We start from the raw sequence: 60,547 nt of genomic DNA, 5'->3' as shown, positions 1-60,547 counted from the left end.
TTTCCAATAATGCTGGTTCAGTTGGTACATTGGATAAGGAGAATGCAATTAAATTAATAACTTTGAACAACTAAATTTTTTCGATATTATTTTTCACCTATTATTCCCTCACCTCGAGGGTATGGTAGTTTGGATATATTTTTTTTTTTTTCACTATAAGGGTCTGAGATTGTTGCTTAAAATTGTAGGGTAGCTGAAATAATTTGCGCAAATGATATTTGATAGTAGCCTGCACTTTGTGAAAGAAACAAATATTGATGGGAATTTGTGTTTTTTTTTTAGCTAATAAAAAATAATTAATAGCAATCTGAACGGTGGAGGGTAGTTTGACTATGTTTCTTTGTCTTATGTTTGTGGTTTTTTTGGGTCAATTTTGTCTTATTTTATACGATGATTGCTACAATAAAGTGTACTTTTATGTAATTTGAATAATGTCTTTTTTATTAGGGTTAAGTAAAATTTAGTCTCTATAATATTATTCGAAAATCAAAATGGTTCCTAATTTTTTTTGCATTTAAAATTATCTTTAAATTTTATTTTAAAATAATTTCTTTAATTTTTGGACAAAAATGCCATTATCTTCTCCGATCCTTCTTCTTCTCCAAAAATACTCTTTTCCAATGCTGGTAAAGTTAGCATATTGGATAAGGAGAATGCAGGAGTTGATGTTGATTCAAATATGATGGTGAAAGGCACCCTTTATTGTTAGATAATATCTAACAAAATTATCCAACAATAATTTTGTTAAATATTATTTTAATTTTATATTTACTTATATTTAAATTAATTATATTTTTTATAATGCATAATTATTAATATAAATATAAATATTATTAAATATGTATAAAAAAATATTAAATATTTTTATTAAATATAATATAATTATTTTTTATAATTATATAATATTTATTAATATTATTTTTCAACAAATACATATAATATATAATAATATAATAAATATAAATTAATTAGTTAGTTATTAAAATTAAAAATAGTTACTTTAATATAAAAATAAAATTAAAAAATTTGAGAGATAAAATCACACTTTTATTATCACTATTTATATATATATATACTTTTACTCATTACATAAAGTACCAAATATCCAAATTTTAATAAATTGATTCTAATAAGCTATATACATTAGAGTACTTAAGAGTACCTAAAAATATATCTAATTAAGAAGGTCAAATACTAACTACTTAGTAATACTCCTCACACCAATGTAATAAAATGGATATCATTGTGAGACCTTGGTAAGATGCGTCATGGATTTCTCCTCTATAATAGCATGGAACCAAATTTTAAGGCACCATTTTTCTCTGATTGAAAATACAATGTGAGAATTTTACTATACTAAGTTGTTGGATGAAAGAGAAGAGACTTCGTATCAAACTAATTATACTTTTGGTGTTATAATCGTCTACAGTTTGATAGTTACAACCAATGATGTCACTGACAAAAATTTTTTTGATAATTAAGCTTCTCTCGTACTCTTCTTGAAACCTGCGGTACTCGCTTATAGAAGTACAAAATTTGCGGCAAGTTCCTACCTTTTGGGAATTTAGCGAGACTACACAAAATTTCACTTGCAGTGTCAACCATAATTTGTATTTTGGAACGTTGAACATCATTTTTTATGGTGAATGTTGCAATGATATCACAAATTTTAGTGATACTAGTGGCGAACGATTGTTCAAGCACGTATCACAGATTCTAATGATAGGCATTGAGAAGTCATCTTTAGTGGTCGTGGTGATGGTGGTGGTAATGGTGATTATAAAATGAATGAAAATAGTAACTGAGACAATTAAAAAAGACACTATAAATAATATAAAATTTCAAGAAAGAACATTCTTTTTGGGAGGAGAAGACTCCATTAATAGAAGAAGGTGAAAGAAAAGAGGAAATGAGTGATTAGAAGTGATGCAACGATGAAATATTGACTTGTGTTGAGTGATTCGTCCAAACGGTCAAGATGTGTGTTTAAGCACTTTTTTATATTTTATTTTAGTATTTTGTGAATAACTTTAATTTTTTTTATGATCAATTATTGAGCACTTTTTTTTGGGTTATATTAGAAGAAGGAAAATTTATTTACATTATGTTTGGTTGTTGTCTCAACATAAATAGAGACATACATAAATACACAAAAGTACATAGATATAAGAATATACTAATTTTATATTGTGTTTGATAAGTTAAACAGGATAAAAAATTATAAAAAAATTAATGTTTTAAGTTAGAAATTTGTGTCTCAGTATTTTAAAGAGACAAACATTATATATGTACTCTCATGTACTCCTGTATCTATGTTTTAATGAACATATATATCAAAAATAAATACTGACTTAGGTACTATTTCTTACTCTGCGACCCTTCTCCTCCAGCTGTAGCAACTATTTTTCTCTTTTTCGTTATTAATTGTTTTTCTTCCATATCATTGAATGATCACTTTGCATATGTTACTACTTTTAACTAAGAACCATTGAGGGTGTGTGTTGGTGTTCTTTTGTAACCTATTGTTGGTTATAATTTATTTATGTTTGAGTTTTGGTGTAAAAATTTTGCTACTTTTCGGTTGGCCATTAGAAAGAGAACTATTTTTTTGCCATGCAAGGTATGAATTTTTTAATATAAAAAAATTTAAAATTTTATAACAGTAAGAATTTTAGTAAAAATCCTAAAATTGATAAAAAATATTGTTCAAAATCAAAATTTTTTTGTTGATTTATATGCCATTTTTGATTAATTTATATACTAATTATTAATTATATAGTAAAAATGTGCAATAATTTTATTAGATATTATTTTAATTTTAAACTCATTTATATTTAAATTAATTATATTTTTATTATTTATATTTATTAATATAAATATAAATATTATTAAATATGTATAAATAGAAAATATCAAATATTTTTATTAAGTACAATATAATTATTCTTTTTAGAATTATATGATATTTATTAATATTATTTTCTTAATAAATAAGTATAGTATATAATAATATAATAAATATAAACTAATTAATTTGTTATTAAAATTAAAAATAATTATTTTAATATAAAAATAAAATTAAAAAATTTGTATTATGAAAAAAATTAAAATTTTATATTATTATTTATAACCAAATTATAACTTGTTGATTTTAATTTGTTAAAATTTGATTATTTATATTTTTTTTTATTTTATATTTTTTTATTTACAATAAAACTAAGTCAATAAGTTTAATTAATGATCTAGATTGAACTAGTGAACCAATAAATTTTAAATAATCTTTTTTGATTGTGAAATATTTGTTTATTTTTTATATTATAGAAAATATCTTTTTTAAAGATAAAAATAACATCTTCTCAAAAAATTTATGACTATAAGAGAGTAAAAAAGAATAGAAAGATGAGCACAGGATACGAGCCCAAAAGCACAAAAATCCATTCTTTATATTGCCGGTGGCATTTGTTAACCTAGCTCTACTATAATTTAAAAAAAAAGATAGAAAGAAAGCTAGCTTTACTCTCATCAAAATGGCATCGGAGGAAGACAATGCGCTACGACTCGTGAATACTGAAGACGACCCGGACTCCCGCATGATTAATAAGGTAAGCTTCTACGATGAATAATTATTTTTTGTTTCAATTTGATTATGGTGCTGTGTGAATTGAAGATGGCAACGGTGGAGTCTGAGATTTCTGAGAAAGAAAAAGAGGAGATTCGGCTACTTTATGAGAGAGCAGAAAGAAGGGGGCCCAACATTACCTGCTTTCCAAAACCAGTACGTGCGCAGAAACAAGGAGGAGTCTTTGAAGGCCATTCCAACAACACTCCAAATAAGGTAAGCTTATACGATGAATAGTTTTTCTTTCAATTTGATTACGATGCTGTCAATTGAATAGCCCTAACATATAACCTAATCTTACTTTACTGCATCGGTGGAGTCTGAGATTTCTGAGAAAGGGAAACATGAAATTCTCTACCCTCCTGGTCGAGAAGCAGACCTTGCATTAAATGTGAAGAAACTACGATCAGAACTGATTCACCTCGGTCTATTTGATGAGGAAGCCCGAAGAAGAACTTCGTCAAGATAACAATAGATGCTGTGTGGATTCAAATATTATATACCATGTAATAAACTGCATTATGTAGATGGAATTTGGAATCTACACGGATAGATAAACATTTGTGTTTATAATTTAGGTTGAGTTTTCAAATGGATAGATAGCAATAATAATAATGAATTGCAAACTAAAATGGAGTTTCCAAAATAGAAACTGAAAAAAAAAAACAGAATTCAAATAATTAAGATTGCAGTCAGTTTTGTAACACTTACACTAATCACCAAGAAAAAATGCAAATTAAAGGATAGGATCCTGTCTTGAGGGAAAATTTGTCATAACAACAACAATAATTAATAGTTTCACTTAGCTTTAAGCCATTAATTAATTACACTAAACACTGTCTACCACTTCTTGCATCATCATCATCTAATTAATCACCTTGAGATGTCACAATTTGAGGTGTATGATCCTACTTGCTCAGCTTCCCAGCTTAACTTAGATGCAACTCTTTCATGTTGTGGGGAATATTCCTACAATTATGATCATCGTGTCACCAAATCTTATATATTAATTGCAAGTTAATTTGAGGCCAATCATGCATGTATTAAGTAGAAATTTAGAAGATTCTATTTTTTTTTAAAAAAAAAAAAAGATTTTTTAATTATATATATATATTAAAAATATAATTATTTGTGTATCTCTTTTTTATCGACTTAAAACTTTTGGAATTAGTAATGGAAAAGTCTAGGGGACCAGCAGTTTTCTTGAATTTTGGCCAGCATATAACCAGCAGAGGAAGGTGAGCCATTGGATGAAATCTCACACCAATCTCACACCATCAAATCATCATTGATGGCTAATTGATGGCTAACAATCACAAAAATTGCTGGCCCCTAGCATTGCTCATTAGTAATTTAATAAATTTTATGAAATGATATCAAAATTTTTATGACTTAAAAATTAGAATTTGACATCGTTATATATATTTTGAAAAGAAAGAAATTTCAGTATAAGATAAATAACAAAAGAAAAACATCTATATAAAGAAAAAAAAATCTTCTATAAAAAAATGCGTTAAGAATATAATTATTCATATATATTTTTTATATTAATTTAAATTTTTATGACAAATAATTTGCTCGAAGACAATTTATATTATATATTAATATATAACTAACCTCCATCTTTTTGACAAGTTCTTTTGGTGAAGGGGCAGATACAATTATGTGGCGAGCTTTAGGGCTAATGAAGCCTTCTTCCACAGCTTTGTCAATGAAAGACAATAACGAATTGTAGTATCCATCTACATTCAGTAACCCCACCTTGCAATAATAAAATAATGTGACAAAATTTATTATATTTTTCCTCAATAAAACAAGTAATATATAAATAAGAATAATAAGCTAGGGATACATTAAACAAGTACAATAATTCTTTAATTTAAAGGTTTCATTTAGTTCTTACTGGTTTGTCATGGATTCCCAGCTGAGCCCAGGTTATGACCTCAAGAAGCTCCTCAAGAGTTCCATAGCCACCTTCATGCACATAAAAACAAATATTAAATTCCGAGTTTGAAGTTGGTGCGTTTTTTTTTTTTAAAGTTAGTGGTTTATTTAATACAACAAAAACATATGAATTATTTTTCAAAGTCAAAACTCTTTTTGGTCTTGGGCCCTAGTTTTTTTCTTTACTTGGGCCTGTATAAGATGGATATGGCCCATTTTCCTTTTCTTTTATTTACGTCATAATGCGGTATAATTATATAATATTTCAATTTTTATCCAATAAATGAGTAAATAATATATAATCTTGAGTATCATATTTTTTTCTTAACATATATATCTATGAACTCTATTTAAAATTTTATTATTAATCAATAAATTTTACATATATAAAATAAAATTTTAACTCTCAATATTTATTTAAACAAACGAGTGAATTGATCGTTCAGCAAGCCGAATTCGTACCAACCTGGTAAAGCAATGAAGGCATCAGAATGCTTAGCCATCTCTGCCTTTCTTTGATGCATGCCTGCCACTGCTTTTACTTCCCCCACTGTCTCTCCAGTAATCTTGAGGGAGAAAAAAATATATCAACTAAGTGAACCCAAATTATTACTGAAATTCTTGGAAAGAGCTTTTTAGCATGTTGGAGAAATAAAAGGCTACAGTATACAAATTTATGTTCACTAATTTAATTATTTATTCAAACTTATACATAACAAATATCATCATGTAACATAAAATTTAGAAAACTAATGTAAATATATGATGTAATTTACCCTAAATTAAATGGATGAGATGTCATATTATGAATGCAACCTATAACACAACTTTTATTTTGTATTTTTTCTTTTTTTGGATGATTGTACCAAGAATTTGTGGCATGTGTGAGAATGAGCATTTGCAAGAATGCATGGATAGGAATGGTGGATGAGTAATGATGAGTGGTCCAGAAAGTGGGTTCAATTGGAAATCATATACATAACAACAAAATCATTGTTTTTTCTTGGGAAAAGAAATAAAAGAACAAGAAGACCCCAATTGGTAATTGTTTTTATTACAATAGAGGTGCATAAACACTAAATTATAACTGAAATATATAACATTTTTATTTTATCTATATTAAAAAAAACATTTATCAATAAATATTATATGGATGATGATAAGGATATGGTGGATCAAATAAAACAAGGCATAGGCATAAAAGAGAATCAAAAGAAGGGTATATGGAAGATGGGAAGAAGGGACAAAATTGTTCAGAAGGGAAATGACCCCAGATTGCCAGGTGTATTGATTGTTAAGTCTATAAAGCATAAAGAGGTCCTTTAAAATGTGAAAATAAAATGCTATAAATTAAATACTAATTTAGGGTTATCAAATAAGTCAGTCCGATTTGTCTAAATTTATAGATTATATAGGTTGATTTTTTTTTCTGTAGGTTTTAATATTTAGGTTTAGTTCGTTTATGATCGGTCCGATGTATTATACGAACTAGTTCGACAAATTTAACCTATTTTACAATCTTACACCAAAATCCTACTTGAAAATACATGGGAAAATAAATAAATAAAAATAATAATAAACTAGATAAAAGGGACAAAGTGCAAAATCCATAGACAAAGGGGGATAACAAAAGTGAGGTTGGAATTGAAAAGAGGAACCAACATGGTTGGGAAAATGATAATAAAAAATTAATATTGTGGTAGAGAAAGGAAAAGTGAAATAAGTGAGATAGTTCTCTCTGTCTCTTGGTTTGTTTGTTTTTTTCAAGGGGAAGTTATATTTTTTTGTCTTTAAAATTTGGTAAAAATTTTAAAAATGTTCTTAAATTTTATTTTGTTTTAATTTTATCTTAAAAATTTTTTATTTGCATCAAATATATTCCTGACAGTTAATTTTTCAAAAAATTAAAGACCAATTCAATAACAATTTCATAAAAACAACCTTCAATACAAGCAAATCAAGCATAATTTTTATACATTATTATTATATTGGTCTTAAATTTTTTGAAAATTTAGCCGTCAAAGATATATTTGATGCAAATCAAAAATTTTTTGAACAAAATTAAAACAAAATAAAATTTAGAAATTTTTTAAAATTTTTATCAAATTTCAAGAATAAAAAGTATATTTTATTTTTTTATTTTTAATATTTTTTTTACTTGCAATGATGATTTGATGATATATGAATCCAAAACAATCTTTAACATTACCTCTCTTGGCATGAGTGTCTTGGGAATAACTCTACAGAAGACAATATCATGACAAAAAAAAAAAATTAATTCATATTATTATAACAACATATATTCAACATATATACATAACCCTAATGAAAATTTATAATAAATTAAAAAAAATAAAGAAATAATTCTTACCCAATAACATGGCGACCTCCATCATAAACAGCCTGAGAAACCAATCCCATCAAGCCAATGCTGCCTCCTCCATAAACCAAATCAATATTTCTTGACACCTTTTTTAAGATAACCAAACAGAACCCAGAAAGCTGGTGAATAATTAATATTTATATATGTATATAATAAGAATATATTAACTATATTATAATAGCCTTTCACACTTTCTATATTCTCCTCTATCAACTACACTACACTATAATTTTATGAAGGTGTGAAACACATGATGAGTTTGTACAGAGCATGCAGTACTAAAGGATATGCAATACAGGAATTTGAAGTTTGTAATGCTTCAAATTATTATAAATATTAATTATTTACGTATTTTTTATTTTTATTGAATTAAACTTTTAATTAAGATGAGTAGTTTCAATTCATATAAAATAAACTAAAAAAAATATACACAATTATGTTATATATATATATATATATATATATATATATATATATATATATATATTCTTATCAACTTAAATTTTTTTAAAATACATAGGTTCATAACACTAACATAAAATATTATGTAGATGAAATGTGGATGAAAAATGATAAATATATATATACAAACATAATTAAAAGGGAATTCAATTTAACACTTCTGAAATATTGCATGTAAATACTCAATTTCCAAGAAAAGAGTAGAAGAGTGTTAGGGACCAATAATTTTTGTAATTTGTAATCATCAAATAGACATTAATGATAATTTTAATGGTGTGAGATTGGTGTAAGATTTTATCTAATAATTTATTTTTCTTTGTTAGTTATATGCTGGCCAGAATTTAATAAAGTTGCTGGCTAAACTTTTTCATTTTTGAAATTAAAGAATAGTGAGAAACACGTTTAGTTTGAAACACTACTATAGTAGTGTGCTAAGCAGAAAGAAATTAAATTAAAGATGGTGAGTTACAATAAAAAAATTTATTTAATTAATTTAATTACCAGTTCTTTGCCAAGGTCAATAGCAGCATCCTTATAGCTACTCTTGTTCCCAGGGCTACTACCACAAAACACACATACCCTCTTGAACCTTGATGATTCTTCTTCTTCTTCTTCTAGTTGTTGTTCTTGTTCTTCTTTTTCTTCTCTCTCCATCATCTCACACTTGATCCTTTTGCCTTCTTACTTTGCATATATTATAATATATATACTATATGTTGAAGTAATAGTAGTAGTAGTACTAGTGTTTCATTTCATATATATATATATACTATGTAATATAAGGGGTGTATCCTATTGTGGAACATAACATAACATAAACCATATTAATTATGTGTTAACCACATCATTATGAAACGATGATGATGAGTCATCAACAGAATAGGGTTGTGTGTAGAGAGAAGAGAAAGAGAAGAAGCATTTGATCCATACATAAACGTGTGTTTGTTTTTTACTTTACCTATGGACTATGGTCCCCTATACCATAAAAAGAAATTAATACAATTTAATAAAAAGAAGTGACAGGTAAATAATGACTATCTTGAACAATACAAACAATCATTAATCAAATAAAAATACACTATATCTCTAAATTAATTATCTAAATTTTAATATTAAAATAACTATCTATACACCTAATGAAATAAATATCCAATATATTTATTATTCACATTGTTTAATATTTTTATTATCTACCTATATTTTTTCTTAAAAAAAATAATGATAAAAAAGGCACTAGTTTCCGTGGTCCTATGTATTTCAAGATGACAATAACATCATTATTATGCGTTTTTGTTGAATTGGGAACACAAAGATGAATGCTGTCCTGTGATCTCTCTCTCTCTCAACATATTTAAATTTAAAGCAATCCCTATGGTACCCTCCTCAAATTCCACTAACTCCCCCGCCATTACTTCATCAAGACCATAAATACGAACAATACCGTCACCTACTTAAAGTACAGTACCAATATTTACAATCTTTACCTCGGTATTATATTATTTAATACGTTTGCGGATAATTTTACTAATTTCATCTGCACAGATAATTTCATGAATAGTAAATAACTACCAATAACATATACACGCACCCAAAACATTTTGTCCTTTTATTGTTGTTCTATGAATTAAATTATGAATATCTTTTTAGAAAGTAAAGAAAGTAACTAGAACACACTAAAACGGTAAGCGTAAAATACTAAAATCTGAGATTTTAGGTGTAGTAATATATACTATATAGTCCTTTTTGACACCCACATGGGAATTCAGACATAATATACATTGATCATAGAGTTGGGACCTGCTTTCTTATTTAAAATTATTATTTTTCTCTTATTGCAGTTATTTTAAACTGTTAATATGGTTTTCAATACTAGTAATTAAGACCACATACAAAAACTAGTTGAAAGTCTTACAAATTTGGACCTACTAGAATTTGAGTTTAATTATTACATTGATTACTACAATTTTATTAAATTTATAATTAAAATTTTATATTAGTTTAATTTTATAATTAATTTTTTTAATATAAAAAATATTAGAATTAACTGAATATTTTTTTTATAAATTAAATGTATTCACAATTAAAAATTTAATTAAATATTTGATCACATATTTTTTTAAAAAAATATTATATTAATTATAAAATTAAAAACAGTATAAAAATTTAATTAAAAAATATAAAAATCTTATTACAAATTTAGTAAAACTATATAGAGACTAAAAGAATAATTAAACCTAATATTTTTTATAGGGTATAATAATATAAAGAATTTTTGTGATGATCTCGTGGAACCCATTTTTTTTCTTTTTGTTGAAATCTAAATTCAGGTTGAGAGAAAAATGTACTTTAAAAAAAATGTATATGAACAAAATTATTCTATTATGCAAAGTAAAAGACATTTTTTAATTTATCAAATATATATTTACAGAACTGTTCATAAATATAATTAATTTTGAATATGCATCATTGTAATTAAAAAGTAATAATGAACTAATATATGTATATTTGAATAAATGAGCATTTGTATTCATAAAAGATGAAAACACTGACATGTGTTCTCGTATTAAATCAAAACTAAATTTATACCCACGTAAGATGTTCTTTATGTGACATGCCCTACATAACATTCCAACTTTTTAAAGACAAAATATTTTTATTACACAAAAAATATTTTACGTGATACAAATTTAATTTCAATTTAATATGAATATATATATCAATATTTTAATATTTCATGAGTATAAATAGATATTTATTCTATGTATTATTATTTATTAGCAATTAATAATATCATGAAGGAAACCCTTTAGCAAATGAAAGCACATGGTTCTTGCTTTGACTCTGCCATTTCTATTATTGTGTGTGAGTAGTGTTGGAATCTTCATATCATATGGGTTGACTTTCAAACAAAACATGTCCAACTTTATCACATTGGATTCATTTTTTATATCCAACAAAACATCTCCACTCACCAAATCCAATCATTCTTCCTCTCCGACTCTCTTAAAGGCCCCTCATCAAAAACAATAAATAAAAAAAAGGGTTAGATTCGTGTACTTTTATTTATTAATTTAAATTTTTTTAGATAAATTTAAAAATGAAAAAAGAGTACCTTGATTAAAAATTTTCTTTTTCAAAGCCTAAAAATCTACCCTAATCATTTTTTTAAAGTAAAAACTCAGATGAATTCAACTTAATGTGAAGTTGATATCTGAGAACTGTTAGATGAAAATTTAGTCAAATCAGTCAAATCATCTAACGATTCTCAAGTATCAACTTTACGTGACATAAACTGCACCTGAATTTCCAACTTTTCTTTAATTTACTCATCATGTGCATTCCTACCATTGATATCTTTATTTGTTGTTCATTTCGATATGAAAGAACCCTAATTTCCTCTTGGCTTATATGTTTAGCTGAAAATGAATCAAGATCCCTAGCTAGCTACTCTAAATTAATAGTAATAATAATATACAAATATGAAAAACTTGGGTAAAATTAAATACATGTGTTAGTATATTGATCAATGAAGAGTGATGTTTTTTATTAGATGCGGGGAATATATATAATCCATTATGTGTCTTGTTTTATAAATTTAATTTTTTTCGATGACAAAATTTTATAATATAATATCAGAGTTTTTACTACTAAAAATTTAGAGTTTGATATTTATTATTGTAAAAAAAAAATTAATATATATAAAACAAACTAAAAAGAACAAAAAAAAATTATTCACAATCGCACTTTAATTATAAAAGAAAAAAATTTTAAGTATATCAATATACTGATATTTTAATAATTTTTATCTGTTGATCTTAATTATATATTATATAGATTTTTTATAATTAAAATTTACGATTAAAAATAACTAAAACACCAATGTACTAATACACTTGAAAATTTTTCTATAAAAGAAGCTATTTTATGAGAAGACTTAGTTAACTTCTCTCACCCAGCAATCATTTTTGTGAGAAAATTATGGGTTGTGGTCACATTCCTATAGTCTTTATTGCACGTATGGGACCATCCCTAACATCAATAAAAGTATTAGACCTTGGCCTAAAATTGGTTTGTTTCAAAATTAATTGAGAGAAACAAAAATGTTATGGGTGTTGAAAGGAAAAAGGGTGATGACCTCATTATCCTAGTGTTCTTTAATTTATTTATCTTTATTTCTTGAATATTTTTTACCGCATATATTAATAATTTTTATATAAGATAGCATTTCCCATATTTTTTATAATTAAATAATGTTTGGTCCAGCAATCACAAGAATATAATAATTAATTTAAACAATTTTCATATAATATTCTTGTAAAATTTTTTGGATTATTAATTAATTATAATGACCCTTCATATATGTATTTTTTAAGAGAATAATTTTCCCATATATAAAAATAAACTATATTCTAAAAATAATGTAGTAAACTATATCCGAATAGTTATTTTTAAGTCTAAAATAGAGCAATGTTATATATATGACCAATAAAATTTATTATTTTTAGTTAATACTTAAATAAAAAATAATTTTTTACATTAAATTTTAAATTTTATATTTTAATTTTTAAATTATAATAATATAAAAATAAAGTTGATCCAAAATATTAGCTAACATTGATAACAAATATTGAGCTCTTAATTAGCATTTTTCTTAAAATGAATTAAGAATTTATTGTGAGAAGACAATATTTTTATTTGGATAAATAAATTTCTTTTTTTTATCTCATCAACTTAATTATATATTTATAGATATATAATTTTTTTCAGTGTAAAGTATACTTTTTGTCCTTGAAGTTTAACAAAAATTTAAAAAATACCCTTAAATTTTATTTTGTTTCAATTTTGTCTCAAAAGTTTTCGATTTGTATCAAATATACCCTCGACGGTTAAATTTTTAAAAAATTTAAGGCCAATCTAACAATAATGCAAGAAAATTATGCTTGATTTGCTTGTGTTGAGAGTTGTTCTTATGAAATTGTTGTTGAATCGGTCTTAAATTTTTTGAAAAATTAGCTGTCAATGTTATATTTGAGACAAATCGAAAATTTTTGGGATAAAATTAAAAAAAATAAAATTTAAAAATATTTTTAAAATTTTTGTCAAATTAAAAAAAAATATATACTTTATTTTTTTAAAAAAAAAAAAACACCATACTGATATATGGCATGTGCTCTTGATGGAAATAAAACAAAAGAAGCTTCTTACTATTAGAACGTACATAATTTCTTATCTTTGTAAGAAACCAGTCAAACTATATTAAATCAATTAGAAATGACTCAAATGATGAGATTAATAATGGTGGCCATCTCTCATGAGATAAGATGTTTGGCATTATTATATATATGTTGGGTAGACAAATAGCTATCAAATCTCACCTTTATCCTTTGTTGGGGGAAAGCATCACAACATTTTTTTATTAAATAAACATGTCCATTGAAGGAAAAGTGGTCGTAGTTTAATGTTCTAGGTTTCTTAAATATACTTCTCATCATCATCATCATCAAACTAAAATTAATTATTAATTGACTAAAGCAACAAAAACTACCCAAGCTTGATGTTGGTACAGAAATCATTAGTCAAATATGATGGATTGCATAAGTAATAATAATAATATATTTTTATGTTTATCTATATATATATACACCTAAAGTTTCTTAGGTGGGGGGAAGGAGTATTATTACCACTTCGTTATTCTTTGCCATGTTTGTTGGAGTTTCATCATCTACTTGCAATTATAAATAAATAATGAATTTTGTTAGGTAGATAATGAAAAATGTGAACAATCGGATCGTATTTTGAATTTATTAAGTATCTAATTTTACTTTTATTTTTTATCTTTTTTTTTTATCTAATTTTATCCTCTTCTAATCTAAATTCTTTTTTACTGCAACTATCCCATCGATCCTACCCTAGTACGCAGTTACTGTTGTTGGTAACGAAGCTTCTCAGCACTGTCCTCACTCACCCTAATGTGGTACTACTATTTCCTTGTCAATAACGCATCATCGCATTTCATCCTCAACCATTGCGCATCGCTGCTCTTCTCATTAATCTGTTGAGGAGAATCGCAATTCTTCCGTTGCTCGGATGCTGCGCCACTGCCACTGTGTCACCGCTGTGCAGTCGTGTCTTCTCTCCATCTTTCGCGCAGTGCTGCTCTACCCATTTCAAAACCCACGAAGTGACGTCGCACCGTCGCTGAGTCAGAGGCCTTGTTATGCCGTTGCTCCAATGTTGCACTTCTGTCCTTACTTCCATGCTGCTGCGTCATGTCTTCGTCATTTCCATCGCGTACCGTTTTGCTTCGTTCACCCAAATAATATGACCTAAATAAACATCCACATCTTAGTAAATAGAACTATCCACATGTATAGTAAAATAAACATTTTAAAAAACATGTGCATGCAAAATAAACAAATCAACTAAAATTTGGATTAAACCTAATTAATTCAAATTTTGATTTTTAAAATTAAAATTAACTTTATTTTTTAAACATACTATTTACTTTGTTTAAAAAAAAAAACATTTGTTCTCCTATATATACTTTTAATTGAGTTACACAACTAAATAGTGAGAATCCTATCACTTATAAAAAATTTAAGAACTTATTAAATACTTTTGGATTTAGTTGGCATATCTGACCCTAAATTTTTTTACATAAATATTTAGTTCTATATATATAAGATCATCATATAAAAAAATCTTATAAATATCCAATATATATCGTATTAATAAAAGTATAACAGTTCAAATAAGTCGCACAATCAAGAATAAACCACTAGAAACTGTTGCTACTGTTGTAGTAAAACAGATAATTTATTAATTTTAATACTAAAATAATGACAACTTTTAAATTTTCGCCATCAAAGAGCAAGATCGAGGAAGCCATACAAATAAATACATTGTGCAAAATAAATAATAGTAATAATAATTAGCATGCAATGAATTGAACACCAATATGACTACATTCCTAGCAGCTTCCTTTCATATACTGATTGTTACCACTCATCTTTATTTATTTGTTTATGCTTTTTTCATTAATTTTTGCGTATAAAAAGCTTCCACTATTTCCTTTTCCTATTACAATCACAAAAGTATATATGTTATTGCTTTCTTTACCATTTGCCTACACATCCAATGATCCAATAAGTTATGAGATGTGTCTTTTTGATGAGAGTAGGTTTTTTTGTTTTTTTTTTTGGGAGTTTTTTTTTTTTTTTTGGGATCTTGTTTTGGGAGTGTGTTTACTATTATAGTACTATATATATATACACATCATCATTTCCATCTATCCATTAAGTGCACACCTTTTAATTTGTAAAATCCAATTACTCCATTTTACGCTTGTACTAATGAATAATTATTAATTAAGCCAAAACTTTTGTTTTTATTTAAAAAAAAACACGGATATTTAAGTAATTTTGTTCAAACGAGAATAAATCTATTTGAATGGCAAAATTATTTATTTTTAATATAAATGCATACTTAGAGCTAAAACTTATAAATTTTTAATTAATTATGTGTATATTAAAAATTAATTATTATGTATAAAAAATATATATTTGATATACCATAAAATTTTTATTATAGTAATTAATAAGTTTGATTATTCGCGTATTTAGTTGCCTGTGATAAATAGATATTTAATATTCTGTGATATTTTTTAATTCGATTGATCATGAATTAATTTATTGTGTGTCTGATGAACTTTATTTAAAAGTTTATTATTAGGTAATATATTATTGTATATATAAGATAAAATTTGAATTCGTAATACTTGTTTTAATCACTACTAGAAAATTAGTTATTACAGGCGGATATTTCCGACGGATTTTATCCCACTGAAATACAGACGAAATTTCAGAGGGATTTTTTTGTCGGAAAACAAAAAAAATAGATTAGCATAAATTACAGACGGAAAAGAGAATCCGTCTATAATTTCGTCGAAAAAATTAATTTTTTTTCCATAGAATAGTTACAGACAGATTTTCCGTCTGTAATTAAGTAGACCTACTTAATTACATACGGAAAATCCGTCTGTAATTTAAAATTTTCTGTCTGAAAATTTTAATTTAGACCTAACCTATACCCTCTTCTCTCTCCCTGGCAGCCCCGTTCAAACTGTGTTTCGAGCTCCATTCATAGATCAAACACGAGCTTCTTCCTCTCTCCCTGGCACGAGTTACTTTTCTCTCCGTGGCTGCTACTTCTGCTTTTTCCGCCGTGGCCGTTGCCGCTGCCGCTGCCGCCGCTGCTTGCATCGCACAATCTCTCTGTCATCCTTTGCGTCCTACGAGATCCCCCCGCTGCCGCTCTCGTCACAGAGCTCTCTCTGCCGACGCTCTCATCGCATCTGCTCCCACTGGCACCTCTTCCATCTAATCTCAACTCGCTCTCTCAGTTCTTCTTGTAACCATCTCAAATTTCAGGTATATAAATCCTGATTTTGTGATTCTGTTCGTTGTGATAAACCTTAGGGCTCAATTTTTCTGTGCCAGTTTTAGGTTTATCATACTCTACTTTTGTGCTTCGTTTGAATCTGCGGATTTACTCTGATTTTGATGAATTTTTTCTGTAATCGAAGCTTTCATTTGAATCATTTGCTTGGACGAATGTTGAATCTGTTCTGTTTTGCTTTGTTCAAGTAATTTGTAATTCAATTTGAGCTATTTATTTGATAATTATTTACAACTTTCATTGTTTGATAATCATTTGCTTGTTATTCAGTGTTACAGCTCAAGATCTTGTTGACACTATGCTTCTAAATTTGCTTCTAAATTTCTGATATCTTCACTCTTAATGATGGATCTGTAACGCCTCTACTCAAGGTTAGGGTTTCATGTCTCTAATTATATGCTAATTATGAGATTATGTTGATAGTAATTGAGATTGTGAATGTTGCAGAGCATGACAGTGCATAATATGTATGTTGGAGAGGGTTCAGACTTTTAAACATTAGCCTGAAAAGAAAATGTGCAAGTTTCATTGAACCTTGAAAAGGGATCGAGATGGGGGGAGGGGCGGCGGGGGGCACCCGAGTTCTTCTACAAGGAAGCTCAGCGCCTTGGCTACGTTGCTCGCTCTGCCTTCAAGGTTCTCGAAACTTCTGTTTCTTCTTCTTCTTCTAACTAACTAACTAACTTTGAGTTAACAGCTGGTACAGATACAGAAGCAGCACAAGCTCATCAAGGCTGGCTCATCCGTACTGGACCTCGGCTGTGCTCCGGGTGCTTGGCTCTCCACAGGTACCCTCTCTTACTTGAAACTTACCAAATAAAAGAAAATGGACTGACTTTGTTGTGGCAAAATGCTGAACAAACATTTTATGGAATTAGGGTTCCGAATTTTTGGTGGTGGTTTTGCTCAACAATCACCATTCCTAAATGTAATACAATCAAGTTTTCTGTTATACTTTCGGACATGTGCTCTTTGGTTTCTGGAATCACAACTAAAGATGCAGCTCTGTCAGTAGAGCTAGGGATGCGAGCATTGGATTTGGCTGTTGGCAGAAGAGCTGCATTTTCAGTTTATGCTGACGGTGATGATACTCAGGAAGGTGAGCAAAGCCATGATGATCCATCCACTTTGGCGGAAACTGGAGTGTTGCAAGTTGGTGGGAACCTTCTTATAAAGCTTTTGGAGAGCGAAGATGCAAAAGGTGGTGTGGTTCATTTATTGTTCCAAATTGCTGATTTTTGAAAACAGGATAGTTAATGTATCTTGAGTTAACTAGGTCTTGTATATAAATTCTTGCAGGAAATTTGTTGCTTGCTAAGAGAAGCTTATTTTCAATGCATTTGTACTCATAATTTGGGTTAACTTGGTAGAACTGCTGTTTTGTGTTTTTGTTTATTTTTTGTACCTCCCCGCAGCATTATCTGTTCATAGACTGGTGTAACTTTTAAAACTCTTATTCTAGTTCACTTTTCCTCGTAACATGCATCATCTAACAAGTTGGATATTTACTGTGGTTTCTTATTTTGTGATTGCAGAACAATCTTCATGAACTCTGGGCCCTTCTCAATTTTCTTCTGCCTGAAATTTTTAGCTCTGCTGAAACTTTTGATGAATGGTTCCAAATATCAGGTAAAATGATCTAAATATACTTTACTATTTACTTGTAAATACATATTTTAACATATAAAAATTAATTTTAACAAAATGCTTAAATATAATGTCTATGTCAATATTATTACTCTTATTTGAATATAAATTTTCACTTATGAGTTACCAAAATAATTTAGTTAACTATGACGCTGAAAAAAAAAAAAGATAAGACTCATTAATCCTTTTCCCGCCTTTGAGAAAAGATTAAGAATCTCACTATAAAAACATTTGGAACGATGTGTCACGGTTAGATAAAAGAGTGAGTAAAACAAGGAAGGATAGTTAAATGATGATAATGAATTCTAAAACTTAGTAATATGGATGAGATTTCAAGTCACCAGTTTTGAATAGGATAAGAGATAAACAGAAACTTAAAAAGGAATATGATAGATATAGGTGAGATAAAAAAGGTGTTTATTGCAATTGTTTCTAACTTTTCCACAGGCTTCAATTATTATATGTATAAATGTTTCTATGATCATAGTGATGCTTATTTTAATCTTGATTCTATTTGGTTGATTTTAGATTTCTGCAAGGACCTGAAACTTAGCAAGGACCTGAAACTTATTTTCTTGTCTTGGACAATATTATTTACTATTTATAATTATAATCATTAATCAATCTGCTGCTGCTATATACTTATTATATACATGTCTGTCTAATTATAGATATATATACATCAATAGTTTGATAGTAGTACTCATCTATTTCAATTCATTTTGGACCAACTATATGTAGCTTCTTGTCATATCAAATCATCAACAATGCGTGTTATTATTATTGTTGCTGTTTTTGTTTGATTACAATGAAATTACTATGCCATGTGTATATGCTAGTGCATTTTCAACTTGCACTCTGAACTCTTTCTTACAATTGATGCATTTAACTTGTTTTGGATATATACCCAAGTTTTTTACTTTCCGTTACTTCACTATTTCTGCCATTTGTATTTTTTCTTCCATGCTTTGATTTCTAGGGGCTATGGTTATGGTTATGTTTTTACTTCACTCCTAGGGGCTATGGTTATGCCGTGCGTTCTCCCTGTCTTCTACAGCCATTTGATTTTTCTTTCCTTTTGAAATGTATTCTCAAGCTTTGTTTCTTTGTGAATTCTGCAGATTATCCAGTATACCACTCACTGTATGATGATTTCATCTGGATGCAGAAATTTGGAGATCCTATGTCTCATAGGCATGTTGCAGGTTGGTGGCATTCAATTTCCTTTTTCAGTTTATGTCACATTAAACTCCATCTCAGTTAACTCTAATGATATCAAAATGTTTCTTTTGTTTTGTTTTGTTTTCTTTTGTTTTCTTTTGCAGGTTGGTGGCATTCAATTTCCTTTTTCCTTTTGTTTCTTTTCTTTTCTTTTGTTCAGGAAATAGAAGCAAGTAAAGGTTGGAGAACATGGAAAGAGTACCAAATGAAAGTGAGAGATGTGAATGATAGACTTATGATGGCTGAACGTGCATTCACTGACAGAGATGGCCTCTTAGGAATGACATGGCATAAGCATTTGGTGAGTATATAGTTTTTTACTCTAAGAAGCAAGTGTTTTCTAGGCCAGTTCCCTCATTCTTCTTCTGACTTATAATATCACATAGTCTCATTAACAAATGCCATGTGAACATTAGATGAATTCTACTGTTTTGAATGAAACCAGGGTTCTAACTTCTAAGAAAGATGAAATTGAAGAAACCAAGCAAGCAAAGGAGAGTAGAAACATCAAACATGGCTGCTACTATTGGAATCGCATAATTTATTGGAGCAGAGATGATTGAGAAGGCAATTTCTTAGTAGATGAAGCTATTTTGTCCAAGCAAGCAAGTTTAACTTGAAGTGGCTACACACAACCACAAGGAGATCCAGGAGGTGTATTTGTCAATGGCTCTGAACAAGCAAGTCACCATCATGCAATCTAAAAGGAATAGGATCAATATAAAAACTTGTTTGTTTAAATTGTTGAAAATGAAGGAACTAGTAGTGTCATGAGTAATGTAAATAGTTATAGTTCTGTCAATGGTTTATTTTTTTGGGTATCTTTTTATTGAGATAGTGAGATATTGGCCAATGATGTTGAAAAATAACATCTAATTTTATAGGTATCATGTAATGAATATTATGTTTATCTATATGATTTTTGGCCTCTTTTTTTCAATTTACAGTATGTTTGATGGAAGAAATTTAAAAAATAAACCTAAAATATTTATTTTGCAATGGAAAAATTTAAAATTTTTTTTATTTTACTTTACTAACGGATTTACAGACGGATTTTCTGTCTGTAATCATAGTGTGAGATGATTTTCTAAGGTTCAAATTACAGACGGAAAATCCGTCTGTAATTACAGACGGAAAATCCGTCTATAATTACAGATGGAAAATCCGTCGAAAAGTTCGTCGCCTTTGCGAAATGGATAGAAAATTTACAGAGAAAAAATCCGTCGGTAACTGGTAAAAATCCGTCTGTAATTTTCCGACGGAAAAAAAATCCGTCGGTAAATAATTTCCGACGGGGCTTTTACAGAGGGACAAAATCCGTCGGTAATTTCGTCGGTAACCAAAAATCTGTCTGTAATAAAAACTAAATCCGTCTGTAAATCTGTCTGTATTAATCCATTTTCTAGTTGTGAATATACGAATAATAAATTGACTATTTGAATAACCCAAATAGATTATCTATTATTATAAGTTTAATTATTTTATTATGATAAATTTATTTATGCACATGATTGAGTGTTTAGGTATATATAAATATATAATCACTTATTTTTTGACTTAATTTTAATGTATATAGAGATTTTCTTATCTCTAATTATCATCGTACTTCTCGTCAACTGAGTTATTTTATTGTAGATTTAATTATTTTATTATGCCATATTTAATTATATATTATATTAATTATTTTATAGTTAAAAAAATATATAAATCATATATATATGACTTATTTTAAATGTAAATATAATATTTTTATATATAAATCATACTAAAACTTATTACATATATAAATAAATTAGTTATAATCTTAATTAAAAATAATTATAATAGTAACTAAGTGGATAACAAAGATAAAACCTAAAAATAATTATAATAGTAACTGAACCACCGACTTTCCATTTGTCCTCTTATTAATTAAGGAATGTAAATGTGTGTCACATAATAATTTGATGTTTAATTTTGCTTGGCTTAAGTCCCTTTCTGCAATTTCAACATAAAAGCAAAGATTCCATGGTCCAAAACATGGAGTTTAATTTTTGAGCAAGGAGAAGCAAAGATGAACACGCAATTCATGGGGGCTTCTTTCTATCTTGTTGGGTCCTAACAAAACCTCCTTTTCCTTCTGCTTTCTTTTGTCTCCAATATTTGCATATTCTTTCCAACTTCACCAAAATATTCCCCTTCGATTCCACTCATTATTCTTTCTCTCCATAAACCCATCTAAATCAAACATACTCGTACCATTAGATTAAGGACTTGCGAATTTAATTTAAAGGCTTATTATTATTATCTATGAAATACGAATACTTCATTAAATTATAGTATTCGTGTGTTGGATACATTTCAGATACGATATTCTCGATATTTATTTGATACGTATATTTATTGTATCCAACTGTATCTTAATAAAAAATAATTTTTTTTCGAACACATTTAAATATATCTAAATATCATTATGTATTAATATACCTAGAATTATTCTTAATATAAATAAAAAATACTTTAAATAATTTATATAATTAAAATAAAATATTCAAAATAATTAAAAAATTAATTTATATTTTAATATTAATAAAATCTCAAAATATTATTATGATTTATCCAAAAAATATTTTATATTTTATAAAATATCGACAGGGTTTTACTAAAGAAAAAAAATACATGCATGATGATATGCGTGCCACATTATCCCTCCTTTAATTTTGCTTTGTCAAATCAAAAGCAAATTAATAAATGCACTTTATGATTTGACTATTGTTAATTTCATTCAAACTAAACACCCATGACTAATCATAACCCCGCATAATGAATGCACTAATTAAATCATAAAGCAACATTACTCTATTGATATGCATCATTATTAAGTCCAAACTTTGTTCCAATAACTAATAATAAGCGATGTCGGTTAAAATAAATAAAGCTTTCTCTTTATATAAACCATAGTTAGAATTGAATATATGTATATGATCTAATTAATATATGATGAAATGTGACAAATCACCACACCGTCCTTGGACGATTATTATTGCATGTAGTCGCCATATAAAGGACTTTGATGTACACTTTCACATGCTGATATATATGATTATCATAATTATTAACATCAATTTTCTTTTTTTGGATGTAGTTTTTGGAGGTATGAACTTAGTTTTGTGTGGATTTTTAATGCCCGAAAGTTGAAAATGATGTATGCGAACAAGTTATCATAGCCCAAAAAATCTTCAACAACTTGAAAGTTTTAATTTTGAGTGTCATGATGACGATATCATTGCATTTTAATTAGATACTAAAATATGAGATGTTTGATTTATATATTTTTCTTTTGTGTTTTCTCTTTATACCATGGGATGTCTTTTTGATTAGGTTTACATCATTTGACTTGTAAGACTATATATAGATTTTTATTAATATATATCATTATTCTACACGGTTAGATATAATAATTTATGTGTTTTTGTCTAATTGTTTAAATATTTGGATAAATGATTTTTTGACAGAGTAGAATCCTTGCTACCCATCTACCAAAAAGAAAAAAAAAATTCCTTGCTATTCTCAAAAGAAATAATTATATTGCATCATCATGAGCAAACAAAAAGAAATTAAAGGAAAAAAAAAACTTACATGCAATCATACTTCAAATCCAAAAAAGGCTCTCATGTAATGAGAGGACGAGATAGATATTTGTCATAGAATTACTTGACCAAAAATTTAAGTTAATAACTAGATAGAAATATATAAATAATTATATATTTTTTTATGCAATATTTTTTTCAAAAATTATATATCTAAATAAGTTTTTAAAAAAATTATTACGTTGATATTTTTTAACTTTAAAAAAGTAAGACATATAAAATTTTTCATCACACTTTTAAAAATTAGTTGTCCAAATAAAAATAACAGATTTAATAAATTTATATGTCTTATTTTTGTAAAGTGTAAAATTTTAACGTAATAAAAGATTTTCAGAGACAAAAACATTCAATACAAAATTTTTTAGAGATTTATTTGATAAATTATGCAAAATAAAACCAAAATTATTAAAATAAAATGGCATAGATAATTTGGTCCAACATGACTTATATGCATCTTAATACAAACTTACCAATAGTATCTTGGTCAATTCTTAATGCTTCTCTACTTCAACAATTAAGGTTAAACAAGCCACTATAAGGATTTTTTATATAATTACATAAAATTAGCTATTAGTATAAAAGATATATTAGAATATAAAATATATATTAAAAATAAATTAAACAATACATGTATTTATACATAAATATATAATGGCTAATAAATTTTTGATACAACTAATATGAGAAATGCTCATTGTGCATACATCTTAAACACATATATAATGACTTTAATTAAGATAATTTGATAGAATGAGTCTTTTTAAAATACTAATTAAAAAGTAAACAAAAGTATCATTAGATTGTGAGACAGATATTGTAATGGACATCGACCACAAAATAATTATCATATATATATATATACACAAGGTGATTAATAATACCAAGGAAATTTTCTTTATACTACTCCATATGATTATACAAGGTGATTAATAATAATAGCAATAACATGCAAAAATCTAAAAGTTACAATCATGAAAAGGTTAATTCTTTTCTTCTTTCTATTTTATTTATTTTTTACATAAAGGGTTGATTGAAAGTTAAAACGGTCCAAAGCTAATTAATTAATCACATTAATTGCATATCTAGGGGAGGTTAAGGAGAGCAAATTATTATGGGAATCACCTGATGACTTCATTCAACCTTTAATTTGGGGTCCAAATTTGTTTCCTTGTCTCTGAAATTGTCGATCTTTTTAAAATGCTCATTTATATTGTGCTAGAATTTTTGTTTATTAAAGAATTAATACTTGCCTACAATCACTACAAGATGTTCTATTTTGGAGGGGCCATACAATTTTTGTTATGCACTTATATTTGAGACCAATTTTTTTTTATATTCTAAACGGGCTACACAACCAGCCCAACATGGACCAACAAAAGCAACAAAAAAAAAAAAGAAAAAAATTATGAATAAATAATTAATTAAAATAATTACACAATGATGAAGACTTGTAACAAAGGAATTTGAATCCTCTAAAGTTTAGATTTTCACTTTAGAGGATAAAGTGAGATTTCTCATCATTGAATGCTTTCTTTTTCATGTTTTCTCTTAGTTCCACCTACAAAATAAGTGGTGATAGATCATACTTTACTTTCTAAAGTAACATTCAAAATTTAGAGAATCCAAATCCGTAACAAAGATTCATCATCACTCATCAACAGAAAAGTCTGGTTCAGCTGGCTTCTGCAAAGAGCTTACTACTTCAGAATCTGCACCTGAATTTACATCCATACCCTTCCTATTGCTCCTTGTTGCATGTGTTTCAGCCTCATTTTCTTCTCTTGCCCTCAATTCAGCAGCTTCTTTTCTCTTCTTGAACCTTCTCCATGCAGCTTGTATGAAACATGCAGCCCAAGTTCTCCATTGGTGTGAGTGAATCCTGAACTTGTGCCTAAGTTGCTTGCTATGCAATCTTCTAAATTGTGATGCAACAAATTTCAAATCTTCTGCCATGAGTGCAAATGCTTCAACTTCTGATATGGCCTTAACTGTTCTTGTGGAACAAGGAAGTATTATCACACTTGGTTTTGGATCTAAGGCCCAAGTTAGGAGTTCCTCGCCGCAGAAATCGCCAGGGCCGATCCGGCACGAGTTGAAGAATCCGGTCCGGCCGCCATTGGTTGTGTAGGAATCAAGATTTCCTCTGATTATGAAGAGCATTTCGTTGACCGGATCGCCTTCTCGGACAAGATATGTGCTTTCTGTGCACAATGAAGGCTTTAGCCTTTCACATATTGCATCTAGCATCCTCTCATCCATTTGTTCAAACAATGGAACCTGTTTTCATCATGATTCAATGATTAAGTGTTTAGTTTAGTGCTTTCATTGTTCTAAGAGGAACAGAGGAGATTCTTGCATGAAAAAACATAACATTCATATGTCCAACATAATTTGATTGTGCTTAAAACTTTGTTCTCTAGACAAACTCTCTGAATATGAATAGTACAATTGTTTTTGCTAATGTAGCAATATACAATTGGATATCTGTGTAAAACTTTTCCATGGATTGAGGACTTTCTTTCAAACAATTAAATTTAAAAGTGTAACTAACTTACTCGTCGAACCAGCTCGATACAAAGATGGCGCTTGATGTCTCTTCGAAGATCTAATGGAAGATCTTTGAGAAGGGCTTCTTCGTCCACTCCTCGAGTCGCCAGCCATTTATACTGATCGTATTTGCGCACGGATTGTCTTAGTTCTTGAGGAAGCTGTCTGTGATGCATCCATTGTTCTGTATCAGTTCTTTTGACCCTCCACTCTTCTAGCCTCACAGTTGTTGATTGAAGGTATGTCTACCAGAATTCCAGTTATATTTTGTTAGTACATATCAATAGAACAGAGTTAACTTAGAGAGTGGTGATTGGTGAAATTTTATCTTACAATTCAATGTTGAAGACTAAAATTACATCAGTGAGTGTTGAATGAAGGAAAATGCAACAAGTACACATTAAGAAATATGTTTCTTGTAGTAATTTAAAGAATTATATTTTTTTACTGAGAAAAAAAAAATTCTTAACTGTTATATGAATTGGTGGATATGTGTTATATTAAGCACTTTAGGCCAATACGTAAAACTATTTAACGATTTTCAACTACCATTTTCTAGTAAAAGCATCTTCATATTAGTAATCACCATATTAATTACCTGCATATTACCAATGAGTAATGCAAAAAGAACCAATCCAAGGGTTGCAACCAGAATGGCAAACATTATTTCTCCAACAAAAGTGCTAGTGAGTAGATTTTGTCCTAAAGAACTGTTCCCAACAATCAGAAATGTAATTAGTCACTCATAAACACTTAGAAGAGTAAAACACTTTCCTCATTTTATCAATTTTGTTGATACATTCTTGGATCAATGTAACTAAATATGATATAATACAGACTAATTTGATAAGGATATAATAAGCATGAAGAAAATCATAATGCTAAAGGTGGAAATTTGTGACACCTTACCTCAAATTCCTGAGACCCCACCAAAGACAATAGAAATACTTCTTAAAGAATGGTGAGGTTGTAACTCTTGATGTGACTGCATCACCATATATGCCAAAAGGATAAAACTTAGCTTCTGGTGAACATAACTTTGTGACATTACTTCCCTTAAACCATGAGTCCCTGAGTGGATTTTTAACCATGTTGCAGTCGAAGAAACTATATTTACAAGATGAATTTTTCATATCACAGACTCTCCTCCAGCATGCTTCTTGTCTTTCAATTGATAGAAGGTACCAGCAAGCTCCAAAAAACTTCAACCAAAAATAGGAAAACATTAGTGAAGTTTGAATGTTAACTTTATATATGTATTTTTCTTAATGCAATGCATCCATAGTTAGTTTCCTAAGAATGCATACATTATACTCTTTTTGTTCTGTCAGTTATTCTGTTATGCTACGTGTATACAAAAAATCAGCTATCAAATTAGCTATTCGCATAGCATACATGCTAAAATACAAAATACATTAAGGTGAAACAACACATGCATTTATACACAAATATACAATTGATTTCGTGGCTGATATTTTGTGTGCACGTAGCAATTTTGTTTCTCATATACTTACATGGCTAGCCAGCATGTAAAGCATAAGGTTATAAGCAGCACCAGCCCATGCTGTCTCTGTCACAACCCCAGTAGCCTTTACAATTTGGGACGAAAGTGGAAAAATCAGAAACAGCCTTGGTATATATTGAAAAATGATGATGAATCGAAGGACGTTTTTCGTGTTCGCCATGGTTGAGCCTCCAAGATTGGGGATCACAATCCAGATCAGCACCTGAAAGGGTATTATACTCAGCTATTTATAGATATTCGAATTAATAGATTAAGGGAGAGAACACAAAATGAATATCTCCAGTGACTTACTTGAGGAAGGGGTAAAGCGGCAACAAAGTCTAGCCAGAAACCTTTGAAGAAGTACCTAGCTGCTATCTTTGCAGGGTCTATAACAAGCTCTCCTCTACCGAAAACACGCGAAGAAGGCGCAACATAAGCCGTGCAATACCTCATGATGATCTGAATCATGTAGAATAAATCTGCTATTGATCTGATAATAGTGAGGATCACTTCAAGTGTTGTTCCAATACCAATGCACACTTGATGTTGAACTAGTGGCAAGTAAAAGAATAGAGGGTCCACAAACAAAGAAACTAAACATGCTACCAAGAAAATCTTGTTCCATCTGTGAATGGTTTGTCCTCTTGGGTCTAGAATCCTTCTTCTTACTCTCTCATAGTCTTCTGAGAAAACTCTTGATAATACTCTGGCTTTCAAGAACTTCTTTGCTTTTCTTGCTTTTCTATTGTTGTGATCTTTATTGGAACTAAGTAGCTTAATTCCATTGTCACCATTAGTTGTTGGGATTTTGGCCAGTTCAGCATCATCTTGAAATCTAAAATGTGAGAAATTTGGAGTTTAAAATCACTATGTTTCAGTTCATGGAAGCATGCCATTGGAGTTGAAAATGATCATAGAAGTTCCATAGCATCAAATTTCTCGAGCATATTTAATGCGTCCTCCAGAAACATTCACATCAACTTATTTTCATTTATAACATTTGAAGTTATTATACAAAAAATTCAAGAGCATATAAACATTTTTCATTATGAAAGAAGAAGAAGAAGAAGAAGATACACACCTCACACATCTTGTATTCCCAAACACCATTCTCATTTTCAAGTGACAACTTCTCTCAATCAAAGTTTCAATCCTGAAGAGCAATGAAGCAAAGGGATTAAACAAAAGTAGATATCAGCATCTGAATCACTTAAATATTCAGATTTTTTCAAATCAAAATTGAATGAATACCAAGTTTAGGCCACACAAATAGTAAAGCCAAAAAAAAAGAAAGTTTAGTTTCTTACAGAGGCATTCAATCAAGCATGAAAGGAGCACCAATTGAAGAAAGATATAATAATCCCAAGCATTTCACCAAAACTTGTTCCAAGTTCCACCCTCAAAAGCAATGCATGCAAACCAGACCCTTTGTTTTTTATAAAAAATTGATAGTTGTTACAATGTTACTATCATCTTGGAATCATGAAAATCCTATAACAAAAAACAAAACTGATCATATACAATTCTAAAAAGTTATTGATTCAGGAGTGTGTCATAACTATAGACGGCAGCACAAAATGAAATGCAAATGCAAGTACACAAATTACAAGACAAATGAGTGATGATTAAAAGGAGTAATAATAAAAAAAATAAAAAAATAATTGTGAGTTTGACTTTGATATGTGTGAGAAGCGTGTCAAATAATCAGAGCCAGAAAAGCTGGCCATAGTAAGGGCCATCATAGGGTGTGTCCTAATTCCAACTATATTATAAGCTGGCTGGACCCATAGAATCATATAGTATGGTCCTTAACCTAAGGAACAAGGATCATAGCGTGTTACATATCATCATCATGGTTATCCTAATATCATATCATATGGAAGATATTCAAGTGTACTGTCATATTGGTGTATTACTAATTTTTAACCGTTGATCTTAATTATATATATTACTTTTTATAATTAAGATCAACGGTTAAAAATTAATGAAACACCGGTATGACGGCACACTTGAAAATTTTCTCATATCATATATTAATAAGTGTGAATGATGCTAAAATGATTTGACTAGTAGGTTAGATAAGTTGCTAATGGAACCTTAACACGTGTCCTTTTCATGCGTCTGACTGCCAGTTTTGAAGCACTTAGAAGTTAGATCATACAATTGTTCATTGTTGGAATCATTATTTAGCAATTGTTTAAAAATTAAAAAACCATGTGGCCATAAACATATTAAAAGGACAACAATCCTAAAAGCAATGTCTTTCACCCAAAAAAGTTTAGTAGTTTAAAGTCAAAAGCTATAGACTTGAGATGTTCCTAACTCTTTTAAAAGCAAAAAAGCTAAAAATTCAACACTTAAAAATAGTAGTAGTAATAAGTAATAAAAATAGAATGCATCATGAACAATGTTGTTGTGCTCTTTTCCGACGTTTTTGACTTAAATTATTTGAACAGAATGAAAGGTCAAAGGTTGTATCATAATACATCATTAAAAACACTACATTAACACATGCTCACCGTGTCAACTCAGCGTTTTTCGATCGTAGTTACCGGAGATCTACCCACAAGGACCGCCTTGTATCACGGAGGTATGGGATAGGAACCGAAGTGGATTGTTTTATTCGTCAAGAGTTGCTTTATCATTCTGCGAAATGGTCAGGGGTCGAGTTGATAGTTCATTCCGAAAAAAAAACACACAGTATTCTAAACTTACTATTTGGATTTTAATTGTGAAATGTCATTAACTAACTTTAATCGATTGGTTAACTCATTCGTCTTGTTAAACAAGTCTAAATGGTTCTATTTTCAGTATTTTATGAAAAAAACAAAAAATAAAAATTAGAAACACTAAAAATAAAAATTCAAACCCAACACACTCTTATTATTCATATTAAAATAAGCATGTTTGTCACAAGAGCCGTATAAAAATTTAGAATAGAAAAGAAATTAAAGCTTAGACGATATAGTGCTGAATGGATAAACTATTGGATAGGATACAATTTCAGAATTGGAGTAGAATACTATCTTTCTCTTATTTAAATATAGAATATGGTTTTGCTATTCTATATGTGAATCCGTCATGCTCATACATTAAGACAGTTCTTCTTTTCATTATTATTATTAAAAAATGTCATACATACGTATCTTCTTATAAATACCGGAATTTCCACATTCTCTTTGGTTAATAATGATTTAAGTAAACTACGATGGAAATTAACAGCAGTATATGAGAATAGGTATGTTGAAGATTAAGTTGTATTCGTTTTAATTTATTAGAAGCTTATGTTATATCTGAATTATTGTATTTGTACCTCATATAATTTGAATTTATTAACGTGATACACAAACTGACAAACATACGTTATACGTAAGATATAAATACATTATTACTATTATTGTTTAATTATGAAATTGTAAATAAATAATTTCCATGATAAAGAATCGAGATTCAATGATTGAATCAATGCGAAATTATTTTTTATTTATTGAATAATATATTTATCACTGGTGCAATTTGATGGTGTAGAAATGGAAAGGGGTTGTGTACTGTTGGCTATAAATAAAGATGCAGTAGTTGTTGTACGGACAAGAAGTCATGGAACTTGTACAGATACAGAGTACAGACTGTATCCAATTCCAATTCATGCTTTCATGCAATGCATTTCAGATTAGGGAGAAAATGAGTTCTGATGCACGTGTTTTGTGACCCACAAGATTGCATCAAATATTAGAATTTCAACATGTTTATTTCAGTTAGTACCAAGTTAGTTTTTTTTGGTTCACAGTATTTTCTAATTCGATAGGCTAAAAATTAATCTGCTGCAGATCTGAATTTTATTTAAAAATTTGCCGTTGATCAATAAGTTGCTGTATATTCAAAACTCCAATATTTACTTAAGCGAACAAGTGACTAGAACAACCTAAATTGATTAATACCAAGTTAGTTAGTACCTCAAAATCAATACTCCGCAAGTAATCTTCGAAAAAGAACTAGCTGGGAGGATCAAAGTGCATTTGATGACATTTTAAGCCTAAATATGAAACTATATGAGATTATCTTTATTTGTTTGTTTTTTTTATTTCTCGAGTTGATTCTTGGAGAAAATTTTAATTAGTAGGGCAAACCCAATATTTTGCGATGTGATCCAATGCATTAGTAAAATATGCATTTTCAAAGAAGAAATGATATTTCCATCATTTCACATATGCTTTTTTTTATAATTTAAAAAAATTATCTTCTTTTACCTTTTATTAATCACTTCTAATATCAAAAGTGAAACATGTACAAAATAAATATACACAAAAATAATGCATATAATATTCTCCTCGTCAAAACAAACTAAAAAAACAACTCCAAAACTTAAATATTAGAGTTCTTTACTATTTCAGAGTTCAGTTGAAAATTCAAAGGCTGCACGCATGCTCCAGAAAAAACAACACCAACTTCAAGTTATATTTACATAAACCTAGTCAAAATCATTTTGCTCCACAAGATGTCATTCGTGGCTATGAGCTACATTAATTTGCACATCAAGGTAAAATGGCTATTGCAAACTTTGTTCCTTTAAGAATAGGAGTAGAACATAATCATCATCGTACTTCGTATCAACATACCATCCATCTGTCATTAAATAATATGTCATCCTCGAATATAATGATAGCTATGTTCAAGAGATATTTCTCCAAGAATTGTAGGAATAATCTTTTATATTTGACTAGCTCATAAGCACAAAACTGCATGACATGCAAGGCATCTAATCCTACTTTCGCCCTTCAGCCAAAAAATAATAATAATTCTCATACAACTTTTAAGATTGGAAGGGAATCGCATAAAAAAGGGGGGAAAAAGTGGATAAAAAAAGAAAGAAAAAACAGAACAATTTAACAGCACATCTTGTGACTTTTGTGCTAAAATTGGAACTCACATTCTATTCTTGAGAATCAGAAGCAGCTTCTTTCAAACATGACCTCATAATCTTTGCAAGCTTTGCACAAGCGTCAAGGCAAAGCTGCATTCCCTGCATGCAAGAAACTAGAATGTCACTGATAGTTCGTTCCTTGCATTTAATAATTATGTTAATATAAGAGTTTCTCTCACTAGAGCCTAAACAGAACAGCAATGCATCAATCCTCAGAACAGGAAACCTTGGCATTTGCTAAGTATTTTTCTTGAGAACAATAACATAAATAGGCATACCTCGTCAATCTTTGGGGTGGACCATTCCCCAGTAAATGTAAGTTGAGTAATTTCATAGCGAGAAGGCATGCACGTAATCATCAAGCTTCCATCTTGGGAGTTTTCCTCCTCAAAAATAGGATCAATGACAAGATTCTTACTGAGACAGGACTGCAATCATTAAAGAAAATAAAGAAACGTGTAATTTTTTAGGATAATCAAAACTAGGTAGAAGATTGCAGAAGATCAAGTTTGATAGTAAATCAAAATTTCAAGACAAAGTTTATAATAGACACAGCTTAAGCACCAATGAAGCAGGTATAAACGCATTCAGAAGACTGCAAATGTGAGAAAGATTCATACCACAGAAACTGATGCAACAAGGTCATACATCATTATTCCAGCATCTGCCAGGGCAAGGCTAGCACATGATATGACAACTGGGAGATCACCTTCATAAATAAAATAATTTGATGATTCAAAACCGGCAAACTGAACATATTTTGTCCAATCATCTCAATTAAATTACATCTCTGACGCCTTCAAAGTTTAAAATAGGATCATTCATCACAATTTCTTATACATACAAATCAAAGGATTTATGCTTATGAAAGCTGCATCCCAAGAGACCAAGAACCTGTGTACAATAACAGATTGAGCCAGTAAATAACTAAATACTAATGTTTTATGCGTCCACGAGTTAAATGGTAACTGTATAAAACACAAGAAATGGTAACCATATGCACACAGCAGTCTTAATTGAAGAAAACTTGCACTATATTAATCACTATGGAAGACAGTATAGTAGTCATATGCCATCAATTCCCATATCTACTTGAGTAATTAAGGCCTCACACAGAAGAGCTTCTGATTGAAAAATGTGGTTCAACTTAAGAAATGACATTTTTCCCCACACAAGTCACAAGGTGTCTCCACACTCAAAAGTGTGGGGCTAAGCTAATCCTTCTGAGGCATCTGACATATTTTGGACTCTGGTAGTGAAATTCAAACCTTGGTTCTGAAAGAACAATTAACATAACTTCATTTTTATATTGCTTTTAGGTAACTTATATTTAGAAAATCATCATCCTTAATTTCTAACCATTGAATACAGCATCTCTTATCAAGTAAACAGAAATACATTATGAAATGAAAGCTTACTGCCGCCAGATTCCAGCACCAATGCAAAAACATCCACAGTTGTCTTGGGGAAAGATTCCAATATTATTGCACCCTCCAAAGCTTTATGAAGCATTGCAGTGTATTCTTTGTGGTCTGAACCCTAACTTTGTGAGATTTGAGATATTAAATGCTTAATAGAGCAATATACGAAATAAAGGGAAAAACAAATATAAGAAATTCTTATCATTTTTTTTAAATACCTGTCCACGAACTGGACTTGCAAACGTTGTATAGCTAACATTGCAATTTAAACGCCCTATATCACTGTACATCATTGCCTTCTTGCTCTCCCTAGGCCCGAATCTGAAGAGCAAAATGCAAATAATAAATCCATGTTAGGCGGAGGGGAAAAAACAAGAGCTGCGGAAAAGCACACCACAGCAAGCTGACTTAGGAATTAACATAATAGAGTTAAGAGAATTACTCACACAGATACAATGATCTTGGTGTTTCCAAACTCCGCATAGGCTGATCCTGATGCAGCATTCACAGCACCAGTCCTGAAAACTGCAACATGCAAGCATTTCCCATTAAGTGTATCAGCTACATTAATCTTTTGATGCCCTTGCATCCAATCATAAACAATGCCTCAAATGAGATATCACAAAGCAAGAAAAAGATTCCGATGATGACATACATTATCAACTTTCAAATTTCCACAAACTAAAAAGTCTACATTGGCAGTTAAGTAGTTTACCATAAGCTCAAGTGAGTGCATCTCATATATTTATTTACAAATTGTTTCTGCTCCACTACCAGCACACACCATTCTTTATGATGATATAATGTTCACTTTAACCATACCATGATCAGCACTCCAATGATTCAACATAACACACAATACAATACAGTAAATACACCTTACAATTCATTAAACATTTTCAATTATACCTCATGAAGAAAAACAAAAGATTATTACAGAAACATGATTTCATAGACTAATATTTGAATTGAAACAATGATAATTAAAAAAGAATAAACGGAAATGGAAGGTGGGAGGGGTTACAAGCAGGCCTGCACTGGTGGAAGCCACGGCCATCAGGTCGGACCCAGTCTTCTTGGAAAATGGAAGTTTTCTTTTTCTGAACGGTCGGAGACGGCGAGTACGTCGCCGGAGCGCTTCCGCCTTTGCCGGCCATTGTCCGTTTCCGCCGAACGGCGGTGACCAGTGCAGTGAAAAGCGAGAACACAAAAACACGAACACGCACACAAACTGTTTGTTGTTTTGTTTCTTTGATGTTAACTTTTCTTCTCTCACTCACACTTGTCAAGGTTTCTCTCACTTCCACCTCCCTTATATCTGCCTTCTGAAACGCTGCGTTTTGACTTTTGAGTGTGTCTAAATATTGTAACTGGGCTTTTTGGCCAATTAAATGGGCTTTCCTCGATTCAATTTTATTGTAGGTCCAAGTAGTCCGCTATTATTTTTAAGAATGTAATTAAATTTGGTTTTAATACCAAAAAAAAAATTTGGTTTATTTACCAAAAAAAAAAAATTAAATTTGGTTTAAATCAATTTAGATTGGTCAAGTGCCATGTAAATTCTTAGATGGAGTTGCGAGATATCCACGATTTATACCAAGAAAAAATAGAACTATTTATGGTGGATTAATCCTTAACTTGTTGAGTTAAAATAGATCGTGAGCAACAAAAAAAAAAAATTAAACTCAGCTTGCTAACCAAAATAAATAAATAAATTCAGCTATTCGGTCCAAAGAAGAAAAAATCATTTTCGTTATATAATAATATACACAATTTTAAGATGGTAGATATCTCTCAATGAGTATTGTTTATTTGTTTTACTAGTTTAAATAAAGTTTTTTCACGGTAAAATATTCATCTTTTGGTTTTGGTCCTTATAATTTTTTTATTATAAAATTTAAAAGTTTGTTTATTTTTAGTTTTTTTAATTGGTCTACGTAATAAGCTAAAATATTAACGTAAATGATAAGACTTGTCATACAAGTATTATTTGACATGTCATGTCAACACTTAATAGAATAAACTAGTAAATGAAATTAAAATAGACAACTTTTAAATTTTACAAGAAACCAAAACAAAAAATAAATATTTTATAAATTTCAAAAATTTATTTGATTTTTTTTTTATCTCTAGTTGAACTTAAAATATTATGTTAAGTAATTAAAGTAGTTATTACCTTGACCAATTTTATGTTGGATATTACACACAATTATACCCATGAAATTAAAGTTGATCTACCCAAAAGATTTTGGAGAGAAATAAAGTGAAACAACATAAAATGAGCCTCAAAACCTTAAAATATTAAGTTAATGAGTCTCTCATCTTATAAACTCTTTACTCTTTCTTATTTTTTTTATGTGAGACTAATTTTAACACTTCTCACACTTACAACACTAACATAAATTACCATCATTTGATGCATGTACTCAATTGATTTTTAAATTAAAGAAAATATATAAACTGCACAATTTTCATTTACATATATAAGTATGTAACAAATTAAACACACACTTAGGTAGTTTAATTACAAGTATACACATATATCATTTTTGTATATATAGTGGCTTAAATTTCAGTATTACATAAAACAAGTAATAAGAATTATGCAGTAGGATAAGAAGCTTGCATTGCAATGCCACACAAACCTTGTTTAGCGTCAATGTCTCTCTGCATTCTAATGTAACCTTGTTCACCCCATGTTTCACCCCATGAATTCTTAACCAACCAATACTTAGTTCCATCATCACTAACTCCATAACCAACTGCAGTGACACCATGATCCAAACTAGTACCACAAGATCCAGTGAAAACACCACCTGAGTAAAACTGGAAACCAAAGTCACTAGCATCAATGGCAACGGAAACTGGTTGATTGGCAACACTTTTTAGAAGTGCACTTTCACTGTTGGCAGGTACATCTTCAAACCCTTTAATGCTGGCTGCATGGTTTGATTCTGCTTTTGTGTTGCATGTTCCATCAGATGCTGTGTATGGATAATTGGATTCTGTTGTGAGGCCTTTGTTTTGGATTATGAATTTGAATGCATTGTCCATTAGACCACCTTGACAACCTTGGTCCACACCTTTTGTGTCACAATCAACAAGCTCTTGTTCTGATAAGGAGATTAATTTCCCTGTTGTTAGTTTTGTGATTCCTTCTGTTGCTGCCACAGCAGAAAATGCCCAACAACATCCTACATTTATATATATAAATCAATGTTAATTAGATAATAAAGATTCAAAATTTATTAATGACTTTAACTGTAAAGAGTTTTACACAATCATTCAATTACATTTATGCGTTTGGATGATTGTTTTTAATTAGTGAGTTTAAAAATTAGTTATTTTTGTTAGTATAGCAAATATGTGATTAATTATTTGTGTAAGACTTTTATACACTTATATAGAAATTAAATTTTTATAGGATAATATGCACAAATTTAAGAAAAATGGTAAAAGGTTAGCAGAATTTATTATTTTTAATCAGTAAATAATTATTAATAATTAAAAATATAGGTTAAAAATATATTGTTAAATTATTAAACTAAAAAAATTAAATTAATAGCTAAAAATGATAGCTAAAACAATAAATTCTGATGCCCTTAAATATTTTTCCAAACTCAAAATATAGAAAAAGTGAATTCTATATAATGATTTTAAGGAGATCTAAGGAGAATAATGAAAAAATTAAGTCGTATCATATCGTTAAAAAAAATTATTTTTTTAAATAAATCAATGGTTAACTTTACTTTAAGTGTAGTATTTTCTTGTCACAATATGGATCTAAGTTCTATTTAAGAATTTGTCATTAGCAAATAAATTACTGCATATATAAGTTGGATTCAAACTCTCAATACTTATTTAATCGGATGAATAAATTAATTACTCAACCAACCTAAATTGATTAAGCATAATATTATTAATACTCATAAATATGCGCATTATCATCTAATTATATAACAATTAAATATATGATATTTCTACTTATATATATGATATGTCAATAACCCTAATATATTAATTAGTTACTATAACGAGTTTAATTAGTGAGTTTCAATGAAAAAAAATGAAAGACATACCACATTGGCCTTGGTCCTTAATAGGTGTGACAGCACCTTTCTGTCTCCAATCAATTGAAGGTGGAACAGCACTCACATTTTCATACCTAAATGTTGGTGTCTTTGTGATTGTGGAACACATGTGACCCTTGAACTTATTCCTGCCCTTAAACTCATCATTTGTTAGATCAGCAAATTGATTAATACCAAGCTTGTAAGACTTGTTCCCATCACTATTAAAGGCCTCAATGCGTTCAACATTTTCTTTGAAAATTTTGAACCTTAATTCCTTTTCATTAGAGTCTTTATAGTATTTTCCATGTTGAACCATCCATTTTTCATGTCTCTCATGCATTATGGAATCTTCAAGAATCCTACCATTGGCCTCTAAAGACAAGATTCCAAAAAGAACAACCAAAGCCAATGAAATGCATTGGAATAATATTTTGTTGGAATAAGCCATAATTGAATATGGAAATTAAACAATGTGAATGGAAGAAGTAAATTGATGTGTTGGTTCCCAAGAACCAATGAGGTATTTATATATCAATCATTATTTCATGTTCATGCAATATTATTATCAACGTAACGTACCTTAGAGGATTTCCTAATGAATAATACCGTAACGTATATAGTATAGACTTTAATTATATTATTATTGTTGTTATTATATAAAAATAAGAAATTAGTAGTTTTCAAAGTTGAACCTGCGTATAGGAATCTAACATTGTTAATTCTAGGAGAGGTATGCATTAATAATTAATAATCTTACTCAAAATGCTGAGGCAATTTATTTCAACATAGTTAACTATTATAGCCATATATATATGTATGTTCAATTTTTTTTACCTTGGTGTAAATTATTACATATATTAGACTGCCATTTGTTTATGAGAACATAGTAAAATAAGACATTGAAAACAAGACATAAAAGACAGAGACACAAAATTTTGTATTCTTGTATTTTAATTTATTTGATGATAAATTAGAATAAATTATAAAAATTCAATTTATTCTCATTTTTTTTTCATTCAAAAAATTTGAGACAAAAAATACAATAATAAAAAATATAATTATAAAAAATTAACAAGAATAATAAAAAAAATAAGTTGTGTTCTTTATTATTAGTGTCTCCGTCTCTTTTTTCTGTTAGGATGAACACAAAATACACTAATTCAATGTCTCTGAATACAAAATTTTTGTCTATACCTTCTATGTCAAATACGATTTTGTGTCTCTGTGTTCTATTCTTATCTCATGTCCTATCTCTATAAATAAACGCAGTCTTAATGTTTAATTATTTGTTCAAGACGACAATTTTTAATGATTATTCATTATTTATTATTTTAAATAACATGCTGATAGGATAAGATGGAGGTAATATATGAGCTAATCTTAATTAATATTCTCTTGTTGAGACAAAATGAGGATCATTGTCATGGCTAAGTAACGTGGACGAAGAGAACAACATGTGAACAAAAGAACAATCTAACTCTCAATAGAAAAGGCACGTAGCTAGGTTTCTCATACATGCAAGTAGACAACACATGAAGATATTTCTATCAATAGATTAACTAAACAAATTAAATATAATAATAAGTTGGATGTCACTCTTTGATAAAAAAATATATTAATATACTAGGTTTAATTTTTTATATGTTTCTTCATATTATATTGTTATATATATGTTTTCAATAATTGATATGAAATTTTATCTCTCACACTTATATCTTAATAAACGTAATATGATAAAGGTACATATTATAATATAATTTAGAATTTAATTTTAATATATTGTCAGTGCAAAACAGTTTTACTCGTGTATAGAATTACGTAATAGTACATAGAAAAAATAACTATTTATTATATTAATCGTGTGAATAGTCATCCAGATAAAAATAGATATAATTGAACGACTATGTAAAACGTTATATACTATCAGTACATTAAAATTAAACTCTTCAATTCAGTTCTATCTATTATTCATTATAATTATTGTGCTCATATTTTCAGATGATGACACTTCTAATATGCATAAGTATATACAAAAATGGCCAACGAGTTATAACTCAAATGTAAAGCTGGAAGTGAGCCGAGCTGAGCCGAGCTAGACCAAGCTCAAACTCGACTCACCAAAATTGAGCTTGGCTCACGGTTCGACTCATTAGTCATTAACAATCGAGCCTATTTCTTAAACTCAAGCTCGACTCACCGAAAGCTCACGAGCTGGTTCAAATAATAGAAACATAAATACAAAATCTATAATTTTATATCAATAAATTATAACTTATATATTTTAAAAAATATTTGAAAAGAACAATTTTATATATTGTTTATCTATCAATAAATATAAATTTTTTATTTATGTCCCACATCAAAATTATATGTAATAAATAAATATAAAATTTTAAATAATTAAGATCATTAATATATATAATTATATATTACTATTTCATATGTATATATATAATATTAAAAGTATAGACTAAATACATATAGGATATGTGTATATATATATATATATATATATATATATATATATATATATATATATATATATATATATATATATATATATAATCGAGCCAGCTCACGAGCTAATGAGCTGAGCTTATCCAAGCTCAAGCTCGGCTCATTTAATTTATGAGCTCAATTCCAGGGTCAAGTTTGGCTCACCAGTTCACGAGCTTAGCTTATCGAGCTATTAACGAGCCGAACTCGAGCTAGCTCATGAGCTGACTTGACTCACTTCCAGCCCTATTCAAATGGCATAGTCTCCCCATACTCACTTAGAGGTTGCGAGTTCGAGTCTCCCTATCTTTGATAAAATATATGTATACATGAATGAAATTTAATTATGCTTTGTATGTTATATGTGCCACTACTAGAAATAGGATTTTTTCAGACAAAAATTTCAAACGAAATAAATTTCGTCTGAATGATATTTTAATTTCGGACAAATTTGAGACAAATATGGAACAACTTTTAGTGGAGGTTTCGGAAGAATATATTCTATCTTAAATTTGTCTAAATTTTGTCCCAAATTTTGGCGCCAAATTTTATCTAGATGGCGCCAAAATTTTCATACGGATTAGCAACATATTTTGGACAAAATCTATCATTCGTCCGTATTCCATCTGAATATGCGCAATAACTTCAAACAGATTTGGGATGCATTTTAAAAAATGTTAATTCTGTCTCAAATTTGTCTATAATTAGTCTTAAATGCTTTTACTATAGCTAACCCTTCGAAGTAGCCAAAATTTTTTTCCACAAATTTAGGACGAAAATTACATCATTTATAAATTTCATATGAAAGTGCATCAGTTTTCAAATAGATTTCATATATTTATTGAAAAATTATAACATTTAGTATAAAAATATTGTTTATATTTTAAATTTGTTTATGATTTGTCCCAAATATTTTTACTATTCCAAAATAAAGTTTTTTTTTTCTTAAAATAACTTTAATTATATATAACTTATAAAAAGGTATATTTTTTATTTCTAATACTAAATTCCAAAACCTCTTGATCAAAATATAAAATAATTATCATATTGATTAACTTCTCGTATATTATTATACATATTTTAAAAAATTAGATTAATAGATACATTAATGCTTATTTATATACCGGTGTTTTATAGCAACTATTTTTTTTACCTTTACAAAATCAGTTTAATATGTTTAACATTATTCATATATTAGTAACATTATTTTTCAATCTACACAAAAATATAGAATAAAATAAAATAAAAGTAAAATCAAACAAATTTTGATATAATATATACACTAAATAACGCTTATGTTTTTTGTTATTTTGAAGAACATTATTTTTTTGGAATCTACCCTTTTATTTATTTTTTGTTAAATATAATTTAATCATATTTATGAATATTTTTTTATTTTTATTCTTTTATTTTTATTATATTTAATATTAAACTTTTTATACAAATTGTTATATATCATATTATGTTTAATTTTTATTTTTTTAGTTACTTTATATTTTTTTAATTTATTTTTTTATTATTTATATTATAATAATTTAAAATTTAATTTTGTAATAAATCTAAGATAAAGTGTATCTAAAAGAATCACATATATAAAAATCTTAAAAATAAGTTATATTCAATTCACTATAATGCCTACAGTAAGATTTTATATATATGTGCCAATGAGTAAAAGCTCAAATGGCATAGTCTCCTCATACTCAATTAAGAGGTTGCGGGTTCGAGTCTCTTATCTTTGGTAAAAAAAAAAAGATTTTATATATATGTAAGTATAACTTCATATATTAATTTATCTATTAATTAAATGACGGTGTCACGCATATAGAAATTATATAAATACCTTAAAGAATTTGAAAAAAAAATTACTTGTGGTCTTAATTAAAATCTATCTACATCACTAAAAAAATATTTATGCACAATTGAACACTTTATATATATATCTTCATGCTTGTTTAAATAATTATAAATATATTTTTTTAAAATATATTTTAAATATTTTTAACAAACATTAATATTAAATTTAATTTTTTTAAATATTTAACTTTTAAAATTATTATATCATAAAAATTCAAAAACACAACTTAATTTAAATAATTTAAAATTAAATTTAAATTTAATTTTATTAAATATTTACCTAAATACTCTAAAACTTATCTTTTAATACCAATACTATAATTTTTTTTAATTTATTAATAAAAATTAAATATAATTTAATTTTAAATTTTTAATATATGTAATTGTTTCAAAACCACTTCTATACTCCGCGCCAAAAAACTAAATTTTATTCAAAACACCCCTTTTGGTTTCAATTTACAGAGCCCGCCTCTCTCCATCTAAAAAATTGCTCTGCCTCAGTTTAGTAGTTTACGCTTTACAAACCCTCTTCACCTCACCCACACTACTCTGTCGAACCTGTGCGTGGCCGCCACTGATCTTCCGGGTGGCACTCCAGCTAGCCTCCGACCTCGCAACTCAGACAACCTCCACCCTTTCTCGTGCTTCACGCTCAGAGGTTATAGAGCCTTAACTCGCTCACACTGCTCTGCTTCCTACCTGTGCCGCCGTCGACCTCCGGTCTCAGACCTCGCGCCCTCGCCAGCCTCCGACCTCACATCTCAGGCGACCTCCACCCCCCGTCGTTCGCGCTCACAGGTCACAGATCTCACCCACTTACACTACTCACAGGTCTCAGCCACTTACACCACTCTGCCTCTTGCGTGTGGTCGCCTCCTTCGGTCTCGGACCTCGCAACCCCGCCAGCCTCGGACCCTTGCCACTTTGCGTCTTTGTGTATCCTTTGCCAAGTCTCAATTTTTTGTGAGTAGTGATGTGATTCTTGTTTGTTCTCTTTGTTAATGAAGATTCTATTTGTTTCTTTGTCAATTTTCTGTGAGTAGTGATGTGATTCTTGTATCCTTTGTATGGTGTTTTGAACAGAGTTGTTTTCTTGTTTCTTCATCCGCTGGAAATACTGAATCCGTCCCCACCTGAAAGCTCAGAGCTTGGTCTCTGTAAATTTCCAAGTTTTCTAATTTTTTTTCTCTTCATATAGTTATTAAGTTTTCAATCTTCTAAAACATTTATTGAAGTTTTCTTGCTTGCTTATCCATTTTGGGAGCTATATTCTTGTTGTAGTTAGTATCGGGTCGGGACCAATTGGTTGTTCAAATATGTTATCTTCTAAATTTTAATTGTGAATAAATAAGCGAACTAGAATAACATGTGCTTAGGGAGGAGGAGGTTTTCCATTATGATTTCATTGCTTTTGAGTTAACTTGATTAGTTCATATATTTAATTTTATGTATTTGTTTTTGGAATGGTAACATGATAAATAATGCGGAGACATCTATTGTATAGTAGAGTACCACAGGCATGATAATTGGGAAAACCAACTTCAATAAGAAATAATGGATGAGTTATGATCTATTGAGGTTCTGTCCTTCATAAGTTATGGCTTCGAATGTGTTTGTTTATCAAACTTGTTATAGAGGGGAAATTCTATTTGACAATCCTTTTGCATTCTGATAGTGTTCATTTAATTTCTTATCTGTTCTACCAATTTATGCATGACTATTGATTATGGAATTCTTTTTTATCTTGATTCTTTTGAATTAGTTTAGCTGTTGAGTTTCATCTTTTTTATGTTTGGTTACATTCCTAGGTGTTGAAAACTCCTGTTTCGCTCGACATGCTTGCCGCATATTTAATGGATTGGGAAAACCCATTGATAATGGTCCACTCATATTACCAGAGCCTTACTTGGACATATCAGGTATATAACTTCTCCTCGGGAGGTCTAAAACTGTATGTTTATTACTGACGTTCTTAATATTCTCCCAATATTTCAGGAAGTTCCATCAATCCTAGTGAGAGAACCTATCAAGAGGAGATGATACAAACCGGAATTTCTACAATTGATGTCATGAGTTCTATTGCTAGAGGTCAAAAGATCACTCTATTCTCAGCTGCTGGTCTCTCCCATGATGAGGATAATAACATGAGTGTTTGATCTCTGTAGTATATGTTTTTTCTATTTAGATTAAGGAATATTTAAGTGAATTAGTTAGTCTATTTTAATTTATTTATAATTTGTGACCTTTTTAAAGGCTTTCTTTGTTTTAGTTTAATTTTAGTTTGATTATATTTATAGACAAAAATATTTTAATAATAAATATCTTTTTAAGTCTTTTATTGTAATTAACTTTTTCATAACTTTATTATGTGTTTATAAATTCAATGATGTAATATGAAAAATTTGTTTATTATAATGGTCTTAATATAAAAAGTAGATCATATACAATTTATTTTTTAAAATATTTATATATTAAATTAAATTTGTAGAAAATTTATGCGAAAATAATTTTTTGTTTTGTATGAGATTTGTTTCAAATATGTAAATTATAATAAAATTAAATTTGTCTGAAATTTAATCGAAAAAAAAACATTTGATTTGTCTAAAATTTGTTTGAAAAAAATCTGTTACATTTAACTAAATTCGTCATAAATTTATCTGAAATGAAGTATATTTTTTGTTTGAAATTTGTCTAAAATGAAATATTTTTACGTTTGAAATTTGTCTGAAATACATTGTCTTTATGTTGACTAATTTGTCTAAAATTCGTCTAAAATACATCATAATAATTAGAAATCTAGCTGATAAATGCCTATTCGAAATTCGTCACAGAATTGTCTGAAAAATATTTCGAACGAAATTTCAGACAAAATGTAAATTAGCAACAAGGGTTTTTGGGACAAAATAATTTCGTCTCAATTTTGTTCGAAACAAAAAATTTGTCTCTAATTTGTTCGAAATTTATTTCAATTTCGTCTCAAAATTCGTCCGAAAAATACTAATTTCTAGTAGTGGTGCATGTATAGGACTGACTTCAATTTTAATCAATAAATTTCTATTTAGAAAAAAAAAAAAAAAAAGAAAAGAAAGAAATAAATCATTCCTTCCAATGTGTCTTACTTAATAAGCAGTCTTTTATGTCTATTTCTCTCTTAAATCAAATCAAATCAAATCAAAATGTTAGGAAGAAAAAGACGGGCATACCACTTGGATTAGAATCCACAATGGCTGGAACTCCTTCATTTAGGAATTTCATTCAAAGTGAACAAACCTCAATTAATAGTTTGATTTAATAATTAATGAGACTCTTATCCTTTCGTTTATGTTAGAAAATTTCAATTCAACTACATCATAGGTTAGGAGATCAAACTGGGTACCAAAATATAATTGCAAATAATTTATTTCTATGATCAAAACCCTTTAATGTGTATCTAATCTGATTCCTTTTTTTCAAAGTAGAACCAGAATATCCTATATCACCCTATGTTTTTTCCTGTACAAAGATGCAAAAGAAATTTCTGTGCTCATCTAGCAACACCTATGTGTTCTTCCTTTATAATTTAAGTGAAATAAAAAATGGAGAACAACATATTCAGAAGCAAGACATGCACAATAACTTGTAGTACAAGCAACAAAAGTTGTATCAAGTAGTTGTCTTCATGAGAAATTGACATTTGCCATGCAAAATGATTCGTATCGCGGCTCAGTTAGGTCTACTATTTCCTCTTCTGACACGTGGCAACTCTCGGATTTTGATGTCAAGAGGGTCAAATTCTCTGTACGCTCAGCTGAATCTACATTAGCTTCTTTGTTTTTGTTCCCAACCCAGAATCTATGATCAGTGTCTTGTTGCAATGAATTATGAATTGGAGATCTTTCTGCTTCTACTGGTTCCTTTACATGTCACGAAAGCAAAAAATGTTAAGACTTACAAAATTAGAAACCTATTATAATGGAAACATTGCAACTAATAATAACTGAAGGCATCATAATGAGTGTGTTCACCAGGAACAGGCTGGCTGGAATGTTTCTTCTTCGTCTCGATTTGTCGGGCGAAATACTCGAGAGAATTTGAACAACCTCACTCATGGATGGACGAATTTCAGGATCCAGCAACAAACATTCCTTTGCTAAGTATGCCATAATCTGTACCTCTTCTTCCGGGAAGTCTCCTTTCAGTCGTGGATCGACCAACTCCGATATTACTCGCCTACTATCCTGTAAGCGAGGCGCAGCCTAAAACAGAAGATTATATCAAGCTGTATTAGAAATTAGGCCATTTTACTTAGTTGAATCTAAGGACCAAAATAGAAACAAATTCATGTTCGAGTAGCTAAAAGTCAATAAGATCTTCCTCATAAAAAACACTCTGAACTCAGGATAATGTTGTAAGGATTATCTTGGCATACCCATATAACAAGGCTTTCTTCTTTGCCTGTAGTTTTATAGATTGGTTGCCGACCACTGATAAGCTCGAGGAGAACCACCCCGAAACTGAAAACATCCGATTCAAGAGAGGCTCGCCCAACAATAGCATACTCGGGTGCAAAATATCCAAACGTTCCCTGCATTCTAGCTGGAGAATTCGAACAGCTGGGGTGATCATCTGCTCGCACGTTCTTAGCCATACCAAGGTCAGTTATCTGCATGTTGTTTATTTGAAAGATTATAAGGTATGCTTATGATTGAAGTGAACAACCTATAGTATAACAGCTAACTTCAGTAGATTTCGTTCTAGTCCGAACCATCGCCATGCATGTCACAAGCCAAGCTCATTTAGATTCTTATGCATGTCTAGTTATATTATCAACTAAAAAGTAATATTTAGTGCGGTTACAGTGTTGATAATTCTAGTTAAAATCACCAGCATGCATATCATAAGCCAACTTTGAGTAATTCCTAGTTTGCTATCCAATCATACCTTTGCTTGCCAATTTTCATCCAGAAGAATGTTTGTTGATTTGACATCTCTATGAAGAATTCTTGGAGCAGCCGCTTCATGGAGATATTCCAAGCCCCTTGCAGCTCCGATTGCGATTGTAATGCGTGTGGTCCAATCGAGATTTTTTGCAGACACTCCATCTAACCAGTCCCTCAAATTCCCATTAGACATGTACTCGAATACTAGTAGCCTTTGAAAATGTCTCCCTTTTAATTCTGAGCAGTATCCAAGCAAAGGCACCAAATGGCAATGATGAAGTCTAGATAATAGTTCAATCTGCACTAAGGAAACCAAGTGATTATAATTACAGAAATAAGAAAGTTTGAAGTCTAAACTCATAAACACTATGAAAAAATGAGGTATAACCTCTTTGAAAAATGCAGAGTCTGCTTCTGGCCCTCCTGGATCTTTTAGTCGCTTAACTGCTACGATACTACCATCTTTCAGACGACCGCGGTATACATAACTACTTCCACCTAGTCCAATTAGGTTGGAGCTTAGAAAGTTTTCAGTGGCATTTTCTAGTTCGGCAAAGGAAAATTGAATAATATTTCCATGAAAAGTTTCCCTCTGGATCCCAAACAAGAAAGAGGCTTTCTGAAAGCATCCTACATTAGAATAAAACATAAAATAAAAAACTAATTACGAATCGTAAGTAAAGGAAAATTAACATAAGCACTTTTGAGTTCACATATAAACAGTAAGTTAAAAACAAACTTACCTGTCATATTACTAACAGGAGAATCAATAGCAAATTTTGTTTCTGCCACTGAAGAAGTCACTGTCCTGTGACTAATTAAGTTGGCAGTGCTACCGCTACTTGTTTCCTTATCCGGTGAAAATATCGGTGATTGAATAGGACATCTGTCCCTTCGGTAGACATAGCATAGGACTGAGGTAAGAAACGCAATGGTCGTACAGACAACACATATTAGTAGAATAACTACAACAGTCTTGCTGGAGATGTGTTTCTTTGAACCTAGTGGCAAGCTGTTAGTTCCTGCAGAGTAAAAAGCCAATGATTTTTGTATCAGGAGGTACTAGATTATGTTATCAATATAATAATTACATTGAAAGGAGATAAAATTTCTATAAGAAAAACTTTGTTTTAGATTTCCAATAGAGTAATATTCTAAAAGCAAATCTTACGGTGCGTTTAGTTTGCGTTTTCATTTTCTGTTTTCATTTTCAGTGTTTTCTGTTTTCTAGATTTTGTGAAGGAATAAATGAAAACAGTGAAAACAATAAAATCTTGTTTTCTGTTTTCACATCCTGTTTTCACTTTTTCCTTCACAAAATCAAGAAAATAGAAAACACTGAAAACGAAAACGCAAACCAAATGTATCCTTAGATTTCTCATTTCTGTGTAAAATAGTAGCTGTTTAGCATTAGTCCATATGAATCAGCTTAAGGAAAAGTTACCCCAGGTACAGTTGCAGGCACTGAAGCAATTATGGTTGTGGCCATTTGCTGATGCCACTCCCATTTGGGGGAATCCATTGGGATTACATAAGCATGTCCATATAGATGAAGTCTCTTCAGCATCTACATGGAAGGCAAAGAAGTTACCATATAATACAGAAACTTTGATTGCTGTTCTCACTGGAATCATCTACAATTTTGATTAAAAAGTTTTCAATTTGGTTCTGTGTCAACGTCTAAACTTTAAACATGAATTATACATAAAAATGTTTGGAGGATCCAACTAGACCAACTACTTATATCTAATTAGTTTTTGTCACTTTTCATGTATTCTTTCTGAGTTACAATAAATATGAGTTGAAATTTACAATAAAAGCTCTTTTATGACTGCATATGAACTCCGGTTTCCAAGAAAATCTTACAAAACTACATCCACCAAACATAGACTATGACAAGCTCAAGCTCAATAGTCCATTGAAAGAAAAAGCAGAGAAAAAACTGAGGGGGAAAAATATTTAAAAATCACCACCATACCCGAACGGCAATCACATGACTTAGAACAATTTGCAATAGAGTAGCTCTGGTTCCCTTGGAAAGCACATGTACATTTCCACTTGTTTAGGCCATAGGTATCAGAAGGCTCATCTGCCCCAAAAAAAAAAAGGTAAGCAATAAGATAGTAAGAAGGAGAATTATATTGGATTTACAAATAACAGATGTTAAACATGTAAAAGATGGAAGAGACAATTATTTTAGTTAAGTTGTGAAGCCAACCAGAAAATGAGTGCTCAATCGAGAGCAAGACGAAGACGATAGCAAGAGCAACTCTGAGCTTGAGCTTCATTTATTCCAACCATACACTACAAGAAAGGAAAAACCATTTAGTGCTATATAAATCATTGGGCAAGAATATTCGTCATGGTTATGAAACAAGGCACATATCTTACAAGATTTTCCAACACCAAAAAATAAAATAAAAAACAGCAAATGACAAGCAGAAATATGCTGCTACACTTTTCCCCATAAAGGGCTAAAGTGAACTTAAAGCATGTATATACAGTTGATACATCAAAGTGAATCTGAAGATTGTACCAATCCATAAAATTTTAATTGCAAAACCATCATCAGAAGCATATATATGAGGCCTAAAACATGAAACTTGAAGCAACTAATAAAACTTAATCATGAGTTGCATTTCTAAACTAAATGAAAAAGAATGAAAGTAGCATCAATTAGCTAACCTGCATTAAGAAGAGGCTAGAAGGTTTTGAGTTATCCAAGCTCCAATCATCATCTATGGAAACAAAATGGTAAAGTTAGCTACAAGATGAACTAATATCAACAATAAAAGCTGAAACCGCAATCCCATTTTTTCATTTTCTACCCTCATGTTGCAGCAAGGAAATGAATGCCAACAATTTCATAATTAATTAGGGGATAGGAAGTCTTCTTCTCTGAATTGAATTCTGTAGCCAGTGTATGCAAAAAAGGTAAAATGGGTAGGAGAACAAATACATGGTTGGCCAACAAAAGCAAACATCATAGTCAACGCTATATCCACCCTCATTACTAAGTATAGAAACAAAGATAAGGCAAGGAATAGTAGAAGAAAGTATACTGACATGAAAGATTGACAACATTGGCATTGAAAGCTTTTAGTAGAGTTAGACTAGTTAGTAGCCATAGAGGGGTTGGAATTTGGAAAAAGAAGCACTAAGAGTGGAAAGTGGCAAAGACACTCAAATCAATAAGTCCACAACTGATTTCTTTTGCATAAATTTTCAATTGATAGAGAAAACTAGCACCGACAATATAGTTACATAGTTTCCAACCTACAATAATTCTTGCAACAATCTTGAGAATGAGGAGCTAGAGTAAGTAGTGGCTTGAAGCTCTTGTATTTGAGTTGAACCAGAATAGTTTGAGAGTGTGAAACAGCAAAGTCAAAGCAGCATAAAACAGCTATGATGAGCATATCATAAAGCAAAGAATAATTAATATGGCTTGGTAGGACAGAAAATTTCTTTTCCTTCAAATCATATATGCCATTCCTTGTTTAGGAAAGAACTATAGATCATTGAACTGAAACAAGCAAAAGAACAAACAGGTAATGTGCATTATTGGGTCATGTTCACCAACCTAAAAGATTATATTATGGATAATTTAGAAACAAGCCATGGCAATAGATAAATGAGGATAGTGACCTCTTCAAATGAGTATATTCTATAAAAGCCACACAAAAAACACATAATAAATGAAGCTTATTACTAAAGAGACCAATATTTTATACAGCACCTCTTTGAAAGTAACCCTTTGCTAAATTGAAAACAACCCTTCATCAACCTTCATTTCTAATACAAAAACAAACCAGCTCATACCTTAGCTGGTTTTCTTTTCTACTCAATTTCAGGGTCCATTTTTATATATACAAGAGTTAGTGAAATCATTGAGTCATGACAAAAACTCTTTCTCTTCTTTTGTAAAAGTTGAAAAAAAACCTTGGGACAATTATACTTGTTTTCATTAAGAAAAGCTATAGTAATGAATCTTTGTCAAAGTGATAAACAACTTTAACTCAGAAAATAACAAAGTAGTAGTGAGTTCAAATTTGAAGTAATCCAAATTAGTACCATGTTTATTTTACTTACTTGAAAAGAATATAATGATTTAGAATAAGGCAAAGTTGTGATTTGTCTTGTATTCAATGGGAAAAGAAACAAATTACACAAGTAGTTGTGGCAGATTTTATTTCTATATAAATAATAATAACGGCTATATAGAAGATATGATTTTACTTAGCTTTAAAGACATTAAAGTGTGATTCAGAAGTATGCATATGTAAAGAAGAAAATTTTCAATGCAGCGAGTTGTCTTCATTTAATTTGTAGGGTCCATCAGTGACCTGCCACCCTTTCTCCACTTTGTTATTCCTTTTGGACCCCACTCGTGATTCAGAGCGTCGCCACACAATTCCAAGCTTGGGTTTTTTTAGAAATAAAAAAATTCATATTTTCTCAAAAACTATTTTTAAACTTTAATTCCCCAAGTACGATTTTAATTCCCCTACGATTTTTTTTGTTTAGAGCAAGTTCGCCGCATCGGACGAACTCTATAAACGATAGAATTCCCTTAACCCCGGCAAACTCCCTTTAATTTTTTTCAATCCCATGTTTTTAATTCATTATCATCGTCTCCAAATAGTATATAAATCTACAAACATTACACAAGAGTACACAAAAATACACAGACAACAAATATGACTTTTTCAAGAATTTTTTTAATTATAAATTAAAAAAATAAATCATATTTAACAATAATAACTATTATTGTCATCTCTAGAAATACACAGAAGAATAAGGGTCCGTTTGGAAATTTTAGAAGTAACTTTTTTTTAACTTTTGACTTATAAAAAGTAGTAGTATTAATGTCTGGTTCAATTTTCAAAATCAAATTGCAACTTTCTAAAAAGGTATTTAAGAACTTATAGAGAAGTTAAAAAAATGATTTCTCTCGTAATACTTCTACTTTTCATCACATTTCTATAAAATAAGCACTTTCAGAATTAAAAATCTAAACACAAAATAACTTATTTATAAGTTACTTTTAACAGAGTCATTTATTGTTTAAGTTATTTTATCAAAAGAAGCTTAATTAAGTTAGTTACCCAAACTGGGTCTAAGTCATATTTAACAAAGATTTTTTAATTATAAGTGGTATTTTATTTTAAAAAAATTTATTAAATAATACATATTTTTACACGTTATAACTTTTCTTTGTTCCCTTCTTTGACTAATACATATCTTTACACGTATTAGAATGAATTCCATGTATTGTTTCAGCTAAACTAAGAATTAAAGGCATTGAACATTATTGAATAGTGGAATATATAACAATAATTAATGGTAGTAGTACTTGTTAATCACAATGAATCACCATGGTTTGTTGTTAATCATGGAAAACACATACCCACTTAACAATTAATTATTATTAATAACCTTTGTGGGAATGGGAAGTGGGACACCAAACAAGAAATTAAACAAGAAAAATGTCACCTTGTTTTGGTACAACCATGGGTAGAACAATGCTACACAATAATAAAAAGTAATGAAACCTCTTTGCATACCTCATGAAACCTGGGTTTTTGTTGTATGCGTTGAAGAACAACCTAAGGCTTTCTTGTTATAAGATCTACTAACTCAAACTCATGCATGTGTAATGTGTGTACATTAGATGATGCCATTCAAACTGAAACTAGGTAAATTATTGAAAAGGGTATATATATAAGAGTGAGTAAGAGGTTGAAGATGAAATTTCTGAGAATGGAGAGAGGATTATTGAAGAGGGTAGATTTTAGAGTGAATGAATTGAAGTAGTAAGCAGAGTGCTAAGGTGGCACATTATTCGGACTTCGTTACACACGTGCTCCTACTCCTACCTTAGACTATAGACTATAGACTATTGAGTCATGGACCATACATTTTTAATAGGTAAAGTAAGATAAAAATTTTAAAAATATTTTTTAAATTTTATTTTGTTTTAATTTTATTCTAAAAGTTTTTAATTTTTATCAAATATACCACTGACGGTTAATTTTTTAAAAAAATTCAAGATTAATTCAATAACAATTTCATAAGAACAACCCTCAATACAAGTAAATCAAACATAATTTTCATCAATTATTACTATATTAATCTTAAATTTTTTAAAAATTTAGCTGTCCATAGTATATTTGATGCAAATCGAAAATTTTTAAAATAAAATAAAAACAAAATAAAACTTAAAAATGTTTTTAAAATTTGTGCCAAATTTCAGGAATAAACAATATACTTTATCCATTTTTAATTATATGCTATTATTTACTTTCAACTTAATCTCTTTATTAATATAATGCAAAAATATAATTACACAAATTAATTTTAAAATAAAATTTAATTTAATGTAATTCACCAAAATAAAATTTAGAGCTAAAATACGTGGATGTAGAAGTTGAATCTGTCACTTCAATGTGCAAAAAATGTTTATCGCATATTATAAAAAAAATTCACATTCTGCAAAAAAAAAATATTTTAGATATTACACCATAATTATATTCATGTACAAAATTTTCGGCCAATTTAATTACCATTTTATTTTAACCTTTAAAATTAGATAAAGAATAATTTTTTATGCACTGAGAGTAGAAGTATGTGGATGATGGTGATTGGTGAAGATGACATTACAGAAGAAGGCCCTTATAACGAGGCATGCATGTTGCATGACTCTGCCATTATCGAATCTAGTACAAGAAAGATGATAGAATTTTTTTTTTTTTTTTTTTTGACATAGATCTGAATTCTTTTTTATAGAGTTTGAAAATCCAAACAGGAGAGTCAAAAAAGGGAAAAGTAAAAGAAAGATCTCAACTTATCAAAAGTATGAGAAGCATATTATATATTAAGATGATCATATAACATATGCATAAATATGAAACTTGAATTTGAAAAACAATAAGTTTATGTACATCACTCAGAATCACACTTGAAAATATTACCAAGAGTCCCTTTTTTTATCCCTCCCTATGAAATTTACACTTCTTTCTTTGTAACCGGCAAAATCAGGAGTTTTCTCCACCAAAAAACTCCTTCCTTTCTTTCCAATTATACTCCCCACCTTGAACAAAACCATAAGCCAAAACTTATAGTATAAATAACGTTATATATAAGGTGAAGACCCGGATGTAGTTGTCTTCATGTAAAGTTGATAGTTGAGAATCGTTATATATAATAAAAAGGGATATGTGAAGTGAAAGAAAACAGGAAGAAAAACTCATATAATCTCCCTCCAGAAGTGGTGGTATGTTTATTAATGACCTCTTTGGCTCTGCCTCTCAGGAAATGATTTCGCCGGCCTTAGGACGCGCCGATGTTGGGTTGGCGCGCCCAAGATCATGGTCTGTGAACGTGTCACCATGTCGACCATGGACGGAGTCTGGTATGCTTGAACAAGGCTAGTACTATCTGTGGAATCGCCTCGTGCGGTTGCCCTTTGCCATGAATGTGAACTCAATCCTGAAAGAACATAAGCCCTTCCAGACTGCTCATAAACACGTTGAGTTGACATCCTTTCTTGCATCTCCTTTAGCTCGGCCGAAAGCGCGGCGCATAGCCGGTCCCCTGCTTTGGCAGAAACAGTCTCAGACAATGCCTTGTGGCAGCTATCAAGGACAGAAACTGCAGTGGACAGATTGCCACGTTCGGCTGCGATTCTAGCCTCGGCTATTGCCTCAGCTACTCGAAGCCGATTTCGCTGTCTGTCCACTTGTATTGATACTTCTTGTACTCCACCAGAATCAGCTCTTTGAATCTTCACTTCAGAGTTTTCTTCCAAAAACACCATTTCTTTTGTGATGGGATCTCTATAGAGGCCCTTAACAAGCAACAATGACATCTCATGGCTTGACATGTCGGCCGGAACATTAACTGTCACCAGAAAGTCTCTTTCTTCGTCGGCATACAGATCTCCGACACTAATGGAAGCCATTCTAGCATTGCCTGACAAGGTTGTTTGATAACTTCCGGCTTTAACCGAATTCAGTTGAAGACTAGGGTGAATGCAAGCAACTTCAACTTGTAATTCCTGCACCACAACACTCAAGAGACCTCCAATACATTGTGCAAATGCATCCTGAATCACATCCTCGGCTTCAATGAACGAAAATGTCCCGCCGGATATCTCAGAGATCGAATGCATCGAAGTAGAATCATGATCAGAACCAAAGCCAAAAGCATGCACTGGTATCTGCAATCCTGCTCCATTGTTCCGATGAATCGAATTCGGGACAAGTGACTGGTAATCTGCTCCAACACTAGGCCTGCTATTCACTGTGTAAGTATCCTGTCCATCAGAGAGTAGTATAATGCTGCAAACCGGATTCTTCGACCGGCATTCTGTGAATACCTTGGCACCTTTCCTTAAGCCTTCAGCAATGTTTGTCCCACCATTAGCAGCCAGAGAATTCACAGCCTGTAATGCCTGTTGCCGTCCGGTATCAGTCATCAGCCGTAGAGGAAAGATCCGCCTTGCCGTGGAGGAGAAGGCAATGACAGAAAGACGGTCCGATGGACCGAGATTCTGTATGACAAAACCCATAGCTCGTTTTAGCAATGCAATTTTAGTGCCTCCCATGCTACCACTTACATCAAGAACTGTGACAAGATCAACAGAGGCACGAGAATTCGGAGTTGTTTCGCCATTGGTTCCAACATTACTTTGTTTTGTAGCTGCCTGAGGAGCCTTGAGATGAATTAGTACGGCGAAATTATCATGGGAGGATGACATTGGAACAGATGAAACTTCAGGATATGTTTTGATCTCAATTCTGTTCATAATCTCATCATGATCAGCCTCATTCTTATGGCAGGTAACTGAATTTTGTTGATCCAAGGCTTCATCATCATCAAAGATAGCTGGTTCAGGAACATGATAGAGCGATGGAATCGGCCGAACCAAGTCCCCTTGTGGCGAAGGGATCCTCCTCATGACAGTTGTCCAAGCATCATCCCTTGCAGTTACCGGGTTGATTCGAGCCATGTCATTGTAGCCGTTAAAAGCAGGACTATGGAAAGGAATTTCTTTCCATTTTGCTCGGCAGACAGGACATATCTGGTTGCCATGTTTTACATTCGAAGTGATGCAATGGAAATGAAACGAGTGAGAACATTCGGCAGTAAAAATGGCATGGCCCTGCCCCGGCTTCATCGTGTTCAAGCATATTGCACAAGTTCCCTGCAGATACATAGATAAAAACGTCACGAAACGAAGGCCTATTTGATGACCGGAGGCTACTCATATGAAGTTGTTTTCACACGAAGGTGATAGTTGAGTATCATTAGAGGATAATTTGGTCAAACATGTCAAATCATCTAACAGTTCTCACACAAACACAATTTCATGTGAGTGGCTACCTTTTTCACCACACATAGGATGCTACTATTAAAATTACTCATATTCAAGACCAAATAAAAATGTGAACCACATGTGTTATTATACATAAAATCTGCAGAACTATGAAACAAATAATACTGTTATAACTAAAAGATGTTATTTCCAAGTTTTGGTTACTCGGGGACCTGGAATTTCAACAGAGAAGGAAACTATGGATTTCGCTTTTTCGGTCAAACAAAATCCATGCTATGTGAAAACAGAAACATGTCTTTGGTGCTCTGCTGAGAAAGAAATAGATTCAGACATCAACATCCCAAAAATGTGCATCGGAGCATTAAGAGCTAAGGCTTTAAATTCTGAATCTATCAGCTTTTGAAGAACTCTAGGATCTTTTCCAATTATCTAAACTAATCTTTGTCAGGAATGAAAAGAATCTTCATCCTCCCCATGGATATTTTATAATTTGATTGTGGTTTTAAATTAATCTCAAGTTCAAATCCAAGTATACTTGAAATTAGAACCTTGTGAAAAGGAAACCAAACTGGTATCAACATCTAAATAAGGTTTTGGTTATTGTAAATTTTGTGAAAATTCTGTTATGATATAGGTTCATAAAATTTCAAAAAAAATTGGTTTTAGTCAAGACTCTCAAAATATTATCTTAGAGAAATTAAATAAAAAAATTATCATAATTTTTAGGAACTCAAAAGAAACATTATTTTAAATAGGACCAAGAAAAAAGAAAGAAAGAAAAGAAACAATTCAGGAACTTAAAATCAAATGTTTTCAAAAATATAAGGACAAAAATCAAAATTCAACCTAGTAATAATATTATTAAGTAATTTAATATAAATTTAGTGATGGAAAAGGTGGCAAAATATGCCTTCATGTATGGGGACCCCAATTCAGCCACCCATTAGCTAGTCAATGAAAAAAAAAGAAAGATAAAAAAACAAAAAAAAGAAAAAAATGATAAGTTCATGGAATCTGGGAATCTTAATAATGCTACAAAAAAGTAGTCATAGATAAATACACAGCATTAGCAAAGGTCACTATTAGAGTTAGAGAGTAGTGTATAAAACACTGGCCATTCTTCTGTTTTCTTCTGTCCCTATGCAGGTCCACTCACTACTCACTACTACTAAGACCACTGCATAAAAAGATGAAATTTGAATGCATAATAATAGTCCATCTTTTAGAGGATACCAATTAAGATGCTTAGTTTACCTAAAGCTTGAGTATTCCAAGACAAATCCCACAATCTTAATAGTAACAAAGACAAGACAAAAATAAGGTCAACCTTTTCTGTGGTCAAAGACTTTGAACACATCAAGAGTTAAAATATTAAATAAAATATTAAGATATGTAGTATAGAACAACAGCTATCACCAAATGGCTTTAAAAAAACGTAGTGTTAAGACAAATTTGCAACTATAACATTTGATTATTCCGAGGGGTTATTAAAAATATAGAAAGAAATGTCATCCATATGCTAAAAGATATCAAACATGACTCATTCACTGTTTCATGATTTCTTTTCTTTAATATGATTTTGAGCATAATATTTGTGACACTAGGTCTATATATCCCTAAGATAGATGGGGAATTCAAGACTTTCTCACATGTCTATTTTAGTTGAAGATATTTTCACGTGAAGATGATAGTTAAAATGCTGATACGTATAATGTTAAGTAATTTAATCAAATATATTAAATTTAATAGTTTTTTAATTATCATTTTTACATAAAGACATTACATCTTAATGCGGATGGTTACCAAATTAAAAATATGTAGACACCATGTCTCACATACATGGTTCTGAAAACCGAATTGAACTGACCGATTCAGCTGGGTTAATCAAAAACCGCTTATTATTTTTAGTACTTGTATATTGATATAATGATATTGATTGATTATCTTAGAAATCCCAACCTTTTAAGTTTTCTTTTTATTTTTTGTTTGAAAATGGAAATTTTCACAATCATCGGTTATGGGGGGGGGGGGGGGTCTATTGTGGTGGGGATAACAACATGTGATATGAAGGAGAGAGAAAGAAAGAAGGTCCACTGAAATGGAGAAATATTTCCATTCTTTTGAAACTTCTACAATCATTCTCTTTTAAATTTTCGATATAATATTAATATTTAGTATTATAAAAGAAAACAAATTATTGTAAATATTTGTCTATGAAAATGTAATGAGGCAAGTAAGTAAAATAAGTAAATAACTGTTCCTTAAAAGGGTAAGAAGGATATTTCACTTTATGCTCTATCCCCTACTCCATAACAGAGCTTGAAAACAACAAAACAAAGAATAAAAACGTTCCAGCAATACTCAGAATGCGTCACACCCCACAATACCCCTATTCAAATACAAAAAGTCAAAAAATTACTCCAACCAAAAAAAATCATAGACCTAAAATTAGTGTGTATTACTTATCCTTAGTCATGTTTTAACTGATACTCATATCACTAATTAAACTTGAGCTCTTGCTAATTCTCTTCTTATATACAGTTTTTTTTTTCATTTTATTTTTTTATAACGTCAATTTTGTTCTTTGTACTCATAGTATAATAAGATACCTATCAATTTATGGAATATATATTGAATTAGAACATTTTAAACACTGCTAGACCAAATTGATCTCTAAAATACTTAGTGTTTATATAACTAAAAGAAATTAAAAGGAACAAATGAATGAAAACAGTGAAAAGCTTTTAACCAGAATCTACCATGGAGATTCAGTAGTGAAGTCAAAGGAAAAGAACAATTTTCAACAAAGAAGAAAAGGAAGATAAATTATGAAACTTTCTTAGATGAACATGTATAAATTCTAAAAGGGTAATGTAAATTGAAAACCTTTGGAGATTTTGGTAACCGGAGAGCAGAGGAAGAAGACGGCGTCGTTGGGGTGCTTGAAGAGTAGTATCCGGCGGAGGCCGGCGACACAACCGACGGCGAGGTAACGTCGGAAAATCTGGCGGCTGCAGCTGAAGGGGAGTCATCTAAATCTCTAGGAATGTGAACACAAGTGTTGAAGCCAAGAGCAAGCTTCATTTTTCTCCATTTGCTTCCCATTTTTTTTTTTTTTTTTTTTTTTTTGAACAAAAAGGGTTGACAATTAGATGATGAAAGAGTGACACAAAAAGCTGAAAAACTGAGAGATGAATGTGTGTGAGGGAAAGATTCCAACTTTGGTGTGCCCGTGAAGGAACATGATAGGATTTGACATGGGTCAGAATGAAGATGAACAAGAGAGAGAGAGAGAGAGAGAGAGAGAGAGAGAGAGAGAGGAAGAAAAGAGAAGTTTGGGTTTTTCTACTGTTTTGGGAGAGAGAGAGAGAGAGAGAGAGAGAGAGAGAGATATGAGGGGGCGTTGAGGTCACAGATAAGAAGCAAGTTGCTTGCAGCAGCTTTGGCTTTGCTTTTTGATGATGGAAATGGAATTCAATATTGTTGTGTTCTTCTGAAACTCTCTATTTAACCAAAAATTTATCAGCTTAAACACGGTTTAATGTTAAAATTCGTTTCTGTCACTTAATTTTTTTTTTTTTTTATTAAAGATAGTAAATTTAAACCTACAACCTCTTAGATACTTATTGACTTTTTGTGACTTAATTTGATTTCTTTGAAATTTGTTTTTTAATATATATTTCAAACCGTAAATTTAAATTTTATTTAAAAATTTATTATTATCTAATTAATTATTATATATATAAATAAAATTTAAATAATTAATATTTATTTAAACTAGAAAATAAATTAATTATTTAATTAATTTAAATTAATTCTATTTTTTATCATTAATTCACAGATAAAATATGCCATGAATTGTATTTTTTATATCAAAAATATTATTTGTATAAAAAATTAATATTATATATTATATATAAATATATATAATTTAAATTATTTTAATATATATTTTATGTTTTAATATATATTTTAATTTAATAACTAAATTTAATGGCTAATTATAATGCACTGTTAATTTTGTGGGATTAGTCATTGGCATGATAGAATAGGGGATACCTAGGGTTGAAAACCAAAATTGTCTAGAATATTATGTTTTAAATAGAT

At 29.9% G+C, this 60,547-nt stretch overlaps 7 protein-coding genes and 1 long non-coding RNA gene across 31 annotated transcripts; 2 read left to right on the top strand and 6 right to left on the bottom strand.

Annotated features, from left to right (window-relative positions):
- Positions 1-3,411: 3,411 nt before the first annotated feature.
- LOC140181553 (uncharacterized) lies at positions 3,412-4,192 on the top strand. Its single transcript, XR_011876337.1, has 2 exons — positions 3,412-3,602; positions 3,668-4,192. It is a non-coding gene; the product is annotated as an uncharacterized lncRNA (long non-coding RNA).
- An 86-nt stretch (positions 4,193-4,278) lies between these two features.
- Positions 4,279-9,733, bottom strand: LOC112785935 (cytokinin riboside 5'-monophosphate phosphoribohydrolase LOG1). The gene is made up of 7 exons (XM_025829359.3): positions 8,910-9,733; positions 7,935-8,032; positions 7,773-7,803; positions 6,030-6,129; positions 5,523-5,593; positions 5,237-5,380; positions 4,279-4,588 (listed from the first exon to the last, which is right to left on the bottom strand). Exons 1-7 carry the CDS (start codon positions 9,063-9,065, stop codon positions 4,493-4,495), a joined length of 696 nt encoding a protein of 231 aa, XP_025685144.1. The 5' UTR covers positions 9,066-9,733; the 3' UTR covers positions 4,279-4,492.
- A 5,759-nt stretch (positions 9,734-15,492) lies between these two features.
- Positions 15,493-20,673, top strand: LOC112785877 (probable glutamate carboxypeptidase LAMP1). Of its 12 annotated transcripts, none has more exons than XM_072232198.1 (10): positions 15,493-16,837; positions 17,136-17,236; positions 17,313-17,501; positions 17,572-17,653; positions 17,744-17,793; positions 17,881-18,066; positions 18,401-18,494; positions 19,634-19,717; positions 19,838-20,034; positions 20,179-20,673. In XM_072232198.1, exons 6-10 carry the CDS (start codon positions 18,058-18,060, stop codon positions 20,191-20,193), a joined length of 399 nt encoding a protein of 132 aa, XP_072088299.1. In that variant the 5' UTR covers positions 15,493-16,837; positions 17,136-17,236; positions 17,313-17,501; positions 17,572-17,653; positions 17,744-17,793; positions 17,881-18,057; the 3' UTR covers positions 20,194-20,673. The 12 variants fall into 12 exon arrangements, with proteins under 12 accessions (XP_072088299.1, XP_072088298.1, XP_072088296.1 ...); XM_072232197.1 differs by having other exon boundaries at positions 17,878-18,066; XM_072232195.1 differs by having other exon boundaries at positions 17,563-17,653.
- Positions 20,674-24,749: 4,076 nt separating this feature from the next.
- On the bottom strand, positions 24,750-29,032 carry LOC112785870 (protein CNGC15b). Its single transcript, XM_025829294.3, has 8 exons — positions 28,724-29,032; positions 28,498-28,569; positions 27,726-28,251; positions 27,424-27,636; positions 26,819-27,111; positions 26,508-26,619; positions 25,918-26,154; positions 24,750-25,639 (listed from the first exon to the last, which is right to left on the bottom strand). Exons 1-8 carry the CDS (start codon positions 28,729-28,731, stop codon positions 25,010-25,012), a joined length of 2,091 nt encoding a protein of 696 aa, XP_025685079.1. The 5' UTR covers positions 28,732-29,032; the 3' UTR covers positions 24,750-25,009.
- Positions 29,033-31,714: 2,682 nt separating this feature from the next.
- On the bottom strand, positions 31,715-35,049 carry LOC112785858 (exosome complex component RRP41-like). Of its 2 annotated transcripts, XM_025829287.3 has the most exons (8): positions 34,783-35,049; positions 34,205-34,283; positions 33,977-34,079; positions 33,756-33,876; positions 32,958-33,046; positions 32,616-32,765; positions 32,344-32,436; positions 31,715-32,039 (listed from the first exon to the last, which is right to left on the bottom strand). In XM_025829287.3, exons 1-7 carry the CDS (start codon positions 34,913-34,915, stop codon positions 32,347-32,349), a joined length of 765 nt encoding a protein of 254 aa, XP_025685072.1. In that variant the 5' UTR covers positions 34,916-35,049; the 3' UTR covers positions 31,715-32,039; positions 32,344-32,346. The 2 variants fall into 2 exon arrangements, with proteins under 2 accessions (XP_025685072.1, XP_025685069.1); XM_025829284.3 differs by lacking the exon at positions 31,715-32,039 and having other exon boundaries at positions 32,108-32,436.
- Positions 35,050-36,192: 1,143 nt separating this feature from the next.
- LOC112785849 (senescence-specific cysteine protease SAG39) lies at positions 36,193-38,336 on the bottom strand. Its single transcript, XM_025829275.2, has 2 exons — positions 37,838-38,336; positions 36,193-36,952 (listed from the first exon to the last, which is right to left on the bottom strand). The coding sequence occupies exons 1-2, from the start codon at positions 38,277-38,279 to the stop codon at positions 36,360-36,362; spliced, it is 1,035 nt and encodes a 344-aa protein (XP_025685060.1). The 5' UTR covers positions 38,280-38,336; the 3' UTR covers positions 36,193-36,359.
- A 7,214-nt stretch (positions 38,337-45,550) lies between these two features.
- Positions 45,551-52,942, bottom strand: LOC112785832 (receptor-like serine/threonine-protein kinase NCRK). 12 transcript variants are annotated; one of them, XM_025829254.3, is made up of 11 exons: positions 52,668-52,942; positions 49,786-49,838; positions 49,319-49,404; positions 49,079-49,189; positions 48,545-48,667; positions 47,844-48,122; positions 47,489-47,730; positions 47,102-47,398; positions 46,590-46,823; positions 46,186-46,416; positions 45,551-46,074 (listed from the first exon to the last, which is right to left on the bottom strand). In XM_025829254.3, the coding sequence occupies exons 3-11, from the start codon at positions 49,386-49,388 to the stop codon at positions 45,838-45,840; spliced, it is 1,824 nt and encodes a 607-aa protein (XP_025685039.1). In that variant the 5' UTR covers positions 49,389-49,404; positions 49,786-49,838; positions 52,668-52,942; the 3' UTR covers positions 45,551-45,837. The 12 variants fall into 12 exon arrangements, with proteins under 12 accessions (XP_025685039.1, XP_025685044.1, XP_029150870.1 ...); XM_025829259.3 differs by lacking the exon at positions 52,668-52,942 and adding an exon at positions 50,377-51,384; XM_029295037.2 differs by lacking the exon at positions 52,668-52,942 and adding an exon at positions 51,193-51,353.
- A 987-nt stretch (positions 52,943-53,929) lies between these two features.
- On the bottom strand, positions 53,930-59,953 carry LOC112785824 (E3 ubiquitin-protein ligase WAV3). The gene is made up of 2 exons (XM_025829250.3): positions 59,327-59,953; positions 53,930-56,308 (listed from the first exon to the last, which is right to left on the bottom strand). The coding sequence occupies exons 1-2, from the start codon at positions 59,543-59,545 to the stop codon at positions 54,386-54,388; spliced, it is 2,142 nt and encodes a 713-aa protein (XP_025685035.1). The 5' UTR covers positions 59,546-59,953; the 3' UTR covers positions 53,930-54,385.
- Positions 59,954-60,547: the final 594 nt, after the last annotated feature.

The sequence above is a fragment of the Arachis hypogaea genome, chromosome 3 (genome assembly GCF_003086295.3).
Source record: "Arachis hypogaea cultivar Tifrunner chromosome 3, arahy.Tifrunner.gnm2.J5K5, whole genome shotgun sequence".
NCBI classification, from domain to species: domain Eukaryota; kingdom Viridiplantae; phylum Streptophyta; class Magnoliopsida; order Fabales; family Fabaceae; genus Arachis; species Arachis hypogaea.
The sequence above is the reverse complement of the archived record's forward strand: the minus strand, read 5'-3'. Positions and strand labels throughout refer to the sequence as shown.

Coding starts and splice junctions, on each gene's coding strand:
- LOC112785935 (XM_025829359.3), bottom strand. CDS start 9,065: ATGATGGAGAGAGAAGAAAAAGAAGAACAAGAACAACAACTAGAAGAA. Junction 7,804..7,934: donor GGAGGTCGCCATGTTATTGG/GTAAGAATTATT, acceptor TGTCTTCTGTAG/AGTTATTCCCAAGACACTCA. Junction 5,381..5,522: donor TGGGAATCCATGACAAACCA/GTAAGAACTAAA, acceptor TATTATTGCAAG/GTGGGGTTACTGAATGTAGA.
- LOC112785877 (XM_029295050.2), top strand. Junction 18,495..19,633: donor TGAATGGTTCCAAATATCAG/GTAAAATGATCT, acceptor TGAATTCTGCAG/ATTATCCAGTATACCACTCA. Junction 19,718..19,837: donor GTCTCATAGGCATGTTGCAG/GTTGGTGGCATT, acceptor TTTCTTTTGCAG/GTTGGTGGCATTCAATTTCC.
- LOC112785870 (XM_025829294.3), bottom strand. Junction 28,252..28,497: donor GGGAATACAAGATGTGTGAG/GTGTGTATCTTC, acceptor CTCACATTTTAG/ATTTCAAGATGATGCTGAAC. Junction 25,640..25,917: donor GTATCGAGCTGGTTCGACGA/GTAAGTTAGTTA, acceptor TGATGAAAACAG/GTTCCATTGTTTGAACAAAT.
- LOC112785858 (XM_025829287.3), bottom strand. CDS start 34,915: ATGGCCGGCAAAGGCGGAAGCGCTCCGGCGACGTACTCGCCGTCTCCG. Junction 33,047..33,755: donor GGTGCTGGAATCTGGCGGCA/GTAAGCTTTCAT, acceptor TTATTTATGAAG/GTGATCTCCCAGTTGTCATA. Junction 32,437..32,615: donor CCACCCCAAAGATTGACGAG/GTATGCCTATTT, acceptor TCTTGCATGCAG/GGAATGCAGCTTTGCCTTGA.
- LOC112785849 (XM_025829275.2), bottom strand. CDS start 38,279: ATGGCTTATTCCAACAAAATATTATTCCAATGCATTTCATTGGCTTTG. Junction 36,953..37,837: donor TAAGGACCAAGGCCAATGTG/GTATGTCTTTCA, acceptor ATATAAATGTAG/GATGTTGTTGGGCATTTTCT.
- LOC112785832 (XM_025829254.3), bottom strand. CDS start 49,388: ATGAAGCTCAAGCTCAGAGTTGCTCTTGCTATCGTCTTCGTCTTGCTC. Junction 48,123..48,544: donor TGCCTGCAACTGTACCTGGG/GTAACTTTTCCT, acceptor TTTACTCTGCAG/GAACTAACAGCTTGCCACTA. Junction 46,417..46,589: donor AAGAAAGCCTTGTTATATGG/GTATGCCAAGAT, acceptor CTTCTGTTTTAG/GCTGCGCCTCGCTTACAGGA.
- LOC112785824 (XM_025829250.3), bottom strand. CDS start 59,545: ATGGGAAGCAAATGGAGAAAAATGAAGCTTGCTCTTGGCTTCAACACT. Junction 56,309..59,326: donor GGTTACCAAAATCTCCAAAG/GTTTTCAATTTA, acceptor ATGTATCTGCAG/GGAACTTGTGCAATATGCTT.